Genomic DNA, 69,693 nt, shown 5'->3' on the forward strand with positions numbered 1-69,693 from the left:
GGGTAACAACGGCCCAGCTGGAGGAAGGCAGAGGAATGGGGTGGGCAGGAGCTCTCCCTGAGGAACAGTGCAGCCCATAAAAATGACAGCACGTTCCTGAACAGTGTATGAAGGGAGGAGGTTAGGGGGAGAACAAGCAGGTATGAAACAGGTCATGAACCTATAGCCACCCACTTTGTGACAGTTTTATCACTAACTCTGAGGGAAAAGGTTCAAACGCCTTCTAGGGCACGTCCAAACCCCAGCGTAGCTTTTCTTCCTTTTGCTATTATACTGCTCTAAAAGTGGCTAATGTTTATCTGCCCAGCCTGACCTGTTTGGGGCTGGAAAGGAGAAAGATAACGTTATGCTGGGAAGTCAGTTTTTATCTCCCTAGGCCTGGGAGAGAAAGAGAAAAGAGCAATTAGGAGGATAGATGGTAAGACAACTGCTTCTACCGCTGTTTGGGGGGAAATAATGTAAATATTTGTGCATAAACAGCTTTGCAGGGCCAGCGGGCTGCAGCAGGACTCTCCCTGACAACACGCACGAGCCACTGTCTATCAACAGCCTGAAAAGCAGATGTGCCAATTTCCTGTACTTGATGATGATGGCTCCTAATTACACCAGAGCTATGGCAATGTCTTTTCTTATGTATGAGTCTTAATTTTGTTTCATGAAGTCATCTGCGCAACGTTCTTCCGGCGTGCAGTCATGGCCAAGCGACAGCCACAGAGAGCTTTGTGCTCAGCAGCAGGCAGCGCCTGCCGCCCGGGAGCCCTGTGTGCACCGGGGGGTTTGGGTGCCACGGAACAGCGTGCGGACCGCACGCGGCTCTCCTTTGCCACCGGCATCGTAGCCACAGTAGTGCATGAAATTCCCTCCTGCAGGAGCTGTATGTGCTGCTCAAGTCCTGTGTCTCTCCTTGAAGATGTGATTCGGTGGAGTGTTAGCTCCTGCTGAGGTTACAACACCCTGGAAGCAGTCACCTCCAGCTCTGTGTTGGAACACAGCATCCCAAAACATCTTGCCTGTGTTCTGACCAAACATAACTCATTTACAGCCCAGACAACAGCCCGCAGGGATCTGGGTCTGTTCTGTACCTCCTTTAGGTTATAATGTAGGAGACACATGTGCTGGGAGCACCGCTCTGCAGGGTGGTGGGAGCTCAGCAGAGACTGATGCTTAGCGGTGCAGCTGGTTTGTGTGTGCGTGCGTCTGTGTGTGTGTCTGTGTGTGTAATGTCCCACTGTGGTTTTTTCACAAGGGGAAGATTTCCTTGGTGGCATGCTGGCTGGTGCTTTTTTCCAACAACTTTTCATGCTTCCTCTGTCTTTCTTAGAGAGCAGTTTCTTTCCTTTCCATGTTTTTTGTCAGTTTATTTGGATTTTTGTTCTTTCTCATTTTTTTCCTCTCTTTTTTTTTTCTTCCATAATTTGAGAGGTTCTCCAATTTTTGATTTTGCAATGGAGCATTTATTTCTTTATACGGGGGTTTTCTAAGTTTCCAACCTCTTTTTTTTACAGCTTTTTTTCATGTGTGAGATCTTGAGGAGGCAGTTTGGGGTTTTGGCATGGTTTTTTTATTTAATTTCCTCTCCCTCCCTCAGTAGCTCTTTGCAGGAGTTGGTAATTTAGCTTTTCATGTGGGTTCTGCTTCGCGCAGTTGGAGGTCAGCGTTCTAGATTGCTCCTGGGGCCACCTGCAGCCACCAGCAGCTGTTCGGTGTTCCCTGAGTGCGGTCTGTGATTATAAAGGCTGACACCTGAGGGCTTCTTCTGTTTTGCCATGTGTTGCCTGGGGAGCGCGAGGCTGCTGGTGGGAGGCAGTTGTGTTCCCGGAGCTCAGCACAGGGAGAATGCAGAGGTTTGTAATTACGGAGAGGCGCAAGACTACCTCCAGAAGATCCGGGCTGGGGGTGGGCTTGGTGGCCTGCCTGTCCCTGCTGCTGGAGGGGCCCCAGCTGCCTCAAGGAAGGTGCAGGGTTGGCTGTGGTCTGGCCTGCAGGAGCTTCCTGGAGGATAGAGGTGGAGAAGATGGTGATGGGACTGTATAGCACCAGGCGAGGACAGACTGTTCGTGGAGACCTGCCTGCAGGTAAGAACCAGGGCATGTAGGAGGAGTGGGTGCTGCTGGGAGAGGTGGATGGAGGCTCCTGGGAAAGGGCTCCTTCTCTGCTTTCTGATGCTCACAGCCGCTATCCTGATAGCAAGAGAGGGAGGAAGCAGTGCCGAGTGAGGCTCTGGGTGCTGAGTGCTTGGGGTGGGATTATCTCTGTTAGAGAGTCCTGAGGAGGAGGATGGTAATCTGAACCCGCATGGCGTGGCAAGCACAGGAGGAGCAGATCCCCTACATGTTGGTCCACGATGTTGTGTGGGCACCTGGGAGGTGGAGACAGTGCTGCAGTGAGTGGATAGGAACTCTTTGGAAGACAGATGGGGAGGAAGGGGACAGGGGTTGCCCTCCAGTCTCAGGAGCGGTTTTGTGTGGAGTTACGCAGGGGACACGGTGACAGGCTGCCTGTGTGCGGGAGGTTGGGATGGGATGGCAGCAGTGCGCTAGGCTGTGGCAGCAGGGTGGAGTTAACCTGGTGGCCATAAAGCCAGTTGAACACGGGTGCAGGGCAGCCTGGAGGGCTACAATTGGCAACCTGGAAGGATTTTAAGGTCTGGTAAGTCAAAGCCATGTGCTTCAGTCTGGACTTAGTGTTTACTATGCTCGGAACTGGAGGCCAGGCTGTCCAACCTGATTCATCAGGGGATTTTCCTCCTTTGCCTAAAAGATACAATACAAGATCTCAAACTTGGTTGCTGCACTGTCTTGTGTAATTTTGAGTTACTGGGAAGTTTTCGATCAAAATACAGGTTCTGGTCAAACCTTCTAGAGGCTGTGCTGGGTGATAACTCAAATTTATAGAATAGCTAGCAGTTTCTACCACAGTAAGTCTTCTCATTTTGTCTGTTGTTAGAGACTACTGGGCATGAAGAGTGCTCATGGGAGTGTTTGCCAGCTGAGTCACAGCCATGCTGGGCTATTTACTAGCAGAACTAGTAAGTAAGAACTACTTCTTTTTTTCTTTCAGTCTTGCTTGCGATATTCCTGTGCGGGGTTCCCCCAGATGACTGGGCTTTTGTGTGTCAGTGTGACTACACTGGCCTCCAGGCAGGCGTGTCATAGTTTTGATATACTTGGATTGGCTAGTATTTAAATTTGTATGACTCTGGATTACCCTTTCCTCTGTTTTTCAACACTAGAAGTTAATCTGTACTATGTACTGATCAGTCCTGCTGTCATGTTTTCTGTAACCCAAGAGATGATCTTGTTTTCCTTCCTGTGCTTGAGCAGTTGTGTTAGAGGTGAAGTGATGTGGTCTGGGATTCCAGATTTCATTTTGAGCAGTAGCAGTGGATACAATTTCATTTTGGCAGGGTAGTAGATACAATTATTTCCCCTCAATAGGATGGTAGTGGCTCTTCACCCAGAGAAGAGCAGATGAAGCAGCTTTTGTAAGGGTTTTGTTGTTTTGGTGCCTTGGAGATGATAACTCTGTTAACCACAGCTAGTGCTGAATGTGTCTCTGTGCATAAACAACTCGGGATGTAGAAGGTGGTGTGCTTTGTGTTGTGGCTTAACCTCAGCTGGCAACTCAGCTGCTCAACCACTCCTCAAAAGGTGTTTCCTTGGTGATGTCCTGCACACAGTTCCTGTGTGCATTTGTCTTCTGCAGAACTCCTGCTGTGACGGCTTTGCAGCACCTCAGCATGAGCATCTCCTTTCTTAGAGTCTGCTGGGCACCTGCCGAGCTCCCCCTCACACAGCAGAGAGAGCAGGCTTGCGTGCTGCCATCCAGCACAAGGGGAAGCTTGTGCCTGTGGTACCTGTCTGCATGTCCCTTGGCTAGTTTGAGAAGTGCTCTTTAGCTTCTACATGGAAGCAGCTTTCCCCCTTCATTGTGAGGCCACTATAGCAGAAGATACCTGTGGTGAAGCATGTTCAGTGGGAAGTGCTTCAGTCCATGTTGAGGATATACAAATAAGATGTGGTTTAATTCATCGGCTCACTCATTTCCTGACTCTGCGATGGTGATGAGTCAGTGTGCGTTCACCTGGGCACCTCAGACACCTCACCCAGACAGAGGCACAGGCCACCTATGGTGTGTACACCCCTTAGCAGTCAGTTCCCTGACAGCGCTGTCCCCTCTCCCTCTGCTCAGCAGCAGTCATTTGGGTTTCTGTTTGCTCATCTACACCTTTGTGCTCTCGACCTGGCAACAACCATTTGAACCAGCTGCACCTCGGGCAGCAAGTCAGAGTCGCTGTGGGGTTGGGAGGGGTATCAAGGGTGCATACCCAGCAAAAGAAAAGGGAGACAGTCTCCTGGAGCAAGTGCAGGCAGATGTTTCTGTTGAGCAGGGTTCAGTCTGCTTTTCTGCAGTTTAAGTCATCCCCTTGCTTGTTCCCTTTGTGCCCTTAGAAATACAGTTTGTGTGGGAATTCATCCCTAGTCAGATGTGTGCCAGCAATGTTTCTCCCTTCCAGGAGTGCATTGCAATCTTTGCAGGTGTTTTCAGCATCTTCCTTGCTCTCTGCCTAGCACTTGCTGAGGCTGAAGCATCTTAAAAGGCAGTCAGTTCTCCGGTGCTCAGCTAGGAGAGGTGGCTCCTCTGCACCCCTTGTACATGCAGTTGTGACTGAAGTGCAGCTTGTGGCGTCATCTGGTGATCTTGACTTGTCTGGGATGGTAAACCCAAACAGGTCCTTCTGACTGATGGAGAAGATGAGCTATCTGTGTTCAGCAGGGTGACTGCCACCTGTGCAAATCAGACATTGTTTCCGCTGGTCCTGACAGCCACAAACTATAAGGCTATACCTGACTGCTGCAGGGTTCTTGCCCGCAGAGCCACTCCACTGCCATGTCCAGCAGCCCAGCTGTACCAGGGGTGGCACAGTGATGGCAATAGCTATTCCTGTTAGCTCTTCACAGGAGACTTCATCCCAGTAGATTCCAAGTTGCTTTGCAGACAGCTCGTGCAGGGCTGGCCATGGGCAGGAGTTACAAGGAAAGCACAGCGTCTCTGAGCTTGAACTCTGGGAACTGCTTATCAGCTCTGTGTGTCCTTATCTGCAGGAGGCAAGGAATAGCCCCCATAAATCTCGTCCTATAAATCAAACCCTATGAATCACGGCTCTCCTGAGCTGTGTCACAGGAACCTCAATGCGTGGCAAGGAAGCTCAGTCATTAGCAGGGAGTCATCACTTCGCTGCCTGCCTCACAGAAAATTAGTTGTATGCCCTGTCAGAAAAAAAATCATCTGAGTCCTGTCCTTGTTTTCCGGAGGCGGGGCTGCCTGGGCACACAATGCCCTTTTCCACATGGGGCGAGTGGCAGTGGTGTGGGATGTGACTCTGGATGTGTGCATTAGGAGCAAGTTTTAGTAAAGAATCTGAGCACATCTGCTGTTTTACTACAGGTTATGTCACCAATTAACAGGAAAGCTGATCTGAGACATCCAAGTCTTCTAGAGACTGCCAGATAGGGTAGGTGTGCAGTCACAGCGGTGACACTAGTCCCTTAGGGCCAAGGTAGCCAACCTTGCTTGTTAATATTAACTTTTCTCGTTTCACTACTGGCAGAGTCTCCCAGTGTGGTCATTACGGGGGAACGAGTGTGCGTAGGTGTGAAGCATAATGCTGGATCCTGTCAGCACATGGGAACAGGGTCAGCATGGCATCCTGACTGCTTAGGTGGGTCACCCAAGGTGTCCTTCGTTTTTAACCTGAAATCTGTTTAAAAATAATGGTACGCTTCTCTGGGGCCTTGTCTTACGCTGTTTTCCACTGTCCTATCACGTCACAGAAAGGCACAATGTCTCTTTGGTTCTGTGCATCAGGCGAAAGCCCTCATCTTCATGTAAGCATTTTCAGTGTATGAAGCAGGCAGGCTCAAATTTCTCTCATTCTTAAAGCTTCTGGGTTTCTTTGAATAAGATATGGTAAAAACCAAACAGACAAACCAATTTCTCAGCCTTTGTGCTGTGGGAATTGAAAGCATTCAGCATCTTGTAGGAAGTGTTTCATGTCTTGCGGGATGAAACACTCGCTGAGTGCAGCTCATCAATGTAGAATGCTGTGATGTAATTTAGAAGCTCATTAGAGATCATAATCACAGTGACAGATGTTGGTGAGAAATGGGAACCTGCAAGAAGAAAATTAGGTAGCTATTTGTCAAGAGAACATTAGTTACAAAAAGATTTGGGGACAAATTTGTCTGCCATGTCTAAGGGTCGTGATGATGATTTGGAAGTTTGTCTGGGCTTCTTGGTGCGTAAATCACTTGGGAAATAGGACTGAAGCACTCTGGTACTGAAAGGCCTTCTGTATTTGCTTATCATGGTGAGGACTTGGTAGCGGGCATGGCTACAGCAGGGAACTTCTGTGTGGGGAGCTGCTAGAAGCTTCCCCTTGTCTGACAGTCAATGCCAGCTGGGTCTCAGACAGACCCTCCGCTGGCCAAGGCTGAGCCCACCAGTTGCAGTGGTAGAGCCTCTGGGATAAGAGATGTAAGTAGAGTGTGTTGGAAAAACCCTGCACAACAGCAGCCAAGGAGAGGAGTGAGAATGTGGAAGAACTCTGCAGCCCCCAAGGTCAGTGAAGGAGGGCATGAGGTGTTCCAGGCACTGGAACAGATATTCCCCTGCAGCCCATGGGAAGACCATATTGGTCCACAGCAGAGCAGATACCGACATGCAGCCCCTGGAGGACCTCACGCCAGAGCAGCTGGATGCCCAGAGGAGGCTGTGACCCCGTGGGAAGCCTGTGCGGCAACTCTTTTCAAGCAGATCCTTGGAGAGAGTAGCCCACACTGGAGGAGGTTTGCTGGCAGGACTTGTGAACCTGTGAGGGACCCATGCTGGAACACTCGGTTCCTGAAGGAATGTACCCTGAAGGACTCGCACTGGAGAGTTTGAAGCACTGGAGCCTGTGGGAAGGGCCTGTGTTGAAGTACTTTGAGGACTGTCTCCATGGAAGGGACCCCCACACTGGAGCAGGGGAAGGAAGCAAGGAGTCCTCTGCTTGAGAAAGTGGCTGAGACAGCAGGCGATGAACTAACCGCAGCCCCCATCCCCCTGCACTGTTTGGGAGGAGGTGGTAGGGAAATTGGGAGTGAAGTTGAGCTTGGTAAGAAGGGAGGAGTCTGGGGAAGGTGTTTTAAGATAGACGTTTTTTTCTCATTATCCTACTCTAATTGGTGATATATTCAACTAATTTCCCCAGGTAGAGTCTGTTTTGCTTGTGACAGTAATTGCTGAGTGACCTCCCTTTCCTTATCTTGACCTATGAGGCTTTTGTTGTATTTTCTCTCCCCCGTCCAGCTGAGGAGGTGAGTGATGGACTGGCTTTGGTAGGCACCTGGTGTCCAGCCAGGGTCACCCCACCACACCTTTCCAAGAAATTGCTCTTGTAACAGGGGCATAATTGGAAGTCATGTCTGCTAGAACATGTTAAAGTTGGACATGCCTTTGTTTTAAGCAAATTATTAACAACACAGCAACTTTGTGTTGAATGCAGTGGGAGCAGGACCTTTGCTGTGAAATGAGAAGCTGTGTCTATCTAAAGAAGATTGAGCAACTTGATTGCATGCTAAGCTTGAGCATTGGTTCATAGGCATGTGTTCTTAATAGCAGACCTGTTAATGACTGCTAAAATGATGTTTCTTGGCTGGTTACCAAATGAAATGTAAAATCATTAAAAGACAGGTTTGGAGATGTGTGGTCTTCATTTCTATTACACACTTCCTTTTGGTTGCTTTGTCAAGACTGAGATGGATGTCACAGAAAGACATAATTGGTTGTGCAGGATTTGGTTCTTCGTTACTACACCTCTCCCTTGAGCAGCAGAAAATGGCTGTTTGGGGGGGCATTTTCAAGTGGGATGTGTCACGTACAGCTTGAGGGACAAGGAAGGAAAGCAGTATTGTAGTGTCAACAGCTACACGGAAGTCTCAAACCAAGTGCAAAGCCATTAAGTTGACTGTAACACCATGCATGGTGGTGTTTGTGACCGAGCAAATGGAGTCAACCCCTCAGCTTTTCACCAAGGATCTAATTCTCCTCCTAACTGACCTGTGCAAATTTCTCTGGAGTGGCCACGAAAACGATCTGGTTTTGCTCAGTCTGTGTGAGCATCCTCCAACGGCAGGTCCCACCATGTCCTTGCACACAGTCGACAGCAGCATCCTGCTTCCTAGGCAGCTCTGACAGCTGCTGCTGCTTGGGCTGTGGGTGGCCTCCCAGGGAAATTCAACTCATCCTGGTGTGAAGAGTGACTCGGATTTGAAAGCCAAGGTGAGAGGCCTGTGTGAGAGTGACTGCTCAGGGTGAAGTAGTCAACTGTCGGAAGGCTTTCTCGGCGGCAGAGCTAGGACCATTGTGGCTGTCACTGCAGATGAGTCCAGATCCTCACTGCTCTGTGTGGTGCAGTTGGGGAATACAGAGGTGGTGAAAGGACCTGGGGCTGCTGGCTGGCCTTGAAGTAAAGCTGTAGGGTTTCAGTACTGGAAGTAGGTTAACAAAACGGTTCTTAGACTGTTTGAGCATGTGGGCTCTCTGGGTTGTGAAGGCACCTGATGAAAACATTGCCCAGTAACATAAATTTCCTAGCAGAAAATGAGCCTTCTCTTGCTGCAGTGCTGTTCTTCTGAGGTTTTCCATCTGCTTTACAAACAACATCTGACTGAGCCTAGCAATGTTTCTGTGAGAACAACATAGCCAGTGACAGTTTGCAGCTGTCTAGCAGACAAGAGCACCCAGGTGCCGTGCTAAACCAGGGAGTGAATAACAGCCATTCCTGTTTTACAGAGGGAGGGATGCTGCTGCGAGACAGGGAGGGGCGGTGTGGTTGTACTGCTTCACAGCTGAAGGTCCCTAGGTAGCCACTGGAGATGTGAGCAGGGAGTGCGATATTAGGTGATATATGCCAATATAAGATAATAAATCCTAATGGTTCAATTAACCTCACCTTTGGAGATGTGGTCTGAGCTGTTTTGGCCAGTTGCTCCAAGTCCTTAAGCTTCTCTGTTTCAGAAAGATAGCACAGCCTCATAAAGAGGAAAGACCAGACGCCGGGCTCACTGCAGGCTGCTTCCAGGTCTACAACCTTGTGGCAGCCCCCAGGGCTCTTGGTAGCCCTGCCTTTTCCCTCTGGGAGGGCAGGAGGGGTTGCAATGTGTCGCAGGGCACTGAAGGCAGAGCCTCGGGCTGGTACTGTGGCATAGACGATCTCCATAAACTGTGATGATATTAACCTAATGTATGTGCTCACCAACAAATACAAATTCTATGCAAATTGGGCATTCACACAGTATGTGCTAATGGTTGAACATCTGAGGAATCAAACATTATATCAGAAGTTTTTCATGTACGTGCCTGATCCAAAATTGGTTTTTGCAGAGCCCTTCTGTGTTCCCATGGGAACTCTCAGGTGAGGGGGAGAGTTGTGCCAGCCACTCCCTTCCCAGGTAAAAGGACCACCTGAAGCAGGAGCCCATCTCCTCCTTGCTGGATTTCTCTTCCTTCCTGAAGCCTGCAGCTCCTGCTGCCTGGCTGCTTAGAAGGACTTGCACCTCTGTGGCACCCTCAGTGGAAAGAAGGGTGGATCATGAGCTTTCTGCAGAAAAGCTCTCTCAGTTGTGCTTGTAGCCCAAGGAGTGTGGGTGCATAAGGGCCCCAAAAAGGCAGTGAAGCTTGTTCTGAGAGTGCCTCTGCAAGGTAGAAGTCTTGCTCCTGTTAGGAAAGGGAGAGGGAAGCAGAGGACAGCTGGGTGGTTTGCTTGACACAGCAGGAAGGAGAGCAAGGAGGGAGTCGAGTTCCCCTGGGTTCCCAACCAGCACCATGGGGAATTTGGTTTGCAGCAGGGAAAGGAAAAGGTAGAAACAGATGTGAACTGTGCAAAAACCTTAAGTGTGAAAACAGGATGTGAAGTCGTTTGGTTTTTTTTTTCCTAAGCTGCTGGTGAAACCTCTGGGGCCTCAGGGTGGCTTAAAATCGATCTGGATTCTGTAAAACAAGAGTTAGCAACTTACAGCAGGGTTCATGGGAATCTCCTAGAAATAATTGTCAGGGGAAATAACCCAGTAGTTCGCTTACAGCCGTCCAGAGCTCGTGCTGCAGACTGAGGGACCAGAGGAGCAGGGGTGAGGAACTAGATTAAAATTAAGAGTTGCAAGGTGGTACCTTTGTAAATACAGAGCTCTGAGGATTGCCCTTACCATTTTAAGCCACTGTTGCCACGCAAGCAAGGATGGTGATTAGGGAGAGGGAGCAAGTCTCTTGAGGGGTTATATCCCATGTGAAGACTACTCCCCCTTAAAAGCAGTCCAGCCGTTGTGGTGGTGACATGAACACTGCAGATATGGGCTCTGAATTATTCTCTGTCTTGCTGTTGTCTGTGGGGTACTCACCTGCCTTAAGAGACAGGCTGTCTATGGGGACAGGGAGTACTTGTCCCCGTAGTTCTTTACTGGTGTTTTCAGTTCCCTCTGATCTAGAGCTTACATAGGTGGTAAAGCAAACAAGGTAGATAAGCCAGCAACTACATGATGCACCTCCTGGCTTTCGTGGCACCCTCCGCCTCCATGCCCTTGGCTGCTCAAATGGTTTGAGGCGAGGAAGCTTTATGGTAACTTCTGTGTTTAAATAAAAAAGAGGATGCCTGATAGGTAGTAGCTAGTTCTGCGGGACGAGATCATATTTACTCGTAACTATTACATGTATAGCCCCCCTTAATAAAAAATAAAGCCTCTGCCAGCGGGTTAAGAGTTGGGGCCAGCAGCCCATGGTAAATTGATATATCTTCATTCTTAGCCTATTAAATCACCAGCCTGTTCATTCAAGAGGGATTCACAAGAGGCAATACAAGACTGACCTTTGCTCTGTCATAAATGCCAGTGCACATGAACCAGTTCAATCAATGCACTCTTTTTTTTTGGCTCCCTTCCTTGTGTGTAGTTTGTCTCACTATGTATCTATGTTATCAGAGCAACGTCGTCTCAGGCGGCAGCATGGTATGAGCTGCTTGGGTTTTGCTGTTCCTTCCTTTTGCCTGACAGCCTGTCGTGCCCCTAGCGTGCAGTGCAGCCCCTTTCACTTGCTCAGGTGTATGTCTCAGGGTTGTCTGCAGCTTTACCGTTTTGCTTCTGTTGGACTATTGGTTTTTCTGTCTCCTCTGATTTTTTTGGTCTTTCAACACACTCTGTGCTCGCTGCGTTGCTGATATTTATTGCAGTAAGGAGAAAATGTGGCTTTTTTGATAGCCAGATTGTATGCCTGTTTATTCTTTTATTTTTGGCTTCCTGGGAGCTTTTTGCCACTTTTCATGTTCTAATTGTCTCTTTTTCTAATCTTGGCGGTGTTTATGCTCAAAGCCAAAATTTTGTATGGTGCTTTTTTATCACCTGCTGGCTATAACAAAATAGGAAAAACAAGTTCTGGCTTAAGGGTCTGAGAAAGTAGGAAAACATAAGGACTTATTTTAAGCTGTTCTTCTGTGACAAAATAGGAAAAATATGAGAGTTTAGAGGTGAAAGACATGGCTGCACACGGAGATCTAGCTTAAGCTTTACAAGGAAGTATTTCTTCTAACTCCAGAGGAGGAAAATGAGATCCTGGTTAATGTTGCAAGGGAAAAAGCTTACTGAAAAGGAATTCCTTGGGCGCCCAGGCTGTTCGCAGTCCCAGGTATTGTAGTGGGGACTTGACAGCAGATTTTTAGGTAATGAGCAGATCTGTGAAGGGCATAGGAAGGAAGTTAGGCAGAGGCTGTGGTGGGCAAGTAAGGAGGTGGTGCTTGTTGCAGTGGGATGCTATAGTTCAAAACTGCAAAGAAAGGAAAAGCAGTCCTTGGTCTTTTGGGAGAAAGGCAGTTGTATGTCTTGGATAATGTTATATCTGGACATGGCGGAGGTTTTTCAATAACTTGTAGAGTGATATTTTGCTGAAACAGTGTGCAAGGAAGTCATTGTTTTGTTGTTTGGTTTCAACAGCACAAATAGCAAAAGTGATGACTGAAAAGCAAGTGTTTGTCCGAGGCATCGCATTTCCCCCCCCCCTTCACCCTCATTCCCTGGCCAGGTCAATGCTGGTGCTGCCCAGAGCCGTAGGGGTGCTGAGTGCTGACTGAGGCAGAGATTGACAACAACCCTGCAGCAGACGAGGCAGGAGCAAGCTGCAGAACAACTTGCTAACGCATTTGATCACTCCCATAATTTCAGTCTCCGTGTATGCTGATAAACCAAAGAGAGAGGCAATCGTGGTGATGGGGAATTTGAAAATGTTTGTTGTGAATAGTGCAGCTGAATGCTAAATAGCAACATTTTGAAATGCTTCATCATAGCAAAATCTCAGGCAGAGATGACAGACACTCTGCAGATGAGGAGCCCCACAGAGTAACTCTGCCACAGGCAGATAATGGGAATCTGGTGTTGATTCCCGTTTACCCGCCTCTGCTGACTCTGGAAGGAGGGCTTGTGCTTTCACTGGTGCAGTCGGAAGCACCTTTACTGGTGCACGAATGCTCTCTGTGAGCTCTGTGATGGAGTCCATGCAAGTTTTTGTCATCCCAATGAGAGGCTGTGCAGCTCGGTGCTGCCCTAGTATCCGTGCCTTGACTTCTCAGGCTGCTGCACAAAAGATGGCAGCGTTGGTGCTGATGTTCCTTCTGTGGAAAAGCCCCCGGCTGTGGAGCATCTCCTTTGTTCCTGGAGCCTCAGCTTGCTGGGACTGATCCCAGCCCAGGTCAGTTTGGCAGCTGCCATCTACCTTTGACCACGTGTCTGAAATCATCTGTTTCCTTCACAATTATTGTTTCCTAGCATATATTCCCCAAGGATTTGTCAGCCTACTCGCTTTGCATTAGCCCGTGAGTGGGACCAACCAACCGGTTTTCCCTGGGAGGTTATTCCTGGTTGAACAGACTTCACTCTGCACAATGGATCTCGTTAAATGCTATTTCTTTCTTGCTTTCATTCCGCTAGTTATAACGGACATTCTCGGACTGCTGAAATAATGTCTTTGTTCTGATGGGAGACCCCCGTGAAGACACACAGTTCCCCCCAAAAGGGGTCCTTTAAAACAGATAAAACCCGTCTTCTAAATTGCCCTTTAGATGGGTTTTGATAGAAAGGATGGAGGAATTGTGCACAGGAGAAAAAAAAATGTTTAAAATGAGAACTGAAGCAAATATAGTTTAGTAGTATGCTAGTTACAGAATGAACAGCATATTGTATGTGCTGTGTTAGAGGTATGTTATGAATAACAAAAGCACTGGAGCATTTACATATTTGTTTTCAGAAATCCTGGCAGTTGGATTTCACCATTCTGTGCCTCTTTGCCAGAATCACTAAACAGTGGTACATATGGCTTCTGAAGTACCATATGCCGTAGAAAACGTTAGCTGATGCCTATACTGATGCGACACGCTATAGTCTTTATTTAGATATTTTTGCAGTTTTGAACAAAGAATATTAGATCACACACAACATTGTGCAAGCAGTATGTAGTAGTACATGCAGTAGAACATCGTACTCTGCACCCGAAGAAAAGCAGACTAAAAAAGGGGCAGAAAGGGTGGGAATGTGGATTAGAATGTGCACGTGCCAGGAGACAGCAGCGTGCCATGGTTCTGCATGGCTGAGGCAGGAGAATTTTGAGTGCTTAAAGCAAGGAGTTAAGAGGCAGAGCTCTGCGGAAGTACGGATTTTGAATTGAGTCCCAGTTAGAAGAGACGTTCCCTGTTCCAAAAAGTGCTTAGGCTTAAGTTTAAGTGCATGCTTAAAATCCTTTGAGAGCGAAGGAGGCACGTGCGTGAATGCTTTTCTGCACAGAACCCTCATTGTAGGAGCAGCAACAACTCCGTTCTCTCCCACATACTTGTCTGAAAATAGTGACAATGAACACGGTTTTAATGAGCTGCGTGAGCAACACCTTGAAAATAAAATGAAATATGGTTTCAAACAGAATGGCTAACCTGGAATTGAGAAAAAAAAATGGGTGCTTTTTTTTTTTTTTCACCATAGCTTTTAAAGTACTTTTTTATCCCCTTCAGTCTTGACAACCGTGGTGATTACTGCATCCACATGGCTGATGTCAATGGAAATGCCAGACTGTGCGGGGAACGCCATGCTGGTGCTGCAGAGCATCAGGAGCGGCTGAAGGAGAACGTGGCCATGGGGCCAAGGAGAGCAAGGTGGTGTTTCCCATCTCTGGAGGTGAGTTGCAGTGCAGTGCCCTGCTCTTCCCTTCCTCTCTCTTCTGACTCTTCTGCATGGAGACCACCACCCTGTGAACACTTAACAGGCTTAATTTCAAGCCCCTTTGTAGATCAAATAAGATTTCTTACATACTTCAGCAAAAGTACGGTGCTTTGAGATGAGGGGAGGACTGTCGCAGCTCTTCCTCTTGGTTTGGTTCCTGCTCTTAAAGCAAACCCAGCTCCAGCGCCTGAGGGTGGTGACACTGTGGGATTCACACCGCCTGAGCCAAAAGCATGCTGGTGTGGTGCAGCAAGGGTTAAACCACAAAAAGTAGGAAATTAGGGAATTATCTTAGAATCTGTAGATACTTACTTGGTTCAGACAAACCAACTAACCAGAACAGAGACAAACCCAGTGGAGAAACAGAAGGAACATAAGGCTCAACCCTGACTATAGCCGGAGCAGAGTGACTTCCCAGGGAGGTGGGAGCAGAAGGCTAAAAGGACAAGGGATTACAACTGAGCCGGCACCACAGATGGCCAGGCAGGGGAAACCGGGGGAGCTGCAGCCACCGGCTATGGGAAGAGCTATCTGATAAGCCTTGGGCAGAGCACACATGGCATTAGAGATGGGCACTGCCACTGTGCAGCATGCTAGCCTGCTGGGGGAAGCGAGGATGCAGGGCTTTGGGGGGACTGTACAAATGTGTACGTGGACATTTAACGGCACAGGTAACCACAGAGAGGCCAACGCTGTGGAGAGAGAGCCCGTAATGTTTTGACTGGGTAAAAGAAGCATAAAAGGCAGTGCCAAGCTACCTAGGTGGTCTTTCACAGCGTGAACAGTAGTTGAAGATTTAAGGTACTGAGGCTGTCATAGGAATTCATCTGTGAGGCAAGGACTGGGTGCTCTTGTGTGTAGGTAGCGTTTTACACATTTTATGAACCACTACTTAAATTAATGGGTGTAAACAGAAATAGAAGTAGGAGCGGAAGATGAAGGAAGACAGGAAGGCAGAGGCATGAGGGAAGCTTTCATTGAGCACCTATTTGAGCTGGCTTCCTGGGTGCACTGGAAACCAGATATTGGCTCAAGTTCAAACCTCATTAGGTGGTTGTAATTTTGTGAAAGTAATAACAGGGGAAGATTAACATCTTTACATCGATCTCATCCCAAGATATTTCCATTCCTTTGTATGAACAAGGACCTTAATGGGACTGATAAGCTGAGGGAAATGAGCCTCTCTTCCCAAAAAAAGATGGAGTAGCAGTGGTGAGCAGATGCTTGCTCCCTCAATCTCTGGCTCCCACATCACTCAAAGGAGAGCACGGTGAGCGCTCAGCTTGCCCCAGTTATGCAGCTGTCCTTTTTAGGCTGTGAATCAAAATGTCAAAACCAGCACTGAGCCCACTAAGTCACAAGCAGGGAGGCTGTCCAAATTGCGGTGGGTAGACATCTAGAGAGGAAGGGCAAGCCGAACCAGGTTGACCATCAAGCAGGTCGATGTAGCTTTTTCCGCTGCCTGAAGAGGCCGGGCAGGAAGATAGTTCTGGGCTTGCTGCATGCAGGCGCTGGAGCGGTGGGTGATGCAAATGTGCCCTGCCTCACCTTTCGTGGGGTTTAGGAGGGCTAACGCAGGAAACAGGCTTCAAAGTAGCTTGGGTCTGTTTTACCCCTAAATAAAAACACCACTAAAACAGGGAAGAAAGCCTCAACACAACTCGGTTGCAGTGGCATCTCAAAGCCCATCCTGACTGCCTCACTGTTTAATTTCCAAGGTGTACTCGTCGATGGCAAGAGGTGTGAAACTGTGACACACTTGCCGGCCTGAGTGGCTTTCCAGTGAGTGGCTTTGATATGCAGTCTCGCCGGCCTGAAGGTGCTCTGTATCCTTTATGGGCACAAACAGCCAATTTGCTAGATAGGTCTCATTACCTTTCCTTTCAAAAAGCATTCACTGCTGTCCGCTCTGTGGTTTGGAAAGGGGTTAACGCTTTCCCTTCCTAAATCTCAGCTTGCCAATACATCTCCCGCATGCTGCAATTATTAAATGACACTTCACAACTTCATCTCCTCTTCTGCTACATCTGCTTGCCGCTCCCATGTGCAACCTCGCTCACATCCCAAACATCTAAATGCATTGTTTCTCCTGCCAGCATGGAAAGAAGCCATCCTTGAAGCAGGATTGCCTTTGAGCTGGCAGCAGACTAGTGATTGGCATTGGGCATTGCTGCTGAGACTCTGGCAGGCCATTTAGCAGAGAACCTTGGCTAATGAATGTCATCCACACCTAGCAGATGTGCCACTGGCTGCTATGCCAGATTTTTGACATAATACAGTGCCTGCTGGATACGACAGTGCTTGGGAAAAGCCACTGCATAACTTGAACCTTCAACACGGCGTTCCAGCTCAAAGTTTGCGAGAGGGAGAAACAAAACGTGCACAAGGCAAGGGTGATGAAGCAGTGCCTCCCGCTCCCCGCCAATGTTTAGGTGTTAATTGGTGCCTGAATCAGATTTGTGCTCGTTTCCCCGACGTGCTACGGTACCTTGGAAAAAAAAAAAACAAACCAAAAACCCATCAACCCCAACCCAATAAAAGCACATCGCCACCCTTTTCCCCTGCGCTCCCAGCCCTCCCCGCCGGAGGACGGCCCCGCGGCTGCTGCTGGGGACAGGGGCGCCGTTCCCCGGACCCCCGGGCAGGAGCCGGGGCCGTGCATCCCGCGCCGGCAGCGTCCTGGGCTTCGTCTTTCCTCTCCTGCCCTCCATCGGAGGGAAGCAGCATTCACCCTGCGGAGCAGCCGCCCGCGTGGGGTGGGGGGTGGGGGCTGGGTCCCCCCCGCGGTCTCGGGGCGGGAGGAGAGGGGGGCGATGCCACCGGCGCGATGCGGGGCGGGGCGGGGGGGGGGGGGTCGGCAGCGAGGGACTCGGTCATTAAAGCCTTTGGGCGGGGCGCGGGGGGTGCTGCTGCATCACGGGTTCATTTGGGGCCGGGTTCCAGGTCCTTCCTAATCACAACCTTCTTTGATTTCTGCAGCCGAAGGAGAGGCGTGGAAGTGGTGTCTTTTCTGCCCTGGAGGAAAGATGACCCCGAAACACCCTTGGGTATCCCCAAAGCACCCTTCTGGGGTCCCTACCCCCCACCCCTGGCCGGGCCCGGTGCCCGGGGCATGAGGGCGGTACCGGGTGGCTTTGGGGATGTCCCGTTTCGCAACAAGGGGCAGGGGTGCCGAGCGTTGCTCTCTCCCGTTCAGCTGAAAGTCAAGTTCAGTGGGGCTCGGCAGGGCTGGGATGCATCTAGGGAGGGATACTGGGATATCCTATCAAAATAAGAAATGCTATGGTTGTGTGAGGCTGGGTGCCCGTGCACAAGGATGGATCATGTTGCTGCTCTTCCCGGCTTTTCCCTCAGTGTCTTTATCTTTCAATTTAAAACCAATTAAAGGTTTCTATAAATCTGTTAGCATCCCTTTTACGTGGGGCCCTCTGATGCCTGCTGTATTGCCCTTTAGATGCCTCTTCCTTTTTTTGTTTTACAATTGTTGTATCAATATAATGCTTCCTTTCTTTCTCTGTCTCTATAGATACAGATATACAAGGCAAGCTAAAGGTTTCAACTGCTATTCAGTGCCTCTTCATTTGTCCGGGAGCCGTAACAGTGGTGCCCTTTTTCTTCTGGCTGCTTTTCCCTGCTTCTGGAGCAGCGGTTATAGGAGAAGCAGATGGCTACTGATTGGGTGAGCTTTGTGGCTTTAATACTGAATACTTTATGGAAAAGGACTTTATCATGCTTGGTTGGTCAGAGGAACAACGGGATGAGATTTATGACTAGAGAAAATAAATCTTTTTAAGTTTCAAGCTCCTTCACACACCCCACGTTGAGTCACGGAGTTGAAATCCTCTGCATCTTTCTTTTTCTCCTACACCCCCACCCCAGTCTGTCTGTCCTTTCACTGCTCTCCCCACCCCCTCTCTGCCAGGGTTTAGCAAACCTCTGCAAACTTCAGCGACCGTCACTCACTGGTGCAGCACAGGCCTTCACAGCCCCACAGACTGTGCAGAGAAGGAAAAGAGCATCCCCAGACGCAGATCATCCACTTCAGGGGCGTGTGCTGGGCAGTCAGTTGGTGCCAAGCCTTGTCCATGTGTAACCCTGAAAGTGACAACCTGGGGTCCCGGTGGGCAGTTTTGAGGGTCGTCCTCATAAATCCCACAGCACTGAAGCCACCAGAGAGATGCCCAGTTCAGGCTTCTCTTTGCAGAACCCACGTCTCCCAAATGAGAGGGAGCTGCACCCCATGCTGGGCAGCACCTGGCCAGGGGCTGTGAAACCGTTCCTTTCGGGCAGCAGCTCTCAGCGCCGTTCCCTGTCCACCCCTGCGCAGGCTCAGCCCTTGCTGTGAGCTGCAGCCCACCGACCCGGGGGTTCTGCGTGGTCTTAAGCCGGCACACGACCGAGTGCTGCGCTGTGCACTGGGCTCCAGCCCCAGCATAGGATGCTGGTGATGGCACACAGGGACAGAAAAGTCCAAGGAAGTGCAGGAGGCAGAGGTGGGTATCAGTCCTATAGGCATTCCCCTTTCCATTTCTCTCCGTTTCCTGTCCTGCCTAGCTCGTAGCGTCCTCTGTCAGGCTGTTGAACATTTTAAGGGAGATAAAGCTAAGTGAAAGCTTTCCAGCTTTTCAACCTTGTGCTACTGTGGCATCAAGTAAGGAAGAGAAAGGGAAAACCATGCTGACAAAAATAATTTTGAGATAGATAGTCAGAAGTAATTTGGGGCTGTACGTTAACCATTTCACCAACCACCCTATGTTATGTTCAGTGGTCTGTTTTCCACTCAGTTATTAAAAAAAAAAAAAATCTGTGACCCTCTGATGAATATAGACATAAATATTTCTAAACAGTTTCCGTGTTTGCTTGGAAAGAAGTAAATGGGAAGTTTAAGAACCATCAGTGGCTGAAGAAATAGCCAAAGTGCTTAGTGCATCTCCGAGCTGTGTGAAAACAGGTATAGAAGGGATGCTGTGGCTGCCTGGGGGAGCAGGAGTATTTTTGTTCTTTCTTGGAGTGAACCATAAGCAAAGTTAGCATCTGGCAATAAGGGGGTGAGATATTTGCAGCGTGGGAGTGACTTCACCTGAGAGTCCCAGGTGCTGCTGCATTAGTGAGATGGGGCTGGAGGGTTGATGGAACTAGAAAGGGATGGAAATGTGGGCTTGCTCTTGAGCTGAGCTGGAAACAAGGTAGGAGGGGTACTGCTGGCATTCCTTGACCCTGGTGAGTACTTGGTGGTGGAGAAACGTCTGGCTGGTTGAGGAGCTTAGGAGTCTCAGAAGGGTCCCTGTGCCTGCTTGGAAGGGTGACCGGTGGGAGAAATAGCACTTTTGCCTGCTGCTTTTTGCTTGTCTGCAGCATGGCAGTGGTGATGTGGATGCCCTGATACAGGACTGCTTGAGGAAAGGCACCGTCCACGAGCCTGCTAACAGTCAAATGCAGAAAGGATGATTTGTCATTCAGCTGAGGCCCTGATTTACTTCCACTACAGAGGCCTAGCTGTCATGCTTCTCTAGGGGGAAGGGAACCCTTCGACCAGCATTTCTTCAGGCACCAGGAAAGCTTGTGACTTCACGTTTTGTTTTAAGTGGCTTCTCCATTCCACCTTGTGTCCTCCCCCCTGGCTGGGCTTGTGCACTTCTGGGAACTTGTATTTTCCTTGCAAATGTATTTCACGGGTGAGTTTATAGTACAGTCACCTGTGACACGGCTCTGGTCTCTGTGTGTCTCCTCAGAGGAGTAAATGGGATGTCCAGAGGCCTGGGGGTTGTCACAGCTTTGAGGTAGCATCTCCTTAGGAATGCAGGAGTGTTTCTGAGCACAGGTTGTGCAGCCTCATCTGCCCTCTTTCCCTTGTGCCTTCTTGGTGAAATCCAGGGAGGAAAGAGAAAAGGGATGCAGCAGAGAGGGTGCCCTGACATCCTCAGAGACACAGATCCTCGGTCCTTTGCAGCCATCCCCATGGTAACTCAGCATGGGCAGAAAACTGGCACTTCCCTCTGAGAGTTTAAGTGACATCAGTGGCTGAGCACCACCATTCTGTCACCCTCTTGACCGTCACATCCTCCCTGTATCCCCACCACGATCCCGGTCAGGCAGCGCGTCTGGGGGGCTCCGGTTGTCCTGCCTGGCCCCCGTCCAAACCCAAGTCCTGTTCCTGCCTTGGCTGCTGCCGGGGGTCAGTTGTCGGTGGGTGTCTCTGTACTGTTGTTGGGTGCTGTGGGGCCGGTGCTGCGCTTCGGGAGGCCAAGGGCAGCAGGGAAGCTGGCTGTGTGGGGCTCCATGCCATGGGAATGCGGCTGGAGCTCCTCAGCCCAGGTCGCCTTTGGCTCTCTGGGGGAGCTTTTCTGGAAGAATAAGTGTACACCGCATACGGTGTCTTGTACGCGGTTTCTGGGTGGTGGCGGCAGCATCCCCGCAGCGCCGGCCCCGCACCCGCCACCCTCACCCCGGTTAGGGCAGGGGTGGCCCTTCCGTGTTTTCTCCCCAAAATCGCGGTGCGGCTTTTCCCTGCGCCCGGGCAGCGGCTGCCGCCCGAGTTCAGCGCTCCGATGCCGCCTGCCTCGCACGGCTGTTCCCGGCTCTGCGGGCACTGCAAAGCGCCAACTTAAAGAGTCCCTGGACGCAAAAGTGTTCTGCGGGGCCGAGGCGATGCGGTTGCCTGGGCTTGACTTTGACGTTAGCTTCCGAGGCTGAATAAATGCTCGTAAAAGCCGCTATGGTCCTTTTCAGTACCGGGGAGTTGCGGTAGCTGAGATAATGCCGAAGCAATTTTGAGATAGTTTATGTGCCGTGGTGTCCCTTAAAAGTCTCGCGAATAAAAATAACGTGTAGGTTTTCTTTCCCCCTTCTAACGACAGTCATTCGGACAATTTGTATCACACACTGAGAGCTGCAGCGTTTTAGGAAAAAAAAAAAAAAAAAAAGAAGTGGGGCGGGGGGAGAAAGGGGAAAAAAACAGGAAAAAGGGGGGTAAAACCCGCTTTGAAGCAGAAATTGAGAACCGAATTTTTACAGACTCCCGTATTTTTTATGTTATGACAATCTCCGTTTTTAGGAGACGCTGTGCTTTGCCGAATTAATAAGATAAATGTTGAAAGCATATTACATGCGGTCTTTAATCCTAATGCAAGGAAAATTGTAATTATTTAGAGGATAAGTGAATTTGAAAGCCAAACATCAGCCCTCTCCCTGATTGAAAATAACGCTCCGTTCGCCTCTGGAAAACTCTTTGTCTCCTCTTTTGTTTAATTTATGGGGCGTCGAATTTTATTTATGATATTTTTTAATCTATTTTTTAATCTGAATTGACGGCAGTAAAGGAGGAACCGGTGAGCGTTTTTCTGTGCGGCAAACCCCTTGTTTTGGCACAGCGTATCCGCGGATGCTCTCGTTGATCGAATGGGCGTGCGTGTCCGCAGTCCTCTGTCGGGGGGTGCGAGCCCTGCGCCGCCCGGAGAAGGTGAGGATGCTGCGGGCGGATGTGGCCGCGGCTCCCCCTCGGCGTCTCCCCCTTCTCGGGACCCCCGGGCCGCCCCCTGCCCACCCGCGCGTCGGGCGCCTTCCCGGCGACAGCCCGGAAGGACCAGATCCGCAGAGCGGGACGGGTGTTGGATTCCCTGCCCGCCGTCATCCCGGCCACGAGGGGTTTTATTCCCGCGTGCGGGGCTCTCCCTGCCCGGCAGGTGAGAGGGCAGAGCGGGAAGGCGGTGCCCGTCGGGACCCCTGGCTCCTCGCTCCGCACCTCCTGCAGACGCCCTAAATCCGCACGCTGCCCCGGGAAAGGGTTGGGGGGGGTGTGCCCCATCCCGCTCCCCATCCCGCAGGTGCCCGGTGGCCGTGGGGCCAGGTGAGGAGCGGGCGGGCGAGCAGCAGCGAACGGGCAGCCCCCGAAGGGGTTAAAGGGAGGGGACGTGGGCTGTCACGCGTCATTGGGCAGATTATGTGCAGCAAACAAAAAGTGTGTGTCTGCGTGCCAGTCACTCACTGCATCGGGTCCATCTGCACCGCTCGCCTCCCGCCCGCGCCCCGCCGCCTCCCCGGCCATGGAGCGGCGCTGATACAATAGCGCCGGGGGCAGCCAGGCAGCGGCTCGGCTTTGTGCCACTTGTCGGGGCGAGGATTGTATTCTCACTCTCCCTGGTGAGTACCCCGCCATCGCCCGGCCCGCGGGGAGCCCCGGAGAAGGAAACAATGCCGGGAAGCGGCGCGGCAGCCCTGCCCGGGATGCGGGAGCGGCGCCGGCACCGCCCGGCCCGGACACAAAGGGCGGCCGCGGAGAGGCAGCACCGGGGGATGCGGGGCGATGCGGAGCTGCGGGGAGCCGAGCGGGGCCCGGCGAGGGCGGCCGGAAAGTTTGGCGGGGGCCGCTCGCTGCCGTTCCTTTCGTTTGGCGAAATAATCCCTTCGGGGAAGGGATGCGCCGGGCAGCGCCGTAACGAGGAGGGCGGCGGGGAGGCAGCGAAAGCGTTCTCCCTGCGCCTCCCGTTCCCGGGGGAGGCCGGGACGCCCACCACCGTCGCCCCGGCGGGCGAAGTTCGGGGGGCGCCGGGGACCCGGTCGTCTCCCGAAACCGGGACGGAAAGGCGGCTCGGCGGGGCCGTACTCGGTGCGAGCGGCCGCGGGTGCAGACAGGCGAGCCGGGAGAAACACGGATTTATTCCCGAGCGAACCCAAAACGAATTATTTCGATGCCAGATGGGCTGGGGGGAAGGCAGTCTTGCGTTAATCGGGTCGGAAAAGGCAAGGGCATCCGCGGCCCCGGCACTGCTGAACGTGGCGGGAGGTGCGGGTAAAACGGCGGCCACCGTCCCGATGCCCGTTCCCTGTTCCCGTTGTTACCTCCCGTTGCCCGCACCCTGCCCGCCTCGCCTCCGCCTGCATCCGTCCCCGCGTACAGCCCGGGAGCCGGAGCTCACCCTCCTCCATAAATAAGCGTCTCGAGGTAAAAATAATTACCTCTGCTTGCTGCTTTTAATTAAAGTCTCGGAGGGAAAGTGCTGGATTATGGTAATGAGCAGACATACGTTCCCTCTTGTCGAGCGGAGCGGGAGGTGAGGTGACATGCAATCAGCAACAATGACAACCCACTTGAAACCCATCCTCTCCGCTCCACTGTCACCCCCGCAGACCGCCCCGGTTCCTCTCCGGCGGGGCCCCGCAGCCGTGACCGGAGCCGCCGGGCTGGCCCCGCTCCCTGCCCGCACCGGGGCTGGCTGATCGGCCACGGCTTCCCCGCTCCTCCGCTCCCGCTCGCTGAGCTCCTCGCCGCCTTTATTTGTTTCGGGTTTTCGTTCGTTTGTTGTTTGGTTTGGGGTTTTTTTGGTTTTCGCTTTTTTTAAATTTTTTTTCCCCCCAGGCCGGTGATAGTGCTCGCCTACTTCTCGTGTTATTTTAATTTTTTTTTTTGTTAATTATAATTATTTGTTAATTGTGTTTTGTTTTCGGCGGCCGCTTCTCCGCGCAGCACTGTAACGGCTCCACTCTGCCCCTCTGTCCACCCGCAGGCATGGAGGACGCCGGCGTCCAGAGGGGAATATGGGACGGGGACGCCAAGACGGTGCAGCAGTGCTTGACTGACATTTTCACCAGCGTTTACACCACCTGCGACATTCCGGAAAATGCCATTTTCGGGCCCTGCGTCCTGAGCCACACGTCCCTGTACGACAGCATCGCCTTCATCGCTCTCAAATCCACCGACAAGCGCACCGTTCCCTACATATTCCGGGTAAGAGACGCTCATCAGCCGGGCCAAGCCGCTCGGCTCGCACCCGGTGGTCCAGGCGGGACCCTCCACCGCCGGGAGGCTTTCCCTCTCCGGTCCGGGGTGGTTTTCCCCGTCAGTTCGTGAGGGACACCCCGCCGCCGGGATGCTTTCCCTTGCTTGTCCCGGCAGGACTCCCCGCTGCTGGGATGCGGGACGCTGCCGCCGGGATGCTTTGCTCCCGCCGGTCTGCGCGGGACTCCTCGCCATCGGGATGTTTTCCGTGGCGTGTCTGGGCAGGACACCCCCGCTGCTGGGATGCGGGCTACCGCCGCCGGGATGCTCTTCCCTCGGCGCCGGGATTGCTTTATCCCCGCCGGTCCTTGGCGGTCCCCGCGCCGCGGCGATGCTCTCCCCCAGCCGCCCGTCCCCGTGCCGTCGGTCCGTCGGTCCGTCCGTGCGGGTTTATCGAGGCGGGTCCGCAGGTGGACACGTCGGCCGCGAACGGCTCGTCCGAAGGTCTGATGTGGCTGCGGCTGGTGCAGTCGGCGCGGGAGCGCGAGGAGCAGAACCTGGAGGCCTACATCAAGAGCGGGCAGCTCTTCTACCGCTCCCTGCGCCGCATCGCCAAGGACGAGGAGCTGCTGGTGTGGTACGGGAAGGAGCTCACGGAGCTGCTGCTGCTCAGCCCGGCCCGGGCCCCCGCCCGCAGCAACGGTGGGTGCCCCGCGCGGCCCCGGGCGGGGGGGAAGAGGAGGAGGAGGGAGGAGGGAGGAGGGGGTCCCCGCCCGAGATGACGGGGGTGGGGGAGGCGGCCGCGGCGTCGGGACCCCCGCACCCTTTCCCCTTTTAACCGGCCCCGCCTGACCGTGTCCCCGCTCCGCGTGTGCCCGTGCCCGGCCGCAGGCTCGCCGCCCTTCGCCTGCCCCGAGTGCAGCCAGCGCTTCCAGTTCGAGCTGCCCTTCGCCGCTCACCTGCGGTTCCGCTGCCCTAAGCGGCTGCACGGCCCGGACAGCGGCCCCGCCCCCGAGCCCGCGGCCGGCAAGGACGGCGCCGGCAAGGAGCAGGAGCCCGGCAAGTTCTGCAAGCCCCTCCACCACCCCTTCCCGGGCGCCGACGGCGGCGCGGCCAGCACCAAGCCCTCCACGGACTTCCACAACCTGGCGCGGGAGCTGGAGAACTCCCGCGGCGGGCAGGGCGGGTCCCCGGGGCGGCCGGTCCCCGCCGAGGAGGCGGTGTCGGGGCGCGGCAAGCGGCGGTTCCCGGAGGAGGAGCGGGGCCGGTTCCCGGCGGAGCGGCCGGGGCTGCCCGCCGCGCCCAAGGAGGAGCCGGTGTGCGCCCCGCAGCAGCAGTACCGGGCGCCCGGCTCCTACTGCGGCTTGGAGGACGGCGGCCGCCTCTTCGCGCCGCCCAGCCCGGAGACGGGCGAAGCCAAGCGCAGCGCCTTCGTGGAGGTGAAGAAGGCGGCCCGCGGCGCCGAGCCCGACGGTGGCCCCGAGGAGGGGCAGGAGCGCGCGTCCCCGGGCGCGGCGGGCGGCGACGCGCCGCGGTGCCCCCGCGGCGGCCCAGGGGCGCCGCTGTCCGCCCGGCTGGAGGGGGGCAGCCCGGCGCGGGGCAGCGCCTTCACTTCGGTGCCGCAGCTGGGAGCCGGCGGCGCGGCGGCGGAGGAGAGGAAGAGCGCCTTCTCGCAGCCCGCCCGCTCCTTCCCGCACGTCCCACCGCTCGTGCTGGGACAGAAGCTGGGGGCGCTGGGCGAGCCCTGTCCCGACGGCGCCCCCGCCGCCCCCGCCCGCCTCTACGCCGCCGAGGCGCTGGCCGTGAAGCTGCCGGGCGGCGGGGAGCCGGCGGCGGCGGCGGGCGGCGGCGGCGGCGGCGGCGGCGGCGGCGGGGGGCTGCCCAAGCAGAGCCCCTTCCTCTACGCCACCGCCTTCTGGCCCAAGAGCTCGGCGGCGGCGGCGGTGGCGGCGGCGGCGGCGGGGCCGCTGCAGCTGCAGCTGCCGTCGGCGCTGACGCTGCTGCCGCCGTCGTTCACCTCGCTGTGCCTGCCGGCTCAGAACTGGTGCGCCAAGTGCAATGCCTCCTTCCGCATGACCTCGGACCTGGTCTACCACATGCGCTCCCACCACAAGAAGGAGTACGCGCTGGAGCCCCTCGTCAAGCGGCGCCGCGAGGAGAAGCTCAAGTGCCCCATCTGCAACGAGTCCTTCCGCGAGCGGCATCACCTCTCCCGCCACATGACCTCGCACAACTAGAGCGGACCCCCGCCCGGGGATCCCTCCAGCCCCTCTCCGGGGACGCCCCCGCCCAGGGTACCCCACCCCGGGCCCCTCCACGTGACTAGGAGATATCCCTTCCTGGGGACGCCGTCCCCTCCCGAGGACTCCCACCCCGGAGACCCCCAAACCCGGGAGCGCCCCCCCCCCCCCCCCCGCTCAGGGGACCCCCACGGGGGCAGCCGCCCGCCCGTCGCTTTCGTTCCTTTCGATGCACGCATTTTCACTTTCCGAGGAGGGGTGGGGAGGGCAGCAACGGGGAGAAGAAAAGGGAAAAAAGAAAGATGGAAGAAGAAGAAGAAGAAAAAAGAATAAAAGCACCGGGAAAAAAAACATGAAAAAAAAAAAGGCAAATGACTTAAAAAAATACATTTTTAAAAATGTCATATATTGCAACATATTGATGCATTTGTCATACGTTTCTACTTAAATTATTAAGCACTTATGGTTTAGATGTAATAATAATTATATGTCAGGGTAAATTTTTATTTTCGATATAAAGCTAAGGGCGAGGAGGAGAGCGGCGGGGGGGGCGGGGGGGGGAGGGTGGCGGCGGGCCTGGGTCCCGCCCGCAGCGGTGTCCCCCGCCCGGCCGGCCCCGCCGCCCCCGGCTGCAGTGTCACTTGGTGCCCGTGAAATGGAGTCTCGGTAGTTCCGTGTTACCTTTCCTTTGCCGTTTGGGATTTGGGTTTTTTTTTGTTTGGGTTTTTTTTTTTTGTTTGGTGGTTTTTTTTTTTGTTTTTTTTTTTTTTGTTTCCTCCCCCCTCTCGAAAAGATTTATTAAACTTTATAGTTTATCTGGATATGTTGGATGCTTTGACAATAAATGACTTTATTTTCTTCAAAGCACTTGGACGTTCATCGATGCTGGGGGGTGGGTGGCAGGGAGTGGGGTGGAGGAAGCCCTGCCGTGTCTCCTCCGCGCTCTCCTTCCCTCCTCTCTTTCCTTTTCTCTCTCCAACTCTCTTTGATCCATCTGTTCTTCTGTTAGCTCATCCCTCGTTTTGCCCTGCATTTTATTCACCTTTTATTTCTCTCTCTCTCTTTCTTTCATCCTGTCCTTCCCCTCCTTTAATCTTTTTGTGGTTTTGGGCTTTTTAAATCTCTCTTTCTCTCTCTTTCTCTCTCTTTCTCTCTCTTTCTCTCTTCTCTTTCACTTTTTCTGTTTTCCTCTTTTGCTCTTTCTTCTATTTCTCTTTTTTTAATTATTCCTTTCCCTTTTCCTATCTTCTTTATTCTTTTTTTTTTATTTCCCCCCCTTTTTTTTTTAATTCCTTTTTCTTTATTCCCTTTACTTCCCACCCCCTGTGAGGCCTCCCCTTCCTCCTTGGCCTACACCCCTACTTTTCCTCCACTCTGCCCACCCACCTCACCCCCACCAGGAGCCTTTATTGCCCCACACCCTTAAACAAGGCACCACCTGCAGCAGGTGCATGTTGTGTCAGACCCGCACATTTTTGGTGCAAGGGAGGGAATGAGCTGACACAGCAGCGTGGTGACAATGGGTTGAAACCCCATTTCCATGCACAAGCTGGCGTAACTGTACAGGGGGTCTGGTTTCACAGGGATGAGGCTGTGTGCAGCCCAGCGGGCTGCCAGCAGGGAAAATATCCCAAAGCAGGAGGCATGCAAGGTGGGGGCCCAATCAGTGCTGTGGAGACCAACGGCTCTGTGCAAACTGAGGTCCAGGTACCACCATCATCTGCTGCTGTGTAGTTTGGAGTTTGCCATGAAGCACCTGGACCTGCTGCAAAGCTTTCACAGTTCCGGAGGAAGCTGTCTGGACCTTCAGGTTGGACACACTTAAAAACTTTGCACACTTAGAGGCTTCTTGTCTCTTCCTGAGAAAAGCTGAGGCTGATCCCCAGCGCTGACCCTCCTGTATGTCAGAAGAGCACAAGTCGGTCCCTGATGTGAAACTGATGTCAGAGTCTGGAGGGCTTCAGCCCCTATACGGAGTGTTTTCTGATTACTCCTCACCCCTGGGTTGTAGGCCATGCGGGAATCACTCCCCGCCCCCTCCACCCCGATGCTGTTTGCTCCATCACCGCCCCTGTCCTTGACAGCCAAAATCTGCTTGCCCCCCCGGGCCTGTTCGAACACCCCCAAACCACGCGAGATGCTTACGCGGCATCCCCTGACCTCCGTTCACCGCAGCCGGGAGCTCTCGTGGCTCCACCTGGATCAAATTAGTTGCGGGGGCGAGGCGCTAATTACTCCTGACTTTTCGTCCAGGGCAGTTGCAGCCTTTGGCTTTCCCGCACTGGGGGCAGTGGTCGGGTCCCCTCGTGCCCGTGCAGGCTCCGGGCTCCGCTCGGGGCCGGGGGTGCCGGGGCTGGCGGCGGGGGGGTGCGCGGCCCCCGGGGGCGGGCGGGCAGCGCCATCTGGCGGCGCCGCCGCGGGGACGGGCCATGCTCGGGGCTCGGAGCAGCTCCGGTTCTGCAGCAGCCCCAGGGCCGCTCTCGGGGCTCAGCGCCTCCCTGAGAGGCTAATAGAGGAGGAACAGGTAATGCTGCCCCCATTCTTGCTTTCATAGAATGGTTTGGGTGGGGAGGAACCTGAAAGCCCATCTAGTTTCAACCCGCCTGCCGTGGACAGGGACATCTTTTACTGGGTCGTTGCTCAAAGCTGGGTTTTAGGTCCCAAGGCTGCTGGGGCGTTCCTGCGTTGCCTCTTCTGGCCCCTAGGATTTGCCTGGGGGTGGATATTGCAGGAGCTGGCTCATAGCTGCAGGGGCTTGGGCACCTCAGGGCATCGAGAATCTTGTGGATTAAGTCCATATACTTTATTGTGTCTCGCAGCCCAGCAGCTTTGTGTGGTGCTGCTGCTGCCTGTGTCCTTGTCCTGCCTTGGCAGCACCCTGCTCTTTCACCCTTCCGTTCCATCCTGGTCTGTGGGTGTGGTGCAAAACCCCGGGGCTTTGGTCAGGGGGGGCCTGTTTAGGCTCAAGGGTGCCTACCTGCACAGTCAGCACCTTAAAAATATTGTCACACAGTGCACGCATGTTGCAGCAGGAACCCTGCAGTGTTCCTGGTGTGCAAAGCTCACAGTGTTCCTCCATGTAAGCACTTGCATGCAGGACGTTTATTTCAAGATGTAATGCTTTATTTTGGCAAAACCTGTTACCAGGATCGGGAGGGATAAATAAAATCCCAGGCCTTACTGATGTTACCTACACAAGCAGGACATCATGTAGTCAGGGCAGGCAGCATGCTCCGTCCTGAACAGTTGTCTATTGTGGGAAGAAGGATGGTGAGTAGTTCCCTCTGACCGGTGGGTCCGAGTGTTTGGCACAGAGGGGCCTTCACTCCACAGAGCCTTCCTCGGGGGCAGCATTAGCACCACTGTCCAAACACTGCTCTTTTGTCACCTTACAGCCCTGCTGCATGTGGCAGAGGAAGGAAGGGAATCTCCTTTCTCTTCTTTCCCTGTCTGTGGGCTGATGCTGTGCCCCATCGCTGCGCGTGAGCAGCCGCTGCTGCCGGAGGTGGCCAGCTGGGCTGCAGCACCAGCCAGACTGGTCAGCCTTCCCTGGCATGGGATCCTCTCCCAGCATCACAGCCAAGACAAGGCAACACCAAGGCATGCCCTGGGTGTTTCCCTGGGAGATGCCTGCTCTTGTGAGCCTGCACGGACACATGCAGCTGTGTGTGCGACCAAAACCAACCCTGTGAGGTGCGTGTTCAGCACACCGCAGAGCAGTGGAAGGGGTGAGGAAAGGCAGCCTTCAGCCTCAGCCTGCTCCAGTGCTGCCAGGGGAGCCCCTTACCCGCCCCCTACAGTGCTCAAGGCAAGGCTGCTCGGTCTCTGTTCAGGACACGCTGTGAATTATAGCAAGTCCAACAAATGCTGACATTAATGCTGTCACCAGGGTGTAGTGGGCAGGCTCACATCCTCAGTAGTTATTTGAAAGCAGATCTAAATTGTGGTTACTCTAATCTGTGTCAGCAATACGCATGGGCAGATCTGTGGTTTGGGAGCTTTTTTTATTTGTTTTTAATACAATAAGCAGCGGTCAGGCAGCAAAGCAGGAGCTCACAAATGGCCAGGAGCAGCTGCTTGCCTTGGGGCCTGATCCTGCCCCCACCAAAGCAAGATGTGCCTTTGGTTCCACGCAGCAGCAGGTTCTGCTGTGGATTAGGACATGAGCAGTCACACATAGGCAGCTGAATTCCCCAGATGCATGAGCATCGGGGCTGAGCTGTCTACTTTGACGCAGATTTTTGTTTTAGGAGTGGATAGAGGTGTCTGAGTGTCCATGGGAATGTGCTGCTGGGCTGGGGTGCTGCAGAGGAAAGCTATACTCAGGCTCTTGGATCTGTCTGTAGCTGTGGCTTTGCAGGAGCAGTAGGTGACAGGTTGGTGTTTTTCAGCAGTGAGGCTGGTGAGATGGCTCCCAAGTGGCTTTGTGCTCACGGGAAAGGGATGCATGTAACTTGGCAGCACCTGGGTTCCCCAAAGCACCTGGGTTATGGTCTTAATTGAATTAAGCTGGTTTAATGCGTGTAATAACATATTCTGCTTTGAGCTCTGCGCAGAGCTATTTTGGTGGCCAAGGCTTGCACCTCCCTCCAGGAGCAGGGACACCTCCCAGAGACTTGAGTAGAGCCCTCCTACGCTCCTGCTGCAGGTGAGTCTCTGTTAGGCCACAAATCCTTATTGCAAAGGCTTTTTTTTATGCAAGCTCCTGGAGTGGTAAGGGTGCATTTCCCCAGGGAAGGGCTGGCCCCCAGGTACCCTGTGCCTGCATGAGCACGGGGACACGGTGTTGCTCCTCATTCCCCTGAGAGGCTGAATCCAGCATGCTGTTATTCTGCTAATACTGTGAAATGAACCTTGCTGTGAGTGAAAAAAAACAAGTGATGATGAAGCCCTGGCGTGCTTTCCCCACGAGGCTGTCTGGTAGGGCGCTGCTGTAGCCTGGCTGGAGGCTGTCATATCCATACACGTACATCCCATGGGAAGCAGGGGTGGTTCCTACAAACACAGGGCTGGTGAAGCGCAGGGCAGCTTGGTGCAGCCAGGGCTACAGCTTCACACACAAGCTCACTGAGCAGAGCTTCACTGGCTTGTTTTATGTCTTGTCACATTTTGCCTTGCGTGTTTTTAAGGAGCAATTAATACAGTGCTGAGCTGAGGTTTGAAGAGGGGAGTGTTCCTGCTGCGGCAGAGCACAGCCCATGTTAGACAGCAGCTTAAGCAGAGGCTCAGAAGAGCTCCTTCTCCTATTCAAACAACGAATTTTACACTTGAAACTCAGCTTATCCTCTCCATTTGCTAAAAGTTCTCTCTGTAACCAAGCCTTTAATAATTTAGGTAACATAACATCAGCATTAGGCTTCAGAAGCTGCTGGTGTGTATGTAAGGGCTGCTACTGCCAAAGGCAATTACACTGGATTACTCCAGGAAATTGACTATTACATCTACTTACTTATTTATTTAAATTGAAGCCTCCTCTCTCCTTTTTTTTTTTTTTTTTAACTGAGTCATGCTACAGGGGTACTTGGACTATTTCAATTTAAAGTCAATGCCTAGTGTTAATTAATAGGTTCGAATGAAAACAACCCAAGATGATGTAGTTCATTCACAAAAGACTGCTTGGAAGTTTTCTTTCTTAGGGTTTGAAGATGAAAATATGGCATAAGGACAGCATCTTGCCCGATGCATGCGGCCCGTGCATCGGCTGGTCTGCCAGGGAGGCAGCAGTCACCAGAGGAGGGCGATGGCATCCTGCAGACAGGCTGGAGCCCTCTCACCCCCCCAAGACAAGACCTTTACTCTCAGGTACCGTGACGAGGTAGGGAAATATGGGAAGTACAGTGGATGAGACTGGAGAGGACTTAGTTGTGTCTTGGTGCCATCCACTAAGGGCTGTGAATACAGAGCTGTGGAGTTGCCACCGACAACAGGCCTAGAGGACCAACTTGGGCAAGCCCACCCGGCAGGTATCACCTTGGTAGCCTTTCCAGCGGCCACACTGTACAGGATTTTGGGTTTTCAGGGATTTCTTCGTTGGGGTAGTGGGGAATTGGTCCAGAGGCATATTTGAGCAGAGGATGCCTGACAGCTAGGGCAGCACCAGGAAAGCTGGTGGAAACTATAGAGGTGGACAGTAGTGGTAAAATTTGTGCGGCTGGGCTTGCTGGTGGATCTCCAGGCATGGCAGATTTGAGTGGGTTTCACCTCCTGGGACTGGCACGTGCCTCCTTCCCGCCTCCTGGGCTGCTGCTGTGCCCAGTCACTCCCCTGATGAAGACTTTAAATGTTTTTGCATTCAACTTAATCTAGGGTGGTGGAAGGTACTTCATAGTCTCCTTAGTCTGCATGGAGAACAGCATTTTCCCGAGGGCTGATCCTTTGGCAGCTGCAGCCTTTTAAAGCATGATGCAAGAGGTGAGATGGCTCTGCCTCTGTGTGTGCCTCAGCTGTGCTGATGTATGAGGCCTGGTGCAAACACGAGGGAGAGGTTCATAATGCCTTTAGGTCCTTGTGTTTCTCATTCATGGATCTGGATTTGGAGTCACTGCCTACGTGGAATTAAATAACCAAGATGAAGTTGGGAAGTGGAAGTCATAGATTTTACCAAGCCGATCACTTCAGCTGGAAGAAGTAAACAAGCATTGAGTACTCTGAGGGTCCTTCAGGTATGTGTATCTATATATAAGGCTGTCTATATATATACACATTTATGTATCAACTTGTGTGCATATATCTGTATTTGTATGTATTTATATCTGTCTGTGCTGATGAATAGTTTGAGATTGCTGTAATGTTGTTGTGAGATCATTTCTGTTGACACCAGGCTGTGCCAGGTGTCAGTCAGGCTGGATGCAGCCCCTTAAGTGTGCATCCCTCCCTGTGCCCCTGACCTTCAGCTTTCTCTGAAGGCGAAGGTCACCCTCTTGCATGCCACCAGCCCTTACTCCTTCCTGCCAAACCTGATCCCCAGGCGTGCAGGCCAGCCGAGCTCACTGGCCAGAGCCGACCCTGGTGATGGCTGCGGAATGTTTTCTGGGTAGGGTTTAGGGGGACACCCTAAATTTGCGATAGCAGGAAGGACACGTAGCTGCAGGGTTTAGGCTGCGTGCCGGGCAGGGCGAGTCTGGCTGATGTCGCGTTTTGTGGCAGTGAGGTTTTTCCTGGAGGCTTCAGGAGATGTGTGGGGCGCCTGGAGCAGTCCCAGAATGCTCGAGGTGCTGTGCTGGCTGGGGTGATGGATGGCCTGTTATCACGGGATCTCCTCTCGAGCCGTGGTTCTGTGTGGCAGTTGTCTTTGTAATTGGGCAAAACTACGGTGGTGGGTGCTGGTGGGGCACCAGGCACGTGTCGGGGCTACTGCGCTGGCAGCAGGAGGCCGCAGGGCTGGCATCCCCCTGCCCAGGAGCCACAGGGGGTGCTGCGCGCGGGCGAGGGCCAACGCTTCCGGGCGCGCCCTCGAGATGCTGTGTGCGGATCTATGGGGGGAGCCCCTCGCTGGCCCCCAGGGCTGCTCTCCGGGGCCAAGCGCAGCACGGCCACTTCGTGCAGGAGCGCAAGTGGCTTTCCCGCTCGGAGTGCAGCCTCCAGCCCCCCGGTCGGCTCTCACGCCCCTCGCCCCGGGCGGGAGCTGGGCTGCCGGCGCAGCTGCCGGCTGTCATCTCCCCGCTCCCCCGGGCTCGGGGGCTGCAACCCAATCCCTTCCCGTTCCCGAGGGTTCCGCTGAGCCCCGTCCCGGCCGCGGGTGAAGCCGCTGACAAGGTATTTCTCGGCGGTAACCCGAGGCGCAGCCCCAGCGCCTCCGTCTCGGCGGGGCGGACAAGTTAATTCCCCAGATTTATGTGTCCTCCCCCCGTCCCCGGCATCTGCCGCGGGGGGCAGCGGGCGCTGCGGGGCCGGGCACAGGTGCGGGGCCGCTGCCCGCGTATAAAATCCCCGCGGGGAGGGGCGTCCCGTCCCTCCGTGCCCGTTTCCCCCGCGGCGGAGCGGGATGCGGCGCGGCGCCCGCCCTCCCTGCCGCCGCCAGCATGAGCCTGTCCTTTCTCCTCCTCCTCCTCCTCCTCGCCCTGCCCGCCCGCGCCCGGCGGGGGCAGGTGCCCGGCGGGGCGCAGCCGCCCGCCCGCAACGCCCCCGAGCCTTCCTTCCCCTCCTCCTCGTCGCCGGCGGCGGGGCCGAGCCGCTTCCCGCGGAGCCGCCCGGGGCGGCGGCGGGGCCGGCTGTACTGCAGGGTGGGCATCGGCTTCCATCTCCAGCTGCACCCCGACGGGCGGGTGGACGGAGCCCACGATGCCAGCCCGCTCAGTGAGTGACGGGGACGGGGCGCGGGGGGGGGGCAGCGGGGGGCTCCCCCGGGGCTGCAGCATCCCCACGCCGCCGGGCGCCTCCTCTGCAGCCCCTCCATCCCCGCCGGGGAAAGGTGAATTTGGGGTGTTGAGCTCGGGTGGGACGCTGCCCTGGGGACGAAGCGAGCTCTGCCCGTGTCGCTTTGGGAAGCGCCGCCCGGCGGGGTGGGCATCCGCCTGGAGGAAGAGAGTCCGTGGGGATCGGTGCGAAGGCGCGAGATTTGTGGTCCCACGGCCGCACCTCACCGGGCTGCTACGGGGAGGATGCTGCAGCGGGGTCTCCCTTGCACCCTTCTCCTATCTTTTCCTCATGTAACTTTTCCATCCTTCCCTCTGCATTCTCATTCTTCCAGCACAGCGATAGGATATAATTGGTTTAAAAATAGGACTGAGGCTGACGTTCCCCTGAGAGAAAGCTGTGCTAACTCATGGCTTATCCTTTGGGTCGGAGTTGCTGTAATAGCCTGTTAGAGGGAATGAAATGGCAGGCAGGGATGAAAAATCACTTAAAGAACTGCAGGACTTGGGCCCGAGGTCACCCTGGCAGCACGTGTGGCTTCAGCTGTCGGGTGTGCTTGCAGAGCAACAGCCGTAGCTGGCCTGGACCAAATAATTCAAGTCCTGGTCTGTGCCATCGCCCCTCGAAGAAGGGCAGCCCACAGGCAGGGATGCTGGGAGGCCTGCAACCCCACTTGGGGTTTTGAGGAACACTGTGGGTGCCTGGCTGGGAGGGGTATAGGGGCCGCAAAGGGTGTGAGTGGGAAAATAGGGCATCCACGCTGGGGCTGTTCTGGGAGATGTAAGTTTGGAGGGGCTGCCTGCACCGTGCCACGCTGGACCCTGTCCTGCAGTGGCATGGCGGAGGGTCTTCTCCCCCAGGAGGTGCATGCAGACTTGATGCCACAGCTGTCTCGCAGAGACCTGGATTACGTGAAGTTCCTTCCTCTTCATTTTTTTCCCCCCGAATAGATGACAGCAGCGCACCAGCTTTGCATTCCGAACCGGAGCCGGCTCTGGCCAGGGGCATGTGGTAGTGATGGGGCTGTGCTAGGGTGTTGCCCCAAGGAGCCGTCCGCCGTGGGCAAGAAGTCAGCCATTGGCAGGGAGGCCTAAGCTTTGGCCCCTGGAAAACTGGGCTTTACCCAGGGTACCCCAATAACTGGGGGCATGTCCCTCAGCAGGTTTTGGGGTGCCCTCAAGGACAAGGAGGGTGCTGGAGGGGGTATGTGCCTTGTTGCATGGGGCTGTGCAACCCACGCCTCTTGGCAGTTGCTACCAATGGGGCATGTGGGGTGAGGAGGGGCAGCCCCCAAGCCTGCCCCTCAGGCCCTCCGTGTCGGGATCTGGACGCCTCTGGGAGCTGTGCTTCCTCCTTAAAATAAACATGGGAAGTGGTGATACGATCCCCTGGCCTCTGGAATTTAACATGTTTGCTTTTGGCACGTTAATCTGCCCTTGGCTGGGGCCGGGCAAGATGCTCTTGAGGGCTCCTTCCTCTGGGGCCACGGAGACCCCTCTGGGGCCACCCCAGGGGTGCAGCCAAGGGTAGCAGCACTCTTTCCCCAGGTGAGAAAGGGCACTTTGGGGGTGGGATACTTACCCTGGCTTGCGGGGGTCACGGTGGGACATTGTGCTGTTTGGGGAAGTGAAACATGTTGGTGCTGTTGCTGAACGATGCTCAGAGGCTGAAGCTTTTCTGTAAGATGGGTTATAGGTTACCCATGCCCCGCGGGGGGCCAGAGCCCCATCCTGCTCAGAAAATACCTGTTTGAGGAGAAAACGTCTTGTTTTCTCATGTCTGGGCTGTGTAGTGCCCTGGTACTGGAGTCATGCTATGAGGAAGGGTCTAAGAAACCATTGGCACGACTTCTAGTCCCAAGCAGTATGTGCAATGCCTTCTGCTTCCAGAGTTCAGTGTGTATGGGAGGAGGACAGGCAAGGCTGACTTGCGCAGGCTGGCTGTAGGCACAAGAGTCTTTTCCTAGCCTTAAGAGGGATTTCCCGAGGGGTCAACTTGCTCTGTCCCAGCCGAATCAGAAATTGTCCTCTAAAATGCAGCTTTTCGTTTTTAGAAATAAAACAAGCCACTATCCTGTAACCCCCTCGTGTCAATGTAGGTCAGTCTGCGGGGTGGAGGGACGGAACAAGAGCGCTGTGCGGAGGCAGGGAGCCGAGGAGCAGGGTCCTGTGGAGAGAAAATGCAAACCTACAAGATTGGGGGTTTTTTTGTTTGCGGTTGTTTTTTTTTTTTTCTTTGTCACACTGATGTGAAAAGAACTGTGATTTATTTTGGGATTTCTGTCATCCTAGGTATTTTGGAAATATTTGCTGTGTCTCAGGGGATTGTAGGAATACGAGGAGTTTTCAGCAACAAATTTTTAGCGATGTCAAAAAAAGGAAAACTCCATGCAAGTGTAAGTAAACCCCCCTGCTAACCAGTACATGTTGTTTATTAAAGGCCTTGGGACACCTTCATGTGCACGTGGCCGCGATGCTTCCAGGCAGGGCCCTGGCGTGCTGAACCCCTTTGGCTCCTGGGAGGGCTCCGCACTGTGTGGCATCAGAACTGCACAGACAGATAGGGGGCAGGTGGAGGCCAGAACGCCAAGGCCCATATCTCGTACTTACTGTATTTAATCAAAAAAAAGTGTGTGGGTTTTTTTTTTTCCCCGCGGTTCGATATTTGCATCAAAAGGACTTGTTCTTCGAGCATTGCTGGTTTATTTTTAGCAGCTTCTGCAGCAGATCGTGCAGACGGTTTTAGCCAAATGTGTCCTGGAGAATGGCATGTGCGGTGCCGAGAGTTTGTCTGTGCCTGTGCGTGCAAGGGTTGCGGCCCAGGAGTTTGGGCTGGGCTCATCTGTCAGGGTGAGATGTCCCCCCGGTGAGTCCATATGGCCGCCCACAGGGTTTTGGGCAGGTGAGGGTTCAGCTTGCGCAGGAGCGTTGCAGGTAGAGTGGAAAAATCCCAGTAACTCTTTGTTTCAGCCGGCTGTTGTCCTGAAGGTTAGAGTCTCCTGCAGGTCTAATTGTGCTTTTTCCAGGCTTTTTGCATTGAATGAATCCTGTAAGTTGATTTCAGTTCTTTTTTCAACTCCAAGATGCTGCTTTGTAGTTTTCTCCTGTTAGTTCTAGAGATCATTTAAACAAATCCGAGTACCTACTGTGCTTATGTGAATGTCGTTATCTTTTAAAGGTGCGCATAAATGCAATGCTCAAAGGAGGGCATTTTTAAGGCAGCATCTTGGGTGACCTGTCCCCCAAGCTGGTTCCCAGGGAGCCTGTTCAGGACTAACAGCCTGGAAGAGGGAAAAACCAATTGCCTGCTCTGTGGTTATAAGCCAAACCTCACGATCGCAAAGTGGATGTTACGCTGCCCGAGACCACAGATTGCCTTCAAGTGAGATTTATGAACTTGCCTCTCTCTCCCTTGAGTCTTATTGGTGTGTTGCTCCTGAAACCTAATGATGCTTAAAGGATGAGCACATGTCTGCTTATTTTAGGAAACAAAGTAGGAGCGGAAACAGCTCCTAGAGGAAAGAGGGAATGTCTGTGCAGAGGAGAGTACGAGGGAAGGATATGGGGCAGGAAACGGGCAAAGCACGAGAACAGCAGTGGAGAAGTAAAGGTTGGAGAGGAGAAGGAAGCAGGCAGAGCGTGATCCCCGGACCCTCCGGTGCTTCCCCTCCCTTGTGACTTACAATGGGTCCCTTATTTGAGCTGGAGTCTGGATTTATGTCCCGGTGCAGGCAGAAATTAAATCAAACCCCGTTGATGTATGGTTAATTGTCAGCACACAGAGGGCAGTGCTGGAGAGGGACCTCAATTAGGTGGGTCAGAGCCGGGGGGTGAGGACACATGATGCCCCACTCAGATGAAAGCTGCAAATTTGTAGAAACTTGACCCAAATGTCTAAAGATTGCTAGGCTAAATAATGCCGATAATGCAAACCTAGCATCTGTTGTTCTTTCCTGCCTTGGCAGGGTGAAGTTATTTCATGGGCTAATGAGTTTTGAGCAGTACAAAGTGCGTCCTGTGCCTGTCACTCAGGGCAGCGCTTTGATACGGGAGTCACGCCGGTGACTTTGAGCTGAACCACAGATAAAAGTCATTCCTGCTGGGATTCGGGCTCCTTCGAAACCAGCTCTTGGGGCCTGGCTTTATCCCGACTCAGTGCTTTACAGCAGCCCTGCTTCTGTTTTTTTTTTTTTTCTTGGTTTTTTTTAGGCAACTTAATTAAATTACCAAGCCGTTTGTTTTTAGAGACACCAGCTTCAGAAAATGACAGTAATCCCAGCAATTATCAGTTGCATGCACAGATGGCTTTTTCCTCGTTGTTAAATCCTTGGTCCCTGGTTTGTACATTTTTAGCATGGCATGGGCAGGAGGAGTTTTGGTGTAGGTCTCAGCAGGGGTTGGCAGGAACCCCAGAGGAGAGATTTGCCTGCAGGAGGCTCAGGTAACACTTTCTTGGGAGTTGTTCCGAGCTGACCTAACACTGCGGTCCTCAGTGGGGCAAATCTCTGTTGGATTTTGATGTCTAATTGACTTCAGGATTGCTCTTCATGATTGTCTCTGGAGCTGCTGCAGAGCAAATCTGACAGCCAGCCAGCGTACTGTGCCTCTGCTGCCAGTCCTGTGCCAAGATAAGTACCTTTACCTAGGCCGAAATGGTGTAGTTGCTGAGCTGAGAGGCTAGGATGTGGGGAAACCTGTCAGTGTGATGGCGAAGCAGCAGCTGATGTGCTTCCTAGGACAGTTTGCTGTCCAGGGGTGAGGTCTTCCCTTTGTGCATGCTGGCTGCAGGTCTCCTCCTTCTCCATGCTGCCAGTGAAATCAGCCCACAGCATACCTCCATGGCCAAGGCTGGGGACCCCCCTCTACTTCCCCTAATCCCACTTTGGGGGGGATGCTACTCTGACTTCTAGGGAGCATGTCCCCCACAACTACTTCAAACAGGAACTTCTCCTGTGATGTTCCAGATGGGGAGCTGGGCAGACCTGCCTTTGCAGAGTGGCATTTCCCCCCAACATGCTGGGCTGGATTGCAAATGCCAATTCCGCTTACCCACGAGCAAAGCAGCAGTGAGCTTAGCCATTTATGCGAGGATATGTATGAGCAGGGCATAAGAACCTTCTCTTACTCACAGCGGTGCTTGCAAAGCCCACTGGAGCTTTCGAATCCTTGGCTGTGGCCAGCCTTGATGCCCTGACCAGGGTAGCCAGCTTCCTCTCCTGCACCAAAACAGCCTGTTCTTGTCATTTGCCCAGATCCCACTCGGAGATGCAGGCCTTATTTCAGTGCCTTTTGCGCTGAGCACCCTTTCAGGTATGCGTTGATGCCTCAGTCAATCCTAAAACCTCTCCATGCAAAGGCTGATGCAGGGTTGTCGTGTCTGAGAACCGCTCTTGTGTTAAGGTTTCACAGAGCAACAAGGAGGCAGCAAAGCCTTGCCTCGGGAAGGAGAATATTCGCACACGGGCAGCAGAGCATTTAAGATGTGTAAAAGACAGGGAAAACAAAAATAAGTCACGAAAGTAAAGTTTCTTTCAAGTGAATAGCAAAAGGAGACTTAATTCCAAGTGCTATGAGGGGGAAAAAAATGCATGGCAGGATGGGACTCTGTTGCTTTTATTGTAGAATTCAGCTTCACTGGTTAAATTAGGAGTTTGGGGATTTTATCTTGTTCTCCGTTGCTGGGAGGTTCGCTTTGAGGTTGAGAGCTCAGCATCCCTTTCAGGCCAGCAGTTTTGAAGCACTGATTTGCAGTCAGGCTGGGTGCTCCAAGCACAGCTGAAGGAGCTGTCGGGACACAGGTACCGTGCTGGTGGTCGGGTTAAAGTCTTGGCAAAGAATTCCACAGGGGCTGGTGGAGGCTGCTGCCAGGTGTCCCAGGGCCACGGGTACATAGCTGGGGCAGTACAGCTGTACTTTTGTACTTCTGCATAGCTTTTTTTTCTTCTCTCCCTTGAAAAAAAAACATGGAGCTCTTAGCTGGCAGCATTCAGCCTATCCTATCAGGCAATGGGAGCCCACCCTCCCAGGTGCCAGTGCAGCCACCCTGTTTATTAAAAGGTGATGCTCTTGGGCTGCAAGTAACTTCTTCAAGTAATTAAGGGACAAAGCGCCTCAAGTTTATTTAAGACAAGAAGAAGGAAAAAAACCAAGTACAATCAGGGCCATATTCAGTCAAGCAATGAAAATCTGCATGCGTGTTGCCTTTCCAGATTACTAAGTGATGATTCAGGGTCCGAGCGAGGTCTGCGGGGGCAGGAACGAAGCTGGAGCAGCGGGCTTAACCCCAGGGCCCTTGGCAGGGCTGCAGCATGGTGGGTAGAGCTGCATCCTTCCTCCTTTTGGTGGAAAGGGCAGGAGGAGAGCTGGGGCAGGAGGGAAGGGTGCTGCTGGGGCAGGCCAAGCTCGTCTTTTCCAAGGAAGTCCAAAATCGGGTGGCAAGTGGTTACTGAAAGTATGTGTTGGGGGGTTTTGCAAATTGCTGTGTGCTTGGTGGCCTTGGACTTGGTTTCCCAGGTGCCCCATGTTGCTGCTTGCCCTTTTGGACCTGGTTTGGGGAGACTTAAACACCCAGCAAGCGTTGTGGGTCAGAGAATGGGTAAAACCAGCCTTTTGGTAACGCTGCTATCTGCTCTGTCCCTGCAGGCTCGGTTCACGGCCGACTGCCAGTTTCGAGAGCGCTTCCAGGAGAACAGCTACAACACCTATGCCTCAGCTGTACATCGCAGCCCGCGCTCAGGCCGCCAGTGGTATGTGGCTCTCAACAAGCGGGGCAAAGCGAAGCGGGGCTGCAGCCCCCGCGCCCGGCCCCAGCACGTCTCCACGCACTTTCTCCCTCGCTTTCGTCAGCCCCAGCCCCCCGAGCTCGCCTTCACCGTCACCCTCCCCGAAAAGAAGCCTCCACCACCACCGAAACCAAAGGTCGCCCCATCCCCATCTCGGAAAAACCCTGGTCCTGTCAAGTACCGACTGAAGTTTCGCTTTGGGTAATGTGTCATGGCAGGGATGCTGGTGCAGGAGATACTGAGTTCCTGGGCGGCTTTTGGGGGTGACCTTGTGGGAGACCAGTGTCCCCTTCTCCCCAGATGGATGTGGGGAGGCTTTGGGTAGCTGTGTTGGACTTGGGGTCTTCTTTTCATCCTGCAAAGTCAATGGCATCCTTGGAGGCGTGTGCTGGGATGACATAACTTGGGTCTTCCAAAGAGTATTCCTGTAGTGAACAGAAAACACTTGATGGACCTTGGTTTAATTTTCTGTTGTTGAAAGAAGCGAAGAAGTACCTCTATGGCGAACATATTTTTCTTACCTTATTTTCACTAGTGACTCTTTTGACAATCATTTTCATACAAGGGATATGTTCAGAGCCAGCCTATTAAGTGTGGGGTTTTTTTTCCTTTTTGGCTTTTTTTTTTTTGCTGCACTTTTTTTCCTCCAACCATACCTCAGATGCAATGTATCCAGGTCTGCCCCTCCTTCTTCTGCTACAAATCAGCTCCTTCTTTCCACAGCAAAACAACAAGGCCAAGCCCGGCAAGTCATTCGCATTATCTGTGATACAAGAGCGTCTTAAAACTCTTTGTGGCAATAATAGATTTTTTTTTTTTAAGGGCTGCAGGCTTAGGGAGGGCACTGTTTGCAGCCCTATTCCTGGTGGTCTTTCGGTTCTTCCCTGGACAGCTGGAGTTTCCTCCTGTCCATCAAAGTATGGCTTCATGGTCTGTGTTTAAAATACCTCTGTCCCAGTCTAGAGGCATCCCTGCTCACTTGGAGAGGGAGCCATCCCAAGATCCCTCACCAGGAGGGGCCCCTCCGTACCCCTGCTACCTGGGAACAGGGATGCCTTTGGGTCCCGAGTGCCTGGTTTCTTCTGACAGTTTGTGCTGCTGATGTATTTTATCATTCACAATACACTTACGGGGGGGTGGCGGTGGGAAAGGCTTTTGTTTTATAGCAAATGTGGTGACGTGGCAATAAATGCTGTTACAGCTACTTGTACCTTAGGTAGTGTTTTTACCCATCCAGGTTGCCCGATGGCCCTGACTGTCAAATTGTTTCTCCGTCGTGGTATTACCCATGGTGTGATTGTGTATATGGAGTTTTTAAGTGGCATTTAGCTGTGTTATGTACATGCAGAAAACTGTAGCATTGGACCTCACCAGTTAAGCCTTAATTAGGAGCCCAGGTGGGCTTGTGTTAGCAAAACCCCTCCCAGCCTGAGCCCTTTTCTCCAAATCTGATCCTGGTACAAGTAGTTATTTCCATTGAAACCATGGTTCTTCACTCATTGTCCTTCTTGGCAGCCCCTGGCTGGACACACGAGTTCCATGCAGCAGAGAACGATTTTTGCGCAAGGGTGCATGCTCCAAATGTGGGGACAGGCAGGGATGCCAGAATAAAATATAACCATGTTTCATTTTATAACCTGGTTGTGTAATCTCTTGCCTGTCTACTGTCCGTGTGTTCTTTTCTTCTCTTACCCTGAACTAGGAGTGTTGCTTAATTAGCTGCTACACGTATTTTTGTCAGAGGGTTTGGCTGGTGTGGTACCTGCGACGGGGTGGAGTGGGGCCAAGTCAGTGCACGTGCTTCCTTTGTAAGCAGTGCTCTGCATCCTGTGCATTGAGACCAACCTCCCGAGGGCTCCTCTGCATTTGTTGCGTCTCAAGTTGGAGCAGGGGAGCACAAGCCAAACACAGGCACATTGTGCACCCTGGCTGTTTCCAGAGGGGCAGCCTGACCGTGAGTTTACACGATTCAAATAATGCTACTTATCTGCTGTTCACCAGCCAGGCGCAAGTAGGTGTCATTAATGCTTAGTGAAGCATGGGGCCTCCTAAATGAGCTAGTTGAATGAAAATATTTGCAGGAGCCGCTTAGGAGGGTGCCTAGAGCTGCTGGGCGAGGCAAGAAAGGAGTAAATGAGGTGGTCCCTTGCTGCCACTGCTCTCCCTCAGAGGGAGAAGGTTTCTTTTTAATCTTATTTACAGGAAAATTCTTGTCCATAAGTACCTTGCGTGACAAAACAATGCTTTGACCAGTTTGTTTCTGGGCAAAAAGTGATCCTGAACTGAACTGTGTTGGCAGCATCCCGTGTTTGCCATGGCAACTACAGGGAAGTGCTCCGTGCTCTGTGCTGGCGCCTAGGAAGGGAAGGGAGTGCAGGGGGCCATGGTTTGACCACAGTGCCCTGGAGGCTCACCTGAGGAAGGAGGGGTGCTGTAGGTGGTGGCGTTGCCCCCAAGCCAGCCCTCCTGCAGTCCTTTATCCCTGCTGGGGATGAGCACTGCTGTCACCTTGTGTGTGAGGATCTGGCCAAACAGCATTTCTCCTGATCTTGTCCCCACCGAGGAGAAGAGGAGCAGTTATCTCATTGCAGAACCGTTGGGTGAGATGTGGATGAGGAAGCAGTCTCCTATCTCCAGTGGCTGGTGGGACCTGTGCTGCCCTACCCGGTGTGGGTGAGGACTGGGGCAGGCTCGGGGGGTGCAGGTGCTTTGCCCCGTTGCACCCTATTTCCCATAGGGCGTGGGAAGCTGCTGCCCTGCTCAAACACTGCTCTTCCGTTTGGGGTTTCTGGGAGCCAGGGGCAGCCCCATGGCACATGACCAAGGGGTGCTAGCAGGTGCAGGAAGCTGTGGGAGGAGGCTGGAGCTTTAATGTTACAGTAATTATTGAAAAGCAGTCATGCTACTGCAATGAGGAGGTCTGTACTGTGGCAGACAGCAGCCCGCTACCAACCTCAGCAGAGAGCCTAAGGCGAGTCAATGTAAGTGGTGTGGACTGAAAATCCCTTGCTATTCCCTTCTGGCCATTCTTTTGAAATGAAATGACATACGTGTGCTTATCAGGAGGAGACTGAAGGCATTTAAAAATGGGGAAATATCTCTGTTAAATTTAAAAAAAAAAAAATCACAGTGACAAGTCAAGAGACTTTTAAGGAACAAAGGTAATTTTTTCTGTGTGTTGTTTCTTGCATTTCCAAGCTGGTTTTCCCAGGGGGAAGGACAAGAAGCCAAAAGCCTTGGGCTTCAACAGCACCGGTACCAATTGCCGTACTCGTAAAAATGTTTTTGCGCTTATTTTACATAGAAACTCTTCATATTGTCTTGAAATCCCATTGGATGCTGAGGAAAAATCTGGGAAAATCATTGGGGGGAAGGAGGATTTTCTATCCCTCTTTTTGGGGTGCTGCGGGCAGTAGGTCGTGCTGGGGAAGGGGTTCTGCGCTTGGGGACCATGGGAAGGCCTGGCTACTGGAAGCAAGCAGGGAGGAGGGTTGCGCATCAGCTGGCTGGGTGGCCCTCGGTGAGAGACTAGCGGCCTCTTAGGCAATTTGAATCATACAGGAGGCCAAGAGCAGGGCTGGTACGAGCCTGGCAGAGGGTGGCATCCAGGGAGCCAGGACATATGAGGGTAACACAGATGTATGAAGTTAATTGTGCTAGGACAGCAGCATGATGCCTCCCGGCTCTTTGTCAGCAAGGCTAAAATTGGTACGATTGTACAACGTGGATCGATAACTAAAAATTGCCCTTTTTTTTCTCTCCCGTTTGCTTTCTGAGTCATCTTTCCCTGCAGGCTTTGTAGATATAAGAAGTCTCAGATGTTGATTAGGTGAAGTACTGCACAGGGAGAGATGTGGTGCCTCTGGAAGCTCATCTCAAAGCGTGATTTTAGCAGGTGTCAGAGCAAACGTGAAGTCTGCTGGGAGCGCCTGACTCCCTTAGTGATCTGCAGAGCTGTGTTCTACCCTTGCAGCCAGCTTTGCCACGGCCAGTGGCCACCATGGGGTGTGCTGGTAGCCTGTTCCCCCCACGGGAGTAACTCCAAACTGAACTTAGCAGTGATTGGGAAAACTTCAGCTTGAGTCCCACGTAGTTGGAGGAGTTGGGGACTGGTGTGGTGTGTCATTTTTTTTGTTTGTAGTTTTTTTTTTCCTCTTTCTCTTCTGCCACCTCTGATTTGCCACTGTGGTGCTGGGGAGGAAAAGCTGTAAATGAAATATACGAAGGGGATTCGTTTCCAAGGAATGGGAAACTGCTTCAAAGGAGGCACCAATCCATGTGGAGCTGAGGAAGAAGCTGCAGGGAGCATGGGAGAGAGTGCTAAGCTGCTGGCCGTGCCCCAGCTCCACACCATTGGGTGCACTCGTATGAACTCTGAAATGAGAGAACTCTCCTGTTCCCTGTCTTTCCATCGCATCTCTTTTGTTTAAACTCTACAGCCACCCTGCAGCTGTCCATCATAGCATGGTTTGGGTCAGAAAAGTCCTGAAATGCCGTCCAGTTCTAACGCTGTGCCACGGGCAGGGACACCTCCCGCTGGACCGTGAATCCCCCATCCCTGAGCCCGTCAATAGAGCCCAGAGGGGCAGGATGTCCAGGCTGCTGCCTTCCCACATCGTTTGTCAACCTACGTTCCCACTTCCTCTGAGCAGGACGGACAAAAAAAACCCCACTACGTTGGAACAGTGGCCAAAAGTCGTGCCTTAAGAAACCCGGGCCGGGCCGCAGCCCGCAGGTGCTCGCAATAACGGGGCGGGGTGCTTCTCCCACCTGGGGCAACTTAGGGAGCTGGGGGTGCGGCTGCGCAGCGGCTTGTCCTCCCGCACCTCCTGCCCGGCTCTGCGGCTGCTCGGAGCCCCCCGGCCCCAAGGTAAACACCGCTTCTTCCCCCCCCCCCGCCCATCCTGCGCCCCCGGCAATGCTGCATCGACCCTCCCTGCGCCCTGCTTGGACGCTTTGCGCACCCACCTTCCCCCGCCGCCCCTGCGCGCGACCCCCCCCCGCGCTCCCCGCGCGCCCCCCCGCGCGCCGCCGTCGCGCGCTCTTCCCTCGCCCCAGGCGCCCCCTCCCCTCGCGCCGCCGCGCTCTTCCCCATTCCCCCCCTGCCCCGGCGCGCGCCCCCGCCGCCGCGCGCTCCCGCGCGCGCTGAAGGGAGCGGAGCGGGAGGAGGGCGAGAGCGCGGCATGGCGGCCGCATCCCCCGCGCCCCGCCGGGAGGAACCGCGGCCGACGCGGGACTCGGAGGTCAGCGGCACGGCGGGGAGCGGGCTGGGAGCGGTGCGGGGGCTGCGGGGAGCCGGGAGTGTCGGTCAGGCGGGAGGGGTTCCTCTGAGAACGTTGCATCCCTCGGACACGGCCCGTCCCGCTCCTCTGCGTGCGGGATGAGGAGGGGCGGCTCGGGTCCCGTGCGGAGGAGCCCCCGGGAAAAGGGGGCGAGGGAGGGCAGCAGCGGGTTTGGGGTCGCGATGGGCTGGCGGAAACAGCGCTCCGCAAGCAGGAGATCTTCAAAGCGAAGGTCGGGACCGGAAAGCGTTTTATGTAAGCGGCTGTGCGTGTTGTAGCTTTCGCTGTTTATATTCACTTGGAGAAACAAAATGTTTCACCTAGGGAAACGAGCTTCTCGTCTGTCGACTGGTGTGAAATGAGGATAGTGGCGCTGGCGTTGATGCGTGAAAGCAGCTTCAAGTCAGTGCTGGTTTGTAACCAGACTTGGGAAGGAGGTCTTGCTCGAGTCCGGTGCTTACAAAACATGAGGTTTTTAGGCTGATTTTTGTGTCCCACGCTTGGAGGTGTTCAAGGACAGGTTGGATGGGGCAGTTCCAAGGGACGGGTCTGTCCGAACAAGTCACGTTGCAGTGGTATTCAAAGGGTGCTGACTGCTGAAATTTTGATCTCTGAAAATTGTAGCACATGTAGCTTGGTGGAAAATACTCTGGGGAAGTTGCAAAAGGTTTTGTGTCTCACACTTGGAAGGCAGACAGCGCTGGAAACGCTTGCTGTTTCCTGTGAGGCAGGGAGCTGCAGCTGGGAGCAGTGACGTGTCTCAACGGGCTGTGTCGCAGGGGGCACATCCCTGGTGTCCGGTGCTTAGTAGGCTCGCTGCCTGTCTTTTCCTTCTGCAGAGCAAGGCAGTGGGGCAGCAGGTGGTGGAGCTGGACTTCTGCCGTTCCATATACGTGCTCCGGCAGGAGGATTTCGGGGCCTGGGTGGCAGTGGCAGCAACCGCGGGACCAATGGCGGTAGCAGGCCTTTAGAAGTAGGTGCCTGCCTGACCGGGGTCCTCAGCGCCCTTGCGCTCACCTCACTAGATGCCTGCTCTCCAGCCTTATGGAACAGAGACCATGTCTGCACCAGGACCTGGCAGCCTTCACTGATTTTCTTCCCCTACTCAAACGGGCATTTTAACACCAGCTGTCCGTTCCAAGAAGCTGAATCCTGGCTGCTGAGGCTGCTTTATGACTTGTGTGCGCGCTGTTCTTTCTTGTGACCCTTCCCTAGGCTCAAATATAAGGTAACTGCTTTTCTTAGGTGGTAGATGTGTTTGAGACACCCAAAGTACTGCTTCTTGGTTACAAAATAACATGCTTTGATACCTGGGTCATCCTTTCAAAACCGTAGTTGAGAAATGTGTGTTTTGTTACACTTAGGACTGCTGGGGTCGATGGTGACCACGCAGGGAATGTGATGAGAGAACAAGGATATCCCGTGAGAAGGGAAGATGTTTTTATTTTGCTGGTCAGTTATTAGGCTTTGAGGACAGAGTTTATTGAGTAACACAGTGTAGAGTTCCTTTCCTGTCAACAACAATGGGCAAGGTCATCTTGGTTCCTTGGAGTGTCTCCCTGGGTCTGGGAGACAGAGATTGCTGTGGGAGTGCCCTCTTTACATAGCGTGACGGAGGAAAATCACGCAAAGCTGTATGAGAACCAGCACTTGAGCTTTAACTAGTTAGGACTGCTTGAGGGTCTCTTGGGATCTTATTAGAAGGTTCCTGCTCTTTTGGGTAAACTATTTCACTTCCGTTTCCAGAAGTCTTTGAGGGGAGAGCTGATTTCTCTCCAAAAATTTCTGACGAAGGAAGCTCAAGCAGAGCATTTTTTTGTGGGTTTTTGGGCTTTGCTTTGTTTTGACTTCTGCTCTTTCATACTTGTAACAGCATGCTACAGCAAGCATTTTCCATGAAAACTTACCTTGCACTCAGGATTCAGTGCTTTGCAATAAAGCTTTATTGTATTTTGTGGCTGATTCCTCCTACCTTTTTGTTTTTTTTGCAGATCTTAAAACATTTGGCTGGTTACTTTTCTGGTTTCTTCTTTTCTTTGTCTCTTGAGAAAAATAAGAAAACAACCCCTGTAAACAATCAACTTTGTTTTGGTGCCTCGATACAAGAAGCTTAATTTACAATACTTATTTTGTCAATATGGTTGGCAGAGCCACTGAGCAGCCTTTTTCTCCTGCGGTGCTTTTCCCTTTTCATGCTATAGTGAAATTATTATTTAATAATTTGACAACATGTATCAAATGGCCTTTGTAGCATTTGTGGGCTCACAACGTGTGCTGTGTAGTTAAGCTATTGCTATACTTCAGGTACAGTTCTGCAGCAAATGTCTATTCCAGGATTAAGGTGACTTTATTTTTTTTTTTTGAAGAATTAACTACCTCTATGGAAACATTAATTTCGCAAAATAAAAGGCTTAAGGGATGTCGGGGCCGACTCACAGGGTGAAGCGGACTATTTAAATTGTGTTGGGTTGAGTCTGCGTTTGGAGTTGCTGCTGTCAGTGCTTCTGAATCATCTGCCTGAAAAAAAGATATCTATGGTTTTCTCTGAGCAGAAAAACATGTCCTTGACTTGGACTTGGCTGCACAGGAATTGTCACTGTTAATTCTGACTGCTTGGATTATTTTGGTGTATGAGAGCAAACTTCTTAGGCAGGTGTCTTCAGGATTTCTGCTTTGATGGTCCTCTCCATTCCCCAGCTATTACCATGACGCTGCTGTCCAATACAAAAGGGCTGCCAGGGCTATTTCCCTTCCACAGTAACCTCCTCCATCAAAAGAAAACACACGCGAGTCTTCATTCAAAGCTAGGAGATGTGGCTGGGGATTTTCATACAGTGAGGAGGGGTTGTTTGGATCAAAACACAGAGGACTTAGCTGTTGGACTTGTTGTGTTCCCTTCAGGAAATTAAGTGGTGTTTAATGGTTTTGGATATACCTGCAAGCGGCTGGTATTTCTGGCAAGGGAGTTTTCACAGCCAGAGCGTTTTCTGTGTGCATTGCTGATATAAACACGTTATGCTGTAAGGAATGGTGTATACCAGTGGTATTGCACAACAGCTTCAAGCTCCGGTTGCAAAATGTACTAAAATAAGCCGGCCGCCATTATATGTATTACCTCTGCTGCATTTTGGCTCAATGGTGTGCCACTGGGCATTAGGCATAGCTGCTGTAGGCCTTCGTAATTCCCATTTTATTTTTAGAGTTTGTCTGTCAGCAGTCGGAAGCACTTCATTTACACAGGCTGTATTAGTTGGCAGCCTTTTACTGCCATGCCTTCTACTGCTGCAGCTGTATCACAGAAACCTGTAATCTGTTGGAAACATCAAGTCTTACGCAAAGGTTGGTAACGGGGAAGAGTCCTCTTGGCTGCAACAAAATACCTCCAAGCAGGGTTCCTGTGGAGTAGCAACAAATCATCAAGACAGAATTCAATAGATGAGTTAAAGCAGCAGTAAAGTTGAACAGAAAGAAGGCGATCTCTCTTAGGATGCTTCTTTGTTTTTATAGTCGTTGCCTAAATGTTACGGTCAGAGTTTGCTTGAGAACTAAGTTGTCGACTTCATTAGCCATCTTTACTTATATTTGAAAATCAGCTTCAGAGTAGCCATGTAATGCACCATACTGCAAAGATGCTTCTCATCAGAAGGACCAACATTTTCCCTCAAATGTCTGGAGCGGTAGTGTGTTTTTCTCCTACATCCTTACCTCCGCCTTCTAAATGCCTCTTGCTTAGTTGAATTGAGTTATTGGTTAAGGCATGTGCTTTCGTAGGTTTGGTAGGACTTGAAAAATGGTAAAAATAAGTTGAGTATGTGTTGCAGAAAATGGATTTGAGTGGGTTGGAGGCAGTGAGGTTTTTTTCTCTTTGTAAAGTAGTCTTAAACTTTTCTGGTCTCAGCGTCACATCCAAAGTCAAGTAAAATTGATAGGAGAAAGTAAATAGAAGTAAGAGTACTTTGTTTAAAATAAGTTGTGTTTTTCCACAATAAAAGGGGTACCATCAGAGAATTTGGGCTTTTTTTTTTTTTTTTTTTTTTTTTTGGTAAGGCCAAAGAAAGGGGACAATAAAAAACAGAGAACTGCAGACTGAGAGGCAGATAAAAACACAACATGACAACATGCCATCCGGTTTTTGTGACAAGGATGTATATGTGTTTCTTTGGGATCTGAAATGAAGAGGCTTGAGCCTAGGGTTGGTTTTTTTTTTTTTAAATTTTTTTTTTAACAGAAGCAAATTAGAAATCTGTATGTTTTTTAAACTAAGTTATCTTTACATAAGTGAAAGACTGGTTATTCTTTCTGTTGTCCAGAGGGACAGAGGTGGAAAAAAATCTCGTGTTCGTCAAAAGTGTCCTGTAACTTGCATAGCACTGATGTTTAAGATGAGCAGTGCTTTTTCAGCTGAGCATGCACAGAATAAATAAAACTCTGACTGACATCAAGACAGGAAACAACTTGATGTCAGTTGTCTCAGCTTGAAGTACGGTATTGCCTGATGATGCTTTAAGCTCCTCTTTTGACCGAACAATCTGAGGCAGCAGCAGTTTGTGAGTGCTTTTATTTCAAAGCCTGGATCCAGGCTGTGTAGACTGACTGACATCCATATAGTGCCCGTACCCGCATTTTACTGTGCGATCACCGTGGCCTCTGCTTTCCCACGCTACTCTCTCAAGGATTTGAAGTGACTTCTGCATGGCATGAGTATCCCCTACCCACAAGATGGAGAGCTAAGCACAGCTCCTGCCCTACTGACGTCCGCGTTGAAGAGGGGTGTGTGTGATACTGCCCCGGTCACTGACGTGACGTGGTGTCCGTGGCTACGGTGGTCCGTGGCCCCTGTGCAGGGAGTTGCCCGAGCCTGCGGTCGGAGCAGCAGCGGCTGGAATCGGGAGGATGTTCGGGACAGGGATCCCGTATCTGCTCCAGGGTTTGGTGCCGTACCTGCTATAGCCAGCAGAGGGCTCCCTCCGCCTAGGATTCGCAGTCCTCGAGGGCCCTGGCACCTTCAGGTACGAGTGGACTGGGGTGAGGGGGAAATCCTACGACAGGGCTGGAGCCGTCCTTGCTAAGGCTTTGCTCTGTAGGAGAGGCTGCCGCTTCCACTCGGCCGGGTCCCTCGGGCAGGGGTTAGAAATGCTGGGCAGCTACCTCTATCCAGGGATATTGACAGCCATTCAAGAATAACGTCCAGCTACGAGCTGCTCTGAAATAGTGCTGGATCTTTGTATCCTGAAATCGGTCCTTTTCACATATAAAATGCCGCTGTGGTAGTTTTTTGGTTTTTTTCCGAGGAGTGGAGCGTCGCTATTTAGCCCATCAGTCAGGGTGTGTGCCTGAGAAGGGGAAGGGTGTACAACATCACTCTCTGGGCTGCTTTTTTGTGGCTTGGGACACAAGCGCTGGCCTTTGCAGCAGGGACAGGAACCCAGAAATATTTCTTCCTTGCAAATGCAGGAGGGAGCAGAACAGGAAATGGCAAAGCTGGGCCTTGAGCCTAGGTGTTAGAAAACCTGGATGTGAGCTTTGTCGGCCAGAGGAGGGAATGAAACCTTGGTTCTAGCCATCCTGGGAGTATGTGTTAAGCCGTTGTCAGGTGTTAGCATCTTGTCTTTTATTTTCTGCACAAAGCAGTTTGGGAGGTACCTTAAAGATTGCCTCTTTGTCAGAGAAAGCGGAAACTGAAACACAAGGGGGAGCTCGTTTTGTTTCTGCAAACACAGGCTTGAGGCAGTCGCAGAGTAGTTTGCTTTCCAATGTTTAGCCAGTGTCCTGCCAAACACACTTAACTTTAACCTGTCTGTCTTTATCTCTGATCCTTTCATGATACTTTTGCTGTGATCGTTTACTCATGAGGGGTGAGTTCAGAAACACCTCTGCCTACTGGATGTAGTTTTATGCCCACCAATGTTTCTCTGAGAAAAGCAATTGTGTCTAATGAAAATGCATTTGTTTTACAAACTGTATAGAAAATAGGTATTTTGGTACATGGGCAATAGTAGGTCTTTGGCTGTCCTCTCTTCCTTTAATGTTGTCTTTAGGAGCCCACTACAACATTAAAAGTGAGAGAGGTAAAGTTTGTTTTTTTGTTTTTAGATTTTAAATATTGCTTTGCATTTCAATATTGTAGGTGATCCCACTGAAATATAATGGAAAGAATTTAACTTGAGGGCTCTGCACTTAATGGTGGCCTAATTCTTTCCATGTATTTCAGTGACTGGAGATGCAGGAAATGCTAAATCCCAAAGCAAATGTGTGATTATAATGTTAAGTGCAACATCTTTAAAAGAAAATCATCGATTGGGGGTTTTCTTGTGTGCGTGCGTATATGGTCAAAAGGCTTTTCTTGTGTACAGAAGAAAAAAAAAGAAATCTGCTGAATGCAGGCCTTCGCTCAGTGTGTAGGATCTGAATTTGCAGTTTGATTCTTTCTTCAAATCTTCTCTCTGGTTCTTGTGCTAGAGGGGCTCTGTGCCCAGCACAGGCCCCGTGGACTCTGCTGTGGCTGCAGGGAACACTCTTAGCAGTTAAATGGTAACCTGTGGTTTGGAATTTCTTTAAAAGTACTTTCTTTGTTGGATTCAAGTTGTGGCTGAGCGTTAAATGGACATTCCTTCGGAGGGAGAACGTGGGGAGGGATGAATCTGTCTATTCTTGAAGCAGTGTAACAAGTGAACACCTCATAATGCAACTAAAGGTCATAGAAAAAAGTGGCATGATTTTAGTTCTTGCCTTTCCCATTTTAGCTCACGAATTAATTTCATCTTTGGCATGGACTATACCTTCACGGAGGAGAGAAGGGGGAAAGGAACCATCTGTCCTAGCAAGTGCAACGTACTGCTTCAGTGGAAAGATGTGGGGAGTATACGATGCTTTCAGTTTGCTGGGTGGGCCCGTGTCTTATAGCCAAGGTTAAATCAAGGGACAGCTGTTTGAAACACTTGTGGCTTTTAAGGTAGCATAAAATATATGGGGAGAACCTGTTCATTCCTTGTCTGAAACACTGGAAGGCGCTTAAGGCAGTTGTGTGCCTGGTTTCCAGTGAACGAACCTGCAACTTCCTCTGAGGCTTTGAAGAACCAAGTCCCTGTGGATGCTGTAGAACCACTCCTGGTTTTGTTTGCTGTCAAATCTCCCTCAGAGCTATCGCTAAGCTCCAGCACAATTTTTTTTTCTGTGATGTTATGGAAGAAGTATAGTTATTCGTTATTTCATATCAACGTTCCTCTGCACTCTTAGCACTTGCTAGGACTGGAGGCCAAACAGCTTGAGTCATGTGGCTGACAGTCTGCTTTTTGGCTCGATCAGAATGAGAATTGGAGAATGTGCAAGAAAATCCACAGCAGGAATATCTGAGAGCTTTCCTTTTCTTCCCCCTTTTTTATAAGCCCTCAATGTATAGACAAAATTTAGATTGATATCTATGTTGGAAGGCTTCTCTGAGCTGAATTTTTCTAGGCTTGCACATGTCTTGGTAATTCAAGATTGGATAAACAGAGCAAACTGGGACAGCCTTAGAATCTTTGATGGTGGCCCTTCTGGCCTGGCAAAATAGCTTTTTTGGACATATTGCTGTTTCCATTTCTGTGTCTCTACTCCTTCTCCACACCCTGCCTTGGAGACTTTTAAACTAGTACCTTAGTGGGAAGAGGAGGATGACCCATTCCTGACCCTAAATCTTACAGCAGAATTGAGACCAGCTTTTTCCCCCTCTCAATTTTTATTGCTTGTTCTGCTGTTAAAATAGCAGCATGTTTTTCTCAACAATTCAGTGTGAAGTGGCTCTCTCAGACTAACGAAAGGAGGAGACAAATGCACTCTTGTTGAAAACTGACTCTTTGACAGTCATTTGCTGATGATAGAGAGATCTGGTAATTCATTCTGCTTCTGTCCTGGTTTGGAAGTCCTGAGACCTAGCCACAGAATGAAGCGGGCTTGAGAATTGCTTCTTACCCACAATGTGACATTGGGCAGAAATTGCTAGGAGATGGATTAGTTAAGTTTGAGAATTGTACTAGTTGGTATCGTTGATGCTAGGTGCTGATAATCCTGGACTCTTTCCCTTCTGATACTTACCGCTTTTCTGTGTTTCCTGTCAGATCTTGCCATCTATGTCTATCTCTCGGTTAGTGTTTTCCCACGCTCTTTGCAGTTCTGTATCTTTTAAGGAAAAAACTTCTTTCACTAACCTCCAGTCTTGGCTTCTGTGCAAATAGCAACTCTAACTCTGTAAATGGTCGTGTAACCATAATGCTGTTCTTTTTCTTATATGTTCTGGTAAGGAAAGAATTGCTGACACTTTATTGCCTCTCTGTGTTTTGGTTTAGTTAGTCCCCGATTGAGCGGGATAGGCCAGACTTCTCTAAGTTTCTCAGGGATTCCACAGGCGTGAGTAAATTCCACATTTAAATTAGCTCCGTACATTCTTTCTGGGATTTCCCCAAACTTGTGATGGCTACGTACTCAAATGAAAAAGACGTAGAAGGCCGTCTGAAACTGCAAATACCAGTTTAGTGACTGGTTTCTTTCTGCTTCCCCTTGTGTCTCTAATGCCATAAGAATCAATGTGCCAAGTGGTGTCTTCAGTATAAGCTTCTTGAACGGATACAGCAATAACTTCCTTTCTTGAGCGTGGGCCTAGGAGGCATTTGTGTCATCTTAAGCAAAAAAACTTATGTTTCCGACAGTAGACCTCTTGTGGTTGTGTACACTACATGAAATCGAAGGCCTTGGGAAATGTAAATGAAATTTCAGAAACCTGGTAGGGAAACAAATCTGTACAAATGCTTGGCTGAAGACATAACATAGAAATGTACATGTAAATAGTGGGTGCATGTGTACTGCAAGCTTTGGATTGGTTTGTGCCTTTAGTCCTTCAGAAGTCAGACAGCAAAGCTGAAGGAAAGAGAGAAGCCTCAATGGCTGCAGGCAGGGACAATATGTTTTCTGTTTTAAATTGTATAGCCCAGAATTGGGAATACTGAAAGAAAAAGATTTATCCATCTTTCTGTCTATCACTGGATGGAATTTTAAGATGGTATTGCGGTAAGCTCTTTATTTTGTGGTTTTTTTTCCTGTTTTCTAAGTTTGTTTTCAAGTGGTGCATTGAGGAATGAGTCAATAGGTCACATGATTTCTGATTGACGTTTCACAGAAGTGGGTGTAGGTACACGCTTTCCGGCAAATGCAAATATGACGTGGAAAGCGTGAGTAATGATTTGCTGCCTTGCTTATACAGGCTATAGGATCAGCTTCTGAAAGAGCGAAGCAGCCAAACGGGTACTTAATGCATATTTTGAGTGGCATGTATTTATATTTGGGGACCATTCAGTTCACTGCTTGTGAAAGTGGTCCCCAGGTAGTGCACAAACCTGAGAAGTTCTTGATAATTTCAAGTGTTCCATCCTTAATGTTCTTAATACAGTATTAAGTGTTGTTTGAAGAGGTCCAGGTGTGTTTGGGTAGCTTTCTACTCTAGGCAGTGAATTTGTTACACTAGCAGAAATGTTTTCTCACCTGGAAGTGTGTTGCAACAATCAACATTCCTTGCTTAGGAATAAACTGATATTCATCTTTTTACTTTTTTTTTTTTTTCTTTATAAATTATGGATAGTTTTGGGAAAATATTTGAAATAAATATGTGAAACGTGTTGAAGTAGGTGCTGAAAAGTATTTCCTTTCTAGCGGGATGGTTTGTTATTTTGCTAGTAATCTCCAAACAAATGAAACCGGAGTCCGGAAAATGGATTTACTTCTGGATTCCTGCAGTTCATAATCTACTTGTTCAGATTTCTTTTGGACAAGGTAGATACAAAAAAAGTGGAAACTCTAGCTAAGATGAGCTAAATACCTGGTGAAGAGAAACAGTCTAAAAATAATTTGGTATCTTCTTTCCTTTTGGTACAAGTTTGCCTAAGGCAGGGATGCTCAAACTTCTGCATCTGCGCTTTCTTCCAGCTTTCTCCCACTAATGTGCTGTGTAAACACACACCTTCAAAGTGCTGAAATCTGAGTGTTCTATGTTAAGTGAAAAACAAAGCAGCTTTTCTTCTCTGAAGTATATCAGGCATTGCAATCTTTTGCAAAATATAAGTTTTGAGCTGACATGTTTCTCAGCACCAAAGTCAAGTGACAACCGCCTGCCCGCAGTAAGGACTAGACAGAATTTTCTGCCTGGCCACCTCCAACGCAGTGGATGGAGAGTTGTGAAAAAGGGTTTGTCGGGAGCTCTGTTGTGTTAAGGAAACGGCTTTCACAAAAACGAGTACAGGAAGTAAAGATCTGCCAAGGCTACTTACTTAAATGTTTCGGTGTCTGGCTGTCTCGGCTGCACAACCGCCAAATTTCTTCGGCATGCAAATCTGCTTGAGGATAGCAAGGACCTCAGCGTTTCATCTTGAAAGGTTTTGATGTGTAATGCTTGATGGTATGGTATATTTGCATTTTTTCTGTGCGGGAGCTGGTACCTGCTGGGGGCATATCCTTGCGATGTTACAGTAGCCAGTGTTGCTGGCTTCTATGGAACAGATGTAGCGCTTGGGCTGAACTGTGCTTCTTCACCAGAGAGCTTGGTCTGTGGGTTAGTACTGCTTGTACAAAAGTAGTTACATGGTATTTTTATGTCTCTCTTAAAGGCAGAAAACGTCTCTTAATGTAGCTGTGGGAATACAACATGTTTGTCTTGTTCATCCTCTAGTATCTCATTCTGCTCCCAAGGCATTCTGGTGCATTTCTTCGAGCTGTATGTGTGTGAGCAGCATGCTAATGAGGCCAAATTTATCTCTGGATTACATCCTGTGGAGGATTGCAGTGTTGGTGGGAATTGAGTGAACTGTCAGCTGGGACTGGCTCATAGGTGAAGGACACCTGTACTAAATTATACAGTAACGTGAAAATGGAGATGTTGTAGTAGTCTCTGTAGGAACTTGAAACACTCCTTGCCCTATTTTCACACAGTATCACTTCCAACTGAAGTACCTGAATAGTCACAGAATTCAGTATGCCAGTTTCTGAAAGGCAAAGTCTGCGTATCCAAGATTTAACTGCGTGCAAGCTTCTCTTTAAGCGTCAGATTTGGCACCAGCATGTGGATTCTTACTTTTAGCTTGGTAGAAGAACAAGGATACTGTCATGAAGGGTTTTAAACAGAAACCCAAAAGTTGCTGTTAAAGTTGTTTGGAATAAAAACAAGCAGGAAAATAGCAACTATGGTTAGTGTGTGAAGCCACTGAACTGTGGAAGAGAGGTGGTGGTAGGGGATTTAGGAGCGCTGTTGAACTTAGCCTGTGTGGTTTTCCACATGGAATAGCGTGAGGAGAATTTTCCTCTAGTACACTGTACAGAGATATCTGTAATGCTTTTGCAGGTCATTTGCTGCTGTTGGAGAGCTAGCGCACCTCTCACCTCATGCTGAACAGCTCTGATAGTGATCGGCATCCTGCCACAGCAAGTGAGTGGGCTTGGCAGAAGGTGTTTGTTACAGATGGGTTCTTCCTCCTCACACATTCCCATGCCCCAACTGAACTATGCCTAGTTATGTGGCTTTCAGTTGTCTTGTCACTGTTGTTGTTGCTCTCTGAATCGGGGTGAAGATTGTGTTACTGAGATAGCTTCTGTCTGGTGTTGCGTTAAAAGCGCAGGACCTCAGTGTACCCTTTTCGTTGAGGACTGGAGGTAAATGAGGGGTTTAAGTCTTCAGAGTTTATAGAACGGATGTGGCATTTCCAGACATTTTATTTTTTTCTTTGAATCATGTCACAAAAGATTACTATAGAAAAGCTGTGCTCTCTGTTACCTTTTTTCCCCAAGTAAACGTAGGAAGCTGACAGTTGCATTAGTGCTGTGCTTCTGTTCTAGCAAGGCAACTTAACATTTTTAGCTTATTTTTTCTGTGTTCATATTTTTAGTTGTGGTATTTGGAGGCTGAACTTGTAAATTTTTTTCTAGAAGTACAGTTAAGTTTGGTAACTGGAAAGCAATGAGGTGTGAATGTCCATGCTACATCAGGATAATGAATTTGTTGATAACAGAGTTGCACATTCTTTGCACTGTTAGCAATGTGGTACAGAGTGGCCAGTGTGTTCTTTGTTTTAGGTTGGCCTTGAAATAACAGTCAAAAATCTTGTATGAAAACAGTTCAACAAACAAGACTGACTTGGTAGTAGCTGGATAGTCCAGACTGTCTATGGTAATGTAGAGGCCTCTCTCCTGAACAATAATAGCCAGTTGGAAGCTTATTGTTTCATCTGCGATGGTAGGGTTTTGTTTTGATTTTTTTTTTTTCACCATAGGCATCTGTTAATGTTTCTCTACACTGATTGTTCCTTGGCCTTCTATTGTCCAGCCACAAAGCTTTATAAGGTCATTCTATAGCTTGTTGTCAGGGTGTCTCTCATACCCGCAACGAATAATTTCTGATCAGCATCAAGCTTTCTTTCCTGATTACTCCTTCCCTTTTCCCTAGGTTCAACAGTGCACCTGCAGCCAGGAGCCTACCATTGTCTGTTTTTTTAAAAGGTAGAAAACAGAGGGTCAAAGTAAATGGTCAACTTTCTACAATATTTACCATTTCCCGGTACTCCGCTATGAGTTTGTTTACTTAGGAGCCTTCACTGATGAGCTTTCACAAATCCAAGAAAACAGTGTCCATCAGATCATCTTTATGCATGTGCTTGTCACTGCTTCAGAGAACTCCGAGGTTTGTAAGGCCGGATTCCCCTCACAGAAGCTGTGCCGGCTCTTTTCAGATAGATCGTATTCATGTGCTTGTTTGCAACTTTTCTTGCCCGAGTCTGTACCGATCCGCCTCTTATCTAGAGATCTTTGTGTGCTTCTCTGTGGTGTGACACTTTGCTGTAAATGCTTGCTTTTTGTCACATTTATTGCTATGTCCTCTCGGTCCTGGGTTTAAAATAGTACAACTTATAAGAGCACTTGTCACGTGCTTTACTTCTGCTTGTGTAGGTTTTCAAAACCTGAGGAAGTACTCATTACTTTGAAAGTTCCAGCACTGCTTAGCCTAGAGGAGGCGCCTCTCATATTTAATTTTTTTCTTTTTGGTATTTGGTGAGAATTGTTTATTAATAACAGCCTTGTATATTATGGAGCAAGAGGCATCCATCTTCAGGCTTTTTGCTAAGCATCTTCCTGGAGGTAGCTTTTTACAGGTAGTGCTTGTCTGTTAAGTGATCACCTGGTGAGATTAAGAGAATTTTTAATACAAACAGTATGCGTGTCTGTTAGTTTTCATTTTTAGTTGATACCTCTCAGAGCAGAGCACTGTATGAGAGGTAAATATACTTAGATGCCTTTGTACCTTCCTGCCTGCAGTCTGTGAGCTCGCAGGCCCAGTGATTTCTGCTTCTACTTAGGTCACAACTCTAGCAATTTGCAACTATCTGAGGAATTATTGTATTATCTAAGGAATTATTGGGATGCTGTAAATTCTGTGTGAGTACTTCATTGGGGAATATGTTTGATTATAGGTAACAAGCTGAGCAGTTTTTGGCTGTAGCCTAGATAACAGTGCTCCCAGGTCTGAAAGTGCATAAACATTGGGAGCTTCTTAATGCTGAGTCTGCTTAGTGACAGGATTAATAGCACTTTAGGAACCACAAACAACGTAAGAACTGTATGGGGACTTATTTACACGTTAGTATGAGAAGGTCCAAATGAGAAGGCAGAGATACCAGAGCTTAGACTGGAAAGCATGTTGGGTTTTGTGAAGAGACTGGGAGCTGAGTTGAGCTGGTGTGACTGGAAAGGTAGCCTGCCTTGATGCTTGCTACTGGAAGGTGTCCTATGCAGTGTTGCCCTGGCGTGCCCTGATTCGTTCCCTCTTTCTCCACGTGCAAATGTGTATGCTTACCATACTTTATAAAGAGTGGTATACGTGGTTCAAGAATTACTGTCCAAATAGAGTGTTCTGATCAAACAACTTTTGTGTACTTGCGTTTATGACCCAAGTTACTGAAGGGAAAGCCCTTTCAAGGGCTGTTGTAAGTTTGGAAGTGAGACAACATGTACCAGTTACATTACAGGGGAGGAGGGTGTGAGACACAGGGACCTTACTAGAATTGTGTTCCATTTGACACTGCAGTAGTTGAAGAGGATAGTTGTTCTTGCACAGCATGCAGTGGCACCGACTGTCTCTCTGAATGTAAAAGAAGCAGGACTGAACTTTCTCATTGCTTTTCTGGGAGCATCTTTCCACAAATGTGCCTCTTCATTTTGTTTTTCCTGCACTCTAATTTTAGCTTTTTTATTGAACAGTGAATCACAGAATCACTAGGTTGGAAAAGACCTCCTGGATCATCAAGTCCAACCATTCCTATCAACCACTAAACCACGTCCCTGAGCACCTCATCTACCCGTCTTCTAAATACCTCCAGGGATGGTGGCTCCACTACCTCCCTGGGCAGCCTGTTCCAGTGCCCAATGATCCTTTCTGTGAAAAATTTTTCTCTGATGTCCAGCCTGAACCTTCCCTGGCAGAGCTTGAGGCCATTCCCCCTTGTCCTGTCCCCTGTCACTTGGGAGAAGAGGCCAGCACCCACCTCTCTACAACCTCCTTTCAGTTAGTTGTAGAGACCAATAAGGTCTCTCCTCAGCCTCCTCTTCTCCAGGCTAAACAACCCCAGCTCTCTCAGCCACTTTTCATAAGACTTGTTCTCCAGCCCCTTCACCAGCTTCGTTGCTCTTCTCCGGACACAGTCCAGAGCCTCAACATACTTCTTACGGTGAGAGGCCCAGAGTTGAACACGGTATTCAAGGTGCGGTCTCATTACTGCCGAGTACAGAGGGAAAATATACCTCCCTGGACCTGCTGGTCACGCCGTTTCTGGTACAAGCCAAGATGCCGTTGGCCTTCTTGGCCACCTGGGCCACTGCTGGCTCATGTTCAGTCACTGTCAACCAACACCCCCTCTAGGTCCTTCTCCTCTAGGCAGCTTTCAAGCCAGACTTCTCCTAGTCTGTAGTACTGCATAAGGTTGTTGTGCCCCAGGTGCAGGACCCGGCATTTGGCCTTGTTAAACCTCAAGCCACTGGTCTCAGCCCAGTGGTCCAGCCTGTCCAGATCCCTTTGCAGAGCCTCTCTATCCTCCAGTAGATCCACACTTCACCTAGCTTAGTGTCATCTGCAAACTTACTTAGGGTGCATTCGATCCCCTCATCGTCATTGATAAAGACATTGAACTGGACTGGACCCAGCACTGAGCTCTAGGGGACACTATTTGTGACCCGGCCTCCAGCTGGAGTTAACTGCATTGACCACCACTCTTTGGGCCCGGCCATCCAACCAGTTTTTCACCGAGGAGAGCGTGTGCCTGTCCAGGCCAGAGGCTGACAGTTTCCCAAGCAGAATGCTGTGGGAAACTGTGTCAAAGGCTTTCCTGAAGTCCAAGAAGACTGCATCCACAGCCTTTCCGTCATCCAGTAGTCGAGTCACTTTGTCATAGAAGGCGATCAGGTTAGTTTGGCAAGACCTGCCTTTCGTGAACCTGTGTTGGCTGGGCCTGATCACCCGGTTCTCTTGCATGTCCTTCATGATAGCACTCAAGATGACCTGTTCCATGACTTTCCCTGGCACTGAGGTCAGACTGACAGGCCTGTAGTTTCCTGGGTCCTCCCTCCAACCCTTCTCGTAGATGGGTGGAATCATATTGGGCTACGCAATAATATTACAATACAATGCAGCAAGAGTTTTAAAATCACCTCAAGGGGGTTCACCTTGCAAGGGCTAATGAAAAAATGTTGTGTTATTATGTTAACCATTTAAGAAAAATACCAGCTGCTATCAAGCTGCTTTTCTCCACTTATTCACCATAACCATATCGTGTGAACTGTAATATTTCTTCCCAGGCTATTAGTGCTTAATTGGCAACATCCTTTTAGAAAGAGCTCAGTAGTAAAGAAGATGTTTTTAAGCACTGTGATATGTAACATGGCAATGTGCGATTAAAATTCACTGCATTATCTCTCTTGGTATTACTGCAGGTGCACAATAGCCACTGATCAGAGACAAGCTATTCTATTGATACATCTGCACTCACAAAAGATCCTGCATATAAAGAAAGGATGCCAGAGAGAAGAATCAAGGAAAAGGCTTGACACCATCGACTGAGCTGACACCATTGTATATTAATTGCTTGCTTAGGGGAAATATTGCAGAAGGGTAGAAGCAATTCTTAAAACCACTCAATTGTTACCCCAAGGCTGCAGGCAATGCAGAGATTTAAAGGATGTTTACAGATAAACTTCCACAGCAGCTAGAGGTTAATTCAGCTCTGGCTGAACCCACAGGGCTGTTTTGATTGCAGTGATCAGGCAATTGTCCTTAATGAAGAGATAGCAGAACAGCTGCATGTGGCACTAATATTATTTTGTAGCAGTCTTGCTGACTGGGGTGTGGAAGTCCTCCTGTCGGCTCTGCTGTGGGGATGTGCCAGAGCCACAGCAATACCCTACGTGCAGGAAAGACCAGTCCTTCTGGTAGGCGCGGTTGGAAGTCCTGTTGATGCTGAGGTGTGGAAGTTAATGAAGGCTGGTTGCCTGGCCAGACTTCCTGGGGTGTGTTGGAGGGAAGTACGCAGTGAGTAGCACTTTGCTGTTTATCAGGAGCAAGCTGTGCGAGCTCTCCGCCAGGTGCAGCTATTGGCAGATGTGGCATTGGCTGTGTTTACCCGGTTTGAACACTTTGCTTTTTTTAGGGTTGTGATGCATGGGTTTGGGGAGGAGCTGTACTGTGCCCTCAGTCCCTACCTTCATGTGTTCTGCGGAAAGAGTGTTTTCCTTTATTTCCAATAACTACTCCAACAGCTTTTTTTTTTTTCTTCTCTTTCTTTTTTTTTTTTTTTTCTGGAAAGATTAAGGATGTGGTGGGATAAAGTAGACAATGGGATTTGAGGTAACTTGCTGCATTTTTGTCAGATATGTAACTAGTATAATGGATGGGTTTTCTAGAAGAAAACATTCCATAGTAGCATAATGGTTTCTGTAGACACCAAGTTCGCCACTGTGTGTGTGTGCCAGATTATGGCATTACACTTTGGGCCCTGTAAGTATTCCCACAGACTTAAAATGCTGAAGAATTAATGAAGTGCTTAAATTAAGCATGTGGCTGAGAAACAGCAGTGTTGTGTGCTGAGTCACTGTTTTCAGAGAGAAAAGGGTCTTGTTTGAGTGAAACAAGACACATCACACAGTTTAGTTGCCACATTTCACCTGGATAGCCACAACTCTGGGCTAACGCCTCTAAGTGGATCTAGGAAGTAGCATAAGCGACACAAGCAGATCTCTGGAAGATGCTGTCTCCAAGAGCCACCCTGAGGCAAGTTACTAGCATCCCTCTAAAGGAGGGGAACGGTGCAACTAGCCTGTGGATGTCTGACGTTTGTTTTGAACTTCAAACCTTTGTTATGCTTCCCCATATGACTTAGTTTATGTTTAGTAACTTTTGACCTGTGTTGGTTTGGGTTTTTTTTAGTTAAAATTAAAACATGGTGGGTTTATGACATTAAAAGTTAGAGATATTTTTAACAAAAATTGGAGAGAGTTGCCTAGTTTTGCAATTGGGGCATGAAAGCTGCATGTTCTCTGTGTAGAGGAATGAAGGTAAGGTGCAGGATTATTATTTGCAAGTGGATTAAATTTGTTTAGGTTTGTTCTTCATCTGAACCTTTTTAATTCTTGAAAGCTAATGAAATACTTCTGAAAGACAAAATATCGAATTTATTTATACAAATCTGCCATCTGGAAGGAGTTCAAGTATTTTGGATTTGAAACTGCATTTTTCGTTCAGCCATGAGAAACGCAGCAACAGAGAGTTGGGCAGGTTGCAGTGCTGTAGTGAAGCCTGGGTATTGGCCTGTGCTTAGATGCGTTTCCTATCGCAGCTTCAAGTACTTTGGTGCTCTGGAGTTCAAAACAAAAGAGAATGCATAGAAATTTCTATGCACAGAAAATTTAAGCTAACCCAGCTGTCGATTGCAGTACTACCACTCAGTGTGTATGTGATTGAAGCTTCTGGTCAGCTATTATTTTTAAGCAACATTTGGATTGACTTTGCTGGTTTTGTCTTAAAATTTTGCTGATATTCTGCCTGAAATCTGCCCTGAAAATGATAATTCTGTGTCCCACCTCCTTAATATATTACTCTTTATTTCATAGAGAGCAGACTTCATTCATTCATTCTCCAGAGAAACTGGCAGATTGAACTCATCTGAATTACAGAAACATGTTTCAGATAATTGGTTTTTTTTTTTTTTTTAAAGGGAAACCCCCAAACCTCTCCAGAGCAAAGCCCAGGCTTTTCTGTTGCTTTTGCTTTTTAATTGAGCCACAGCTTTATATAATGATATGGAAGCCCTCTAGAAGCAGTCCAACATAGTTTTTGCACTCTTGAAATAAGATCTTCAGACCAAATTTATTGATTGTTTTATTAGTATAGTGCCAAAAATGGAGATAATGCAGGTACAAGCTGACAACAGTCCATGCTTCCATTTTTCATTCCTGAAGAGGAAGCTAGTCGTTTTGTACGGACGGTGCACTTCAAAGCAGGAGGCTTATTTGAAACTTTGCATTCTGCTTTATAAATATACAGGATGGTTAAACCAGTTGTCTTGCCATTGCACTACAGAAAGATCAAGAGAGTGCATACAGTATTTGCATTACAGTAGGAATATTTAAGGATATTGGTGTGACAGTTCTTATGGATGAATCTTGATGTGCATGTAAATCTCTAGTACTGTAGTTGGGAGAGCAGTATCTGAGGAACAGTGACAGATTTTGTTTGGAGTACTTGCAGCCAAAGAGAGCTGAAAAACTGGATGGCCTGCGTTACTCAAGGCTGCTGCTTTAAACGGTTTTGCCCAAGTCTCTGCTGTGTTAACTAATAAACAGCGGCTGCTAAAGGATCTTTTCTGTGGTCCTCCTCTCTTCTGAAGTGGTGCACCAGGGGAAGAGTTTATGTATCATGTTGAATACGAGTTGAGAGGGCAAATGGAAATTTTGCTTTGTATGCTGTGGGAGCCCTAAGATTTAAAAGCCATTTTGTGCCCAATGAGGCAGAAACTTTATGGGGTTTGTGAAAACAGATTTTGAAAATCCCACAGACATCGAACAGATGTACATCAAGGGAAGGTTTTCAGTTGTGTACTTGTGAAAAATCTCTCTTCATATGTCTTGTGGTTTCATGGCTTGTGGATCTATAAGTTTAGAGTTTTGACCTACCTCCTCCACAGAGGAAAGGGCTCCTCTCCTCTGAACACAGCCCTTTCTCAATGGTGTTCAGAGGAGATAGTTTGAAAACGAAGCACAAGATGTTGTGTTAGGGCAGGATGGCCCTGGAGCTTCTGAGAGAGTAGGCTGACATCCTGTGATGCTGGTGTGTGATCAGGCTGTCTTGAAGTATGGTGTTTGAGCACAGATAGTGCATACTGCATCTTGTCTGTGCAGGTGTAATGCCACGTTATAGACAGGACCTTGTCTTCTGATCCAGAAGAGTGTACGAACAGCGAGATTGTTTTGCACTTGCAGCTTGGATTGTACGTTGCTAAGGTTCCAGTTAAGAGCCAAACCACTTGGTTTGCAGGTTTATAGCTATGACTTGTTATGACAAAGAAAGGCTGGTCAGAAGGGTAAATCATTATCAGTTGCACAGCCCAGACCCATTTTTGACAAGCTAGAATATGATGTAAAAATGCAAAGATTTCTTTTTGTCCTTGTCCTGAATAAAATTCCTGTGCTTTATTTGAATTTTCACTTGCACCTGCATTTCACTGTGTAAAATATATGTTTTAAAGAAAATGTTGTCATGGCTAATACACTGTAAAGGAGAACAGTTTCTTATAAAATCTGCCTTGAGACTGTGAGTTCAAGACAGATTTGTGATGTGTTACGATGCGATGCCACTGCAATAGGAAAATAGTGTTAGGTGCAAAGTCCTGATTAGAGTTGTGGAAAATGGGAGCTAAGAGGCGAGTAAGAGTGAGTGCTGATTTAAACTGCAATGGGTGTCAACGCTGGCGCAACTATGTTTAAAACTTCCAAAACTAAGACCTGTAAAATCTTAGCTCTGTCTTCAGTGGGTTCTGTTTAGTTAGCTTTTACTTAATATTTAGGTAACTGTGAACCCCAAAGAAATAAATTACACTGTTTCTCACTTTGGGAATCTGGTGTTACGCTGTTTTCTCACTGGTGGATTCTTAAATGCTAATGTACTTATTTATGTTGTCCTATTTGACCACTAGAAGCTTGTTTTTTTTTCTTCTTTTCAAAGTGGCTGTGGCATTGGGTATCACTAGGAGGACCTGACTATTCATAAGGGGTCGTCTTAGGAGCGTGTGGTAATTTTGCTTTTTTTTGAACGTGTCTGAAGTTGAGCCACTAAAATAGCTATTGTCTCCCCTAGAAAGCTTTCCCCAGAGGACTGTCAATCTGTGTACTTATTTTAATCATGCAGCCAGATGTACTAAGGACTTTATTTTAAAAGAAAACACTTGTAGTAGATTTCTGCCAAATCTGTTTTGCATCTCCTCCAGTGTGGTAGTTCTGGGGTTTTAGTGATTCGGGCAAAATTTATAGACAGGACTATTTCACTGTTTCCTTGCACTGCAAGTGACTTGTAGTCAGATGGATTTGCAATTAGAAAAGTCTAGTGTTATACTGGCAAATGCTAATCTTTCCTAAAACCTTTTTAATACCTGAAGAGCTATGCATGAATTTGTAAGAACATAAGATTAGCAAGGACAAATTTTGTCTTTTTTTCTTAGAGGTATATTTTCCTAAATCACAGAATTTAGAGTTCATGTCCTAACAAAGTGTTAACAAAATTATATTTTGTATTACTTCTCAGGGTATGCCGTGCTAGTGTTTTCCATTGTTTTCCTGCTTTGAGGAAGATGGCTCCTTCTGTTGGATAGAAAGAAAGTATCCCTTTCCTAATTTAAAGATTCTGATTTAAATAAGCAAATGAGTTAAATATGTACTAGGACTGAATTATAACTAGGACTGAAAAGAGAAGACCTAGTAGAAATCACCCTAAAGTACTTTATTTTGAGTTTGAACATCGAAAATACCAGTTTGATGCTTGCTTGGACAGATGCTTGGTCGAAGGTTGAACTGGAATAACAGTATCAGACTCTGCAGTGAGAAGTAAAAAAAGATTTTTTTTTTTGTTGTTGTGGTTTCTTTGTTTGTTTTGGTTTCGTTTTTGGTTTTATTTTTTTCTCTAAAGTATTGCACCTGAACTGAGAAACCAAGCCTTTGGTCTGCATGGGGCACTAGTAAAGACTGAAATGTGTCAAATGGGTCTTCTCAGGGGGAATATCTCACTTGCATTCTGGGCTTTGCATTGACAACATAGTAATTTCCAGGTAGTTACTAAGATCTGGTATGGTGCCCTTTTCTGAGGATACCAGTGAAGACTGTACAGCAATACCACAGATGTGGAGTAAGGAGAAGCAGTAAAGGAATTTTGCTTGCGAGGAAGATGTGAAATAAAATGGGTCAAAAGAGGGTGAATATGTATGTGTACTTAAAAAATAGCTAAGTTTAAATACACTGGTGTTATTACGTAAAAATAAGGACTGCCCTCTGAATAACAATAATACCCAAGTAAACAAAGCAGTGGGACAAAAAACAGCAGGAGTTTTGTCAATCAATCCTTTAGGATTATTTTCAGAATTGTAGTATTTTTTACTTCCGCCAACTTCTTTTAACCAAAGGTCGGGTACATTTGATGATTCTTTGAGTATGCCGTAGTGATTTAACAAACCTTTTGATCTCTTGTGAAAACGTTACTCTGCACGCTTCAGTGTACTTGATTGCTCAAGCTGCTCTTTCATTTTTTGCTTCTTTTTGTACCAATATCAGAATCTCTTGGCAAGACTGAACTTGATGATTTCCTTAAAAGACAGGTGATAAGAGCATCCTTTGCACTTGCGGTGTTAGATGAGACCTGGCTTATGACAGGACTGCAAGTGATGCTCACCTGACAGGCACAGAATCCCTTCTGTGGATCAACATATTTTGTTCCAATGAGTAATTTCTGCTCCAGCACCAAATATTGGCTCCTGTTCTGTTTTTGAAGTGCTGTGCTGCTATACATATTTTTGTAGGACAAGGTTGCAGAATTCACTCATTTTACTTTTTCAAACGTTCTCAGAAGAAATTGAAAGAGTACCAAATGTGTGTAAAATAATGAAACAATAATCTGTTTAGATAACTTTTAATTTTGTCTTAGTTCAGCTTCAGGAAGAATTCTTTCTTGTTATTGTGTCATGTGGCTACATGAAGAGGAGCTCCTCTTGGAATGCGTCTGGGTCTCTCACCCAAGGGTGCAAAAAGTGTTAAAGGATTCATTACCCTCAGGCATGCGGAACGTGGAAGACAGCCACCTGGGAGTTCACAAATTAAATTCCTGGATTACCTTCTGTCATAGCAAAGGAAGTGTTTGGTGTTAGAATAGCATATTGCAACATATTAGCCTCAAGTTTTGCTGTGGAGCTAAGTTTGTGAGGAATTTTGTAATGGGTCTCAGATGTATTGTAGTTGTTGTGTTTGAAGGTCAAGTAGCTGATACATTAGAGTGAACAACTGAAGAAAATACAAACATGTAGTAACTTCTGTTCAAATATCTCGCTCACTTCATTAACCCTTTTTCTGAATTGTTTTCTCACTGTTTTACCTGCTGTGGAGCTGGTTCTTGCCTCTGCTTCTTGGACAGAGGTGATAGTCTCCAATCTGTCACAGTTGCTTCTGAGGACAATGTTCATCAGATCCATTTGGTGAATTCTGGCCAAGTGTGGTTTCTTCACCTTTTGATGTTCCAGGGCAATGGCAAGTGAGTGCTTTGTTATAGCAATGCTTTGTTATAGCAATCACTCTAAAAATGGTGCTCAACTTAACGTGACGAACTAGTTAGGGCTGGAAACTCTAAGTTCCTGCTAAGTGAATTTTTACATCCTGGTAGTATTGCTGTTGGGCTACATGTTGTATTAAAATTTAGCATGAGTTGGCAGCTGCTTTGAAGAGCTCG

General features: G+C 49.9%; 2 protein-coding genes across 6 annotated transcripts in view; both read left to right on the forward strand.

Annotated features, from left to right (window-relative positions):
* The first annotated feature begins 1,904 nt into the window (after nt 1–1,904).
* PRDM8 (PR/SET domain 8) lies at nt 1,905–26,778 on the forward strand. 5 transcript variants are annotated; one of them, XM_054066464.1, is made up of 8 exons: nt 1,905–2,075; nt 2,947–3,028; nt 14,078–14,240; nt 17,812–17,964; nt 21,600–21,744; nt 23,789–24,009; nt 24,471–24,702; nt 24,892–26,778. In XM_054066464.1, exons 5-8 carry the CDS (start codon nt 21,684–21,686, stop codon nt 26,235–26,237), a joined length of 1,860 nt encoding a protein of 619 aa, XP_053922439.1. In that variant the 5' UTR covers nt 1,905–2,075; nt 2,947–3,028; nt 14,078–14,240; nt 17,812–17,964; nt 21,600–21,683; the 3' UTR covers nt 26,238–26,778. The 5 variants fall into 5 exon arrangements, with proteins under 5 accessions (XP_053922439.1, XP_053922440.1, XP_053922442.1 ...); XM_054066465.1 differs by lacking the exons at nt 1,905–2,075; nt 2,947–3,028; nt 14,078–14,240 and having other exon boundaries at nt 17,443–17,964; XM_054066467.1 differs by lacking the exons at nt 1,905–2,075; nt 2,947–3,028; nt 14,078–14,240; nt 21,600–21,744.
* A 19,722-nt stretch (nt 26,779–46,500) lies between these two features.
* The window catches only part of BMP3 (bone morphogenetic protein 3), a 185,574-nt gene continuing 162,381 nt past the window's right edge, over nt 46,501–69,693 (forward strand). Inside the window, exon 1 of the mRNA XM_054065757.1 lies at nt 46,501–46,619. The gene's annotated coding sequence lies outside the window, so the exon portion shown is untranslated. The remainder of the gene's footprint in view (nt 46,620–69,693) is intronic.

Source organism: Cuculus canorus, chromosome 4 (genome assembly GCF_017976375.1).
Source record: "Cuculus canorus isolate bCucCan1 chromosome 4, bCucCan1.pri, whole genome shotgun sequence".
In the NCBI taxonomy this organism is placed as follows: Eukaryota; Metazoa; Chordata; class Aves; order Cuculiformes; family Cuculidae; genus Cuculus; species Cuculus canorus.

Coding starts and splice junctions, on each gene's coding strand:
- PRDM8 (XM_054066464.1), top strand. CDS start 21,684: ATGGGCGTGCGTGTCCGCAGTCCTCTGTCGGGGGGTGCGAGCCCTGCG. Junction 21,745..23,788: donor CCCTGCGCCGCCCGGAGAAG/GTGAGGATGCTG, acceptor GTCCACCCGCAG/GCATGGAGGACGCCGGCGTC. Junction 24,010..24,470: donor CCGTTCCCTACATATTCCGG/GTAAGAGACGCT, acceptor GCGGGTCCGCAG/GTGGACACGTCGGCCGCGAA.